Source organism: Bombina bombina, chromosome 12, assembly GCF_027579735.1.
Source record: "Bombina bombina isolate aBomBom1 chromosome 12, aBomBom1.pri, whole genome shotgun sequence".
Taxonomy (NCBI): domain Eukaryota; kingdom Metazoa; phylum Chordata; class Amphibia; order Anura; family Bombinatoridae; genus Bombina; species Bombina bombina.
The window spans coordinates 64028277-64100365 of NC_069510.1; the positions used below are offsets into that span (position 1 = coordinate 64028277).

At 38.5% G+C, this 72089-nt stretch overlaps 1 protein-coding gene across 1 annotated transcript; it reads left to right on the forward strand.

Moving 5' to 3' along the window:
- The first annotated feature begins 11004 nt into the window (after positions 1-11004).
- On the forward strand, positions 11005-49528 carry LOC128643114 (ficolin-1). The gene is made up of 9 exons (XM_053696063.1): positions 11005-11074; positions 15106-15219; positions 15474-15531; positions 17069-17109; positions 28234-28272; positions 29868-29995; positions 31828-31957; positions 35870-36004; positions 49194-49528. Exons 1-9 carry the CDS (start codon positions 11005-11007, stop codon positions 49427-49429), a joined length of 951 nt encoding a protein of 316 aa, XP_053552038.1. The 3' UTR covers positions 49430-49528.
- The last annotated feature ends 22561 nt before the right edge of the window (positions 49529-72089 follow it).

Consider the following 72089-nt stretch of genomic DNA (forward strand, 5'->3'; position numbering starts at 1 on the left):
TCTTTCCAATAAACTGGCTCCCGGTTATGTTGGTCCTTTTCGAATACTCCGACGGGTCAATCCTGTGGCCTATGCTCTTGACCTTCCTCCTGCAATGCGCATCTCCAATGTTTTTCATGTCTCCCTCTTGAAACCATTGGTTTGTAATCAGTTTACCACTGTGTTGCCTCGTCCCCATCCTATCTTTGTTGACAACCATGAGGAGTATGAGGTCAGCAGCATTATTGACTCTCGTATGTCCAGGGGCCGCGTACAGTATTTGGTTCACTGGAGGGGCTACGGTCCAGAGGAGCTTTCATGGGTTCCCTCCTCTGATGTTCATGCTCCCACCCTCCTCCGTGCCTTCCATGCCCATTTCCCCAATAAGCCTTTTGTCCTCCCGCGGGGGAGGGGTCATTGAGGGGAGGGTACTGTCAGGGTTTTTTCTCTGTTTTGTTTGCCATGTGCTGCTGGCAGCCATTTTACTCACCTCTCTTGCTGACTCTCATGCATACTGTGTGATGCTGCTCATTTCCTGCACTTCCTTTTATGGCCAGACTGGTGTACATCATCCGTGTGAGACAGGATGCAGTCTCAGAATTGTGATGTCATCACTTATTATTTAAAGGGCCTCTGTTCAGTATGCTTTGCCCTTGTGTTGTCTCAGACTTGTTTGTGAGAGCTCCTGTGTATTACCTGGCTGTCTGACATCCCTCCTGGTTCCTGATCCCTGGCTTGTTCCTGACTCTGCTGTTCTGCTTGTTCCTGATTCCGGCTTGTCTGACTACTCGCTTTGGCTCCTGACTCTGCTTGTCTGAATATTCGCTTTGACTCCTGACTCGGCTCGTCTGACTACCAGCTCTGGTTTTGATTCCTGGCGTGTTATTTGACTTGTGGGCTTTTTATTATTTTTTGCTATTAATAAAGGTGTGATTATTTTTGCACTTCTCGTCTCAGTCTGATTCCTGGCATCCTGACAATTAGGAACAAATCAGCAATATACAGATTACTGGATGGTTGTCTCAGCCTGTAGTTCTTAGTTTGTAGATAGCCAAACCCTGTCACCCACATCTAAAGGCTGCATTTATAATTGGCAAAGCATTTATACCTGCTAGATGTTTTATCTAAGAGAGTGCAGATCTTCCTTCGATGTCTCTGAAGACTTTAGACATGTAAGACTGCTGCTGGAACTCCATTAGAAGGATCACACAAGGGAAACCAGAGCTTCATGAAATGGCATAGTGTGAGTAGCACTATGCCAGCGAGAATTTATAGCTATCATTGCTAACAGAAGCACATCAGAACAGTTGGAGTGCCAGTCATTTACATAGTTGCGGTGGTTATGCCTCCAGAGACATGAAGTCTGACAATATGTGTGATATATATAATATTGTAACAAGCCAGCAGGTAATGTACATGGTACCTTTTTAGCAGCACATGATGGGCAGGTATCTACATAGTCAGTGAAATCCTTTTCATTCCAGGCCACCAGGCATGATGCTCAAGGTTCTTTAGAGTGATGAGTACCCCTGGATGCCCAGAGAGGAACTCATCATGAGCCAAAGGAGTAGAGTTTTCTTATCCTAGGGGTGGCATATAGCCTACCAGAAGAAAACGTCAGTCCTTGTGGTAAATGATGTTGTGATTCATGAAGACTATGCAGCAGAGGGTTAGATTTTTGGGCCACAATCTTATGTTGTAGTATATTGAACTGTTCAGCTGGTTGTTCTGGAGCTCATGACAGAAATTGATGAGATAAAGCATCAGCTTTCTTGTTCTTGTGTCCCAGGACATAGGATAAGATAAAGTTTAAACATGAAAATAATAAGGTCCACCTGGCTCAATGAGAGACCAAGCATTTAGCTGTTTGAAATTTAATCAGGTTCTTATGATCTGTGGGGATAATAAATGGCATAGTGGAGCCCTGCAAAAAATGTCGCCATTTGGTAAATGCCAGTTTTATGGCCAACAGTTCTCTGTTACCAATGTCGTAGTGTATCTCTGTGGGGGGATTTTTTTCCAGATATTGGTTGTCTTTGGGACAGAACTATACTGGCTCCTATCTCACAAGCATTCACTTCTACAATAAACTGTAAATCAGGGTTTGGATGCTAAAGTACATGTGCAGAACTGAACATCTGTCATGTCTGTAAGAGGTGCAGCAATGGTTGCAAAGCCTTTAATGAAGTGCTAGTAATAATTTTCAAATCCCAAAAAACTTTTGAGACCTTTTAATGTTTTGGCCACTGCAGAAAAGCTTCTAATTTGTGTAGATCCATAAAAAAGACATTAGTACAAATGATATACCCTAAAAAGGGTATTTGTGCTTGATGAAACATGCATTTTTATAGTTTAGCATATAGGCTAGGGTCTTGCAGAAGTTGAAGCACTTTTTGGACATGGTTAACATGGTCAGAAAAAGATTTTGATAAAATTAAGAAATTGTCTGAATAGACAATTACAAAGTGATTTATGAAGTCATAAAATATATCATCCAGTTATCTTTGGAATACCTCTGAAGTGTTATACAGGCCGAATGGCATTAACAGGTTCGCGTAATGGCCATATTGAGTACGCTGCCGGCATTTATCATTGCACCAGCAGTTCTTGTGAACTGCTGGTGCAATACTGCCCCCTGCAGATTCGCGGCCAATCGACCGCTAGCAGGGGGTGTCAATCAACCTGATCGTATTCGATCGGGTTGATTTCCGGCAATGTCTGAAGTCTCGCCAGAAACACGGGGCATCAAGCTCCATACGGAGTTCGATAAATATGCCCTTTAGGCCTTGATATTCAAAGGATTCTCCAGCTTGGAGAGAAATTTTAGCTCAGACTTCATAGGGGCTGAACTTACTGAATATTCAAAAGAAAAAGGACGGAACTCTCCGGCACTGCGAGGTTCATTTTTGTGCAGTATAGCACTGCATAAAATGAGAGCTTTGTTACACTTTGTGCTTTGTATTTTATATCATTTTACATTTCAGATTGGGTCCTTTCAGTATTATTGCATTTAAGCTTTCCACTTTCTCATTTATATTTTAATAAATGTATATTTAGCTCTAGCAGTGATTTTATGTTTTGGAAATTTCCGTGTTACTTTAACAAATTAAGATCATGCTTTGTATATTTCCATGCAGATTTTACAAATTACATTGTACCTTGTATATGCTGCATTGCAAAGTAAAACTGACAAATTCAGAAAGTGGGAGGGACAGGGCAGTTTCATGGGCTGAACAGGGGAGTTTCCATGGTATGTCTGAATCTCTCTTACCAGTCTTGTAAAAATGTGTAAGCAGTTTACACAAGCTGGTCTCACTGATTTATCTCGCCAGCTGTATGCAGGTGAAGTTTGTTTAACATTCACAATATTCTTATTTTAACTAACAGAAAAGTAATATATACTAAAATATAGACAAAAGCAAGTTAAATTGTAGTGAATTTGTAATTCATGCAAACTGAGCCTATGGCCTCTATTTATCAAGCCGTCAACCGCAAATACGCTGGAATTGTGGAGCGTAATTGTGGAGAGCCTGATTCCCCTTATTTATCAAAGCCTACAGACCGGCAAAAGTAGAATTTTGTGACGTAACATATGATCCGCCGGTCTCAGTCCGACACAGATCAATGCTTACGTCACTACAGATGTTCCGAATGCAAATTCGGCACTATCTGACTACTTTTGCTAGTTATCAAATTTCTACCAGGTACGCTCGGCACTATTCCGGCCCAGCGTACCTGGTTTTCAATCCGCCGCCCTGGAGGCGGCTGATGCCATAGGAATCAATGTGAGTCTGAAAGCAGCAAAGCTCATGTTCGCTGCTGCCCGATATCCCATTGATTCCTATGGGAGAAAAAAAGTTATGTTTACACCTAACACCCTAACATAAGCCACGAGTGTAAACACCCCTAATCTGCCCCCCCTACACCGCCGCCACTTACATTATACTTATTAACCCCTAATCTGCCCCCCCAACACCGCCGCCACCTACATTATATTTATTAACCCCTAATCTACCGTCCCCAACACACCGCTACCTACATTATACTTATTAACCCCTAATCTGCCCCCCCAACACCGCCGCCACCTACATTATATTTATTAACCCCTAATCTACCGTCCCCAACACACCGCCACCTACATTATACTTATTAACCCCTAATCTGCCCCCCTCAACACCGCCGCCACCTACATTATACTTATTAACCCCTAATCTGCCCCCCCAACACCACCACCACCTACATTATACTTGTTAATCCCTAATCTGCCGTCCCCAACACCACCGCCACCTACATTATTCTTATTAACTCCTAATCTGCCATCCTCAACGTCACCGCCACTATATTAAATTTATTAACCCCTAAACCTAAGTCTAACCCTAACACCCCTAACTCAAATCTAATTTAAATAAATCTAAATAAAATTCCTATCATTACCTAAATTATTCCTATTTAAAACTAAATACTTACCTATAAAATAAACCCTAAGATAACTAAAATATAACTAATAGTTACATTGTAGCTATCTTATGGTTTATTTTTTATTTTACAGGCAAGTTTATATTTATTTTAACTAGGTAGAATAGTTATTAACTATTTAATTACTACCTACCTAAATTAAATACAAAAGTACCTGTAAAATAAAACCTAACCTAAGTTACACTAACACCTAACACTACACTACAATTAAATAAATTACATAAATTAAATACAATTAACTAAATTATATACAATTATCTAAAGTACAACAAAAAAAAACACTAAATTACAGAAAATAAAAAACAAATTATCAGATATTTAAACTAATTACACCTAATCTAATAGCCCTATCAAAATAAAAAAAATAAAAAAAATAAATAAAAAAAAAAACCCTAGCCTAAACTAAACTTTTGCGGGGCATTGTCCAAACGTAATCAGCTCTTTTACCTGTAAAAAAAAATACAAACAACCCCCCCAACAGTAAAACCCACCACCCAGGGCTAGGGATTGGGGTTAGGACTAGGATTAGGGATTGGGTTGATGCTAGGGTTAGGGATTGGGTTAGGACTAGAGATTAAGGATTGAGGTTAGGATTATGGAATTGGGTTAGGACTAGGGTTAAGGATTGGTGTTAACACTAGGGTTAGGGGTTTGGGTTAGGGCTAAATTTATGGATTGGGATTAGGTCTAGGGATTAAGGCTATTTTAAGTGATTGGATTAAGGCTAGGGTTGGGGATTGGTTTAGGGCTAGGGATTGGGGTTAAGATTAGAAAATGGGGTTAGGGCAAGTAATTTGGGTTAGGGCTAGGGTTAGGGATTGAGGTTAAAGATATGGTTAAGGATTGGGGTTAGGGCAAGTAATTTGGGTTAGGGCTTGGGTTAGTGATTGAGGTTAAAGATATGGTTAAGGATTGGGGTTAGGACTAGAGATCTGGTTTAGAAATTGGGGTTAGGGATAGACTTAGAACTAGAGTTTAGGGCTAGGGATTTGGGTTAAGGCTATGGTTAGGGACTGGGTTTAGGGACTAGGGCAGTGACCTTTTTGAGCCAGAGTGCCCAAACTGCAACACAAAAGCAACTTACATATCTCAAAGTGCCAACTCTACAGTTAAACCTGAATACCAAGGGTTTTTCATTAGAAAAACACTTCATACAACTGTGTGAGCTAATTAACTGCTTTTGTCTCAAAATAAAAATACAGTTGAGAGACAGAAGGAGAGAGAGTAAAAGAGAGTAAGAAAGATAGAGAGAAAGAAAGAGAGAGAGAGATAGAAAGAGAGAGAGAGAGAAAGAGAGATATAGAAAGAAAGAGACAGAGAGAAAGAGAGAAAGAAAGCGAGAAAGGGAGAGAAAGAAAGAGAGAAAGAAAGAAAGAAAGAGAAAGAGTGCTCTGACAAAATTCCGACAGACAATTGGCTGACAGCATTCTGTCCGACGGACATTTGGCCGACGGACAGAATGCTGAAGCATGTTCCGAGTTCGGTCGAGGGCAGATACACTCCAAAGTGTTCTGTACTAATCAGAGCCTCGGGCGCCGCAGCCGCCTTTGGGAACCTAACCATGGGTCTTGTAATTCTCTGTCTGGGAAATTATCTATCTATCGAATCTATCTATTTATCTATCAAATCTATCTATTTATCTATCTTTTAAATCTATTTCTCTATCAAATCTATCTATCTTGTGGCCGGACTGTGATCTGACAGCCACTTCTCTGTCATACTATTATCCGTCTGCCAAATGTCCGTCAGCCAAATGTCTATCGGCTAACAGTCCGGCCAAGAGAGAAAGAGAGAGAGAAAGAAAGAGAGAGAGAGAGAAAGAGAGAGAGAGAGAGAGAGAGAGAGAGAGAGAGAGAGAAAGAAAGAGAGAGAGAAAGAGAGAGAGAAAGAGAGAGAGAAAGAAAGAGAGAGAAAGAGAGAGAGAAAGAGAGAGAGAGAAAGTGAGAGTGTAAGAGAGAAAGATGTTTCAAGTAGAGTATAACAAGGGCACCAGTACTTGTGTGATTTCTGCATTGTAATAACCTCTATCTTCCCAGCTGCCAAACGTACAAACACTTAAGCAACTATCTTAAATGGTAAAAAAAACATTTTAATCCTAAATTTTATCTTCAAAGATGACCTCTGCGACTTTGGCAGCTAGCGAGGGAAAAGTAGTCTTTCACAATAAGCAATGAGATAATGGCTGACATTTTGTTTTTAAAGATAGAGCAGTGATACCGACACCAACACATGTACAATAAATGTACAAGAAAAACATATATTAGCACACTATTAAAAATAGAAGGCGACCCTCAGAAGTGTACATTGTGTTCTTATTCTAGAGTAGTCTTGATATGCATGTCAAATGGTCATAAACAGTCCTAAATGAGACTGCTGGCAGAGCACAAATCACCTGTCAGGAGCTTGCACCCTGGAACATTGCTTCACAGACGCAATGGGGCTACATCAGCAAGACAAGAGAATTACATCAGCAGAGAGACTCACTAGCAGTCAAGAAACAACACAAACCACTTCTCAAGGGCTGAATTACCCGGTCAGTCTGTCCCTTCCCAGAGTCTTACTTCCTCAGCTGCTGGTGCTGTCTTGCTCTTTCCCTCCTCTAGTGCTTTCACTGTTTGCACACACCTCCTGGTGAGGGTAGTGGAATTTGGCAGGGTGAGTTACTACTTTGATGCTCCGCATTCCTAGTTTGTGTGTGGGCCTTGTGTGGGCCTGCCACGCTCTACAGACCATACGAGTCCCTTAATAACAGTATGCAATGTTTGTAGCGTTATGACACGTGTGCCATAGGTTCACCACCACTGGTCTAGGGCATAGTGGGGGTTCATTGCAGCCTTGCAGGTAGCAGTAGGGAGCACGGAGCCAGGGAGGGGTTCAGTAAACTGTTTGGGTAGAGATTTGATGCAGCCACAAGCTCACATTATAAAAAAAAATGTCACCTATGTGACCTCTGTCGACTGTCAACTCACCTCACTACTAGTCCACACTGCCCCAGTCTGCCCAGACTCCTCGCCAGGCGCCCACCCAGTCCACAAAATATTTTTTCTGGCTGCTCTGCTGCTCAGGCTGCTGAACCACTCCTCAACACGGTACTCCATGCTGCTCCTCACCTCTGTTCTAAGCATAACTCCTCCTGCCCTCATCAGTGATGTCACTGCTGCCTCAGCCCTCTTATTTATGTAAGGAGCTGACTGATTGGAGGATTTTAATATAATCCTCCAATCAATCACCTCCTTGCATAATACAGCACATATCATTCCTGGGCTTTGAAGGAGGATGGTGTGGAAGGGGGAAAAAAATGACAAAACTGCCATTATTAAAAAAAAAAGTGTGGGGCCCAAGCTGCACCCCCCTAAGGCCAGCCATGGGTATTACAAGTTGTCAGCATTGCGCTCACTAGAGCACCCTTCTATAGGCTCCTATGAGAACCTCATTCTCATGCTGTGAGATTTGCCAAGAGAATGTCTCGCTGCAAAGGGGGTAAGTAGCGCAGAAAACACAGCAAAGTATAAATATATATGTATCTGATTATATACATATATATTTATGTGTTAATATGTTTATATACACATATTAACACATACATATATATGTATCTATTCATATACATATATATTTACTGGGAATACACAGTTCCCATAGATTGCAATGTAAAGGCACTTTTCAGTGCCGCCAACTTTACCCTCAAAATACTGCCTAGTGCAGTAGTTTTATTAAAAAATAAAGATGCTGATATATTTATTTTTTAATAAAATACACTACAATGTATTTTGGGGGCATTTGGGGCACATTTATAAAATTAACCAGAGATCTGATCTCTGGTTAATTGTATAAGCGCTAATTGCTACAGCGAGCTTACGGTACATCAAAGGTTTTAGGGTTTTCTAGTATGAGAATCAACATCATAGTTCCAAATTACAAATTGTATTCCAATGTAAATATGATACAACAGTTACTATATGGGTCTTCACCTCCAGATGAATCCAAGAGAAAATGGTTTTCAAAACAATTTAAACTTCATTTGGTATCTGTAGATATGTAATTATGTCGTTTCCCCTGGCAGGACAATGCTATATAACAGGGGTGTCCAATCTTTTGGCTTCCCTGGGCCAAATTGGAAGAAGAAGAATTGTCTTGGGCCACACATTAAATAACGATAGTTGATGAGCTAAAAAAAAAGGTCTGTGCATAATTTTCGTGATATCCGCCTGCACAGATAAGCAAAAAAGTCCTTGCATAATAATCCTAATTATGCGCCACCCTGTTTGGACGGTCATTTAAAAATGTCGAGCAGGTCCTACGTTTGCAATGAATGATATATAAAACGTACATATCTAAGTAATATAACTTAATTTATTTATTTTTTTAAAAAATTATTATAAAAGTAAAAGAAAAGAGGTCAACGTAAAACCAGTGGGATATTTGACATTGTTTTTAAGTAACTAATAAATCTATATCAGGTTCAATGGAAGTAGTTGCAATTCTCAGTGAGTTCTATGAAGGTTTACAAAGGTAGAATGAAATATCGATCATCGCTGCGTTTTACTCGCCAAGTTTCCATAAGAACACATAACGTCTGGTTATATATTTTACTAAAATACAATCAGATATTTATAGAAATATGTATTTATGAATAAATAGAACATATTTGTCTATGTGAAAAACATTGGAATGTGAAATATTAACATTTCATATCTGGTTAGCGCACATACGAAAAAGTGATCGAGTTTGCACGACTTTTTGTGTGTTAAGTTTTTTTTACTCTTTTCACGCTCCATTGAAGTCTATGGGGGAATACATTTACGTGGTCGTGATATTCCAAGTTTGGCTTTTTGCTCCCATTGGGTTAGCGCTTGTGCGAAAACTTTTTACTTTCAACTTGTAATACCCGACGTTCACCTTGCAGTACAGCTGTACTGCAAGGTGAATGTCGGGTATTACAAGTTGAAAATAAAAAAATTTACACGAGCGCTAACCCAATGGGAGCAAAAAGCCAAACTTGGCTATACCCATGAAAAATAAACGAGGCCCAGTCCAACTCTGCTTGTAAGAATTACAATGCCAGATAGAGTAATTCCTACAAATCGTTGTTTTCTTTTTTTGGTCTACTTTGTTAGTGTAAAATACAATTTCAATGTATATTTGAATGCTTACCCCTCTAGTCTACCGTTTTGTTAGGAGCACATCTGGTATCAAACCCTGGTCGCTCTGGCACTAACCCTTTGCTCTGTCAATCTGCCACTTCAGAACCCAAATCCATTTGCTTCCTTACCTTACCTTGAACCTGGCTCCTGTATCGCTATATTTAACTCTCTTCACCGGACTCTGATCATGTGACTGGTCCTGGGCCTATAAGAGTTCACTTCCTGCCATCTTGCCTTGCCTGATTATTGTGGTTGTTTGCTCACCCTTAACTCTTTCCAGTCCTTAGAACATTCTATGCCGCCCTAACTGCACTTGGCTTTAGCGCCCTTAGGGCGGCATAGAACATCCTAGCCGCTTGACTGTACTGAAGCCAAAGACGCTTCTATCCCATCATTGAAATCACGCGATCGTGATTGTTCCTGTGTAGAGAAATAAGTCTGGGCAGGAAGCTATTAATCTAGCTACTATTTGTGATCGTTTTCCTCTGTATCAACTTCAGCTTGTTTGAGTCTCTCAACACTTCTACAAACCTTGACTACAGCTTGTTTTTGGAATACGCAACTTTCTTCACGTTTTCACACAAGACCCCTGTGTTTCTGCTTTTCCTTGGCCAGCTACTGGATTCCTTTCAGCTGGGTATCAGTATCATTACACCGTTGCTCATCTCCCCATGTATCACAGACCATTACTTTCCATCTATAATATATTCCCATGCTTTTTTATTTAAAGGGACACTAAACCCACATTTTTTCTTTAATGATTCAAATAGAGCATGCAATTTTAAGCAAATTTCAAATTTATTCTTATTATAATTTTTACTTCGTTATTTTGCAATCTTTATTTAAAAAAGAAAGAATGTAAAGCTTAGGAGTCGGTCCATTTTAGGTTCAGCACCCTGGATAGTGCTTGCTTATTGATGGCTACATTTAGTCACCAATAACCAAGTGTAACTCTGAACCAAAAATGGGCTGGATCCTATGCTTTACATTCCTACTTTTTAAATAAAGATTGCAAGAAAATGAAGGAAAAATGATAATAAGAATAAATTAGAAAGTTGCTTAAAATTGCCTGCTCTATCTGAATCATGAAAGAAAAAATGGGGGTTTAGTGTCCCTTTAATAATGATTATTATTTCTTGTCAGGTCAAAAAATATTTGGATATTTAACCATGTGCTAAAACTAAGTAAATGTTTAAACAAAACTGTGGGAATTTAAGAAAATACAATGAGCCTTTTGTATGGTCGGGAGAATAAACAGATTGTATTAGGTATAATAGATAAGAAAGCAGCTGATGAAATAACAGGAGGTGTTACTAACCTTTCATATTAAAGGTCCGCTGTTATTTGTGCAAACCACAAACAATCCAGAGACCTGGGAACACGGAGAGACAAACATTTTTGCACCATGAGGGCTTCAGTGTTCACAATGCTTTGTCTGATCACCACACTCGGTAAAGCGGATGACGCATGTCCAGGTAAGGGGCTCACAAAGAGCTATGCATCATTTAGAGCTTAGTGTTTACTGAAGATAGTAAAAAGGATTAAAGGGAAAGTATACACCAAGTTTTAAAACCTTTTAAAAACTTACTTAGAAGCTCCCAGTTTAGCACTGTTGATGAGGTTAGGCTGGTACACCCACTAAAAGGGGCTGAGAGCAGACATGCTCCCCTAAACACGAAAAGACCCATTATACAAACAGAAGCAATGTGAAGTCTGTGGGGCATATTTATGATTGTGCGCTCGCACAATCATAAATATCGGATCATGTCCACTGCACATCAATAAATGCAGACAGCATACACTCTCGGCATTTATCATTGCACCAGCAATTCTTGTGAACTGCTGGTGCAATGCCGCCCCCTGCAGATTCGCGGCCAATCGGCTGCTAGCATGGGATGTCAATCAACCGGATCGTATTCAATCGAGTTGATTTCTGTCCGCCGCCTCAGAGCGGGCGGACAGGTTATGGAGCAGCGGTCTTTAGAGCTTGATAAATATGCCCTGTATACTTAAGTATACATCTTAAACGTTGGGGCTTGGTTAGTTGTCTCAAAATCAGCACAATGTTATTTTAAAATAAGCAAAACTATACATTTCAACAAAAACACTCCCAGATGGGGTATATAAATGAATCATCTATAAAACATTTCCGCAAAGAAAAATCTAGTGTACAATGTCCCTTTAAACAAAATACAATTTCTGCAGTGAATTATCTTTTACAATTTGCAGTAGTGTTAAGAACTACTTAGTATCTCAACATCCACTAACAGAGATGGTAACTAATCCTATTGTCTATTCTAAATGTATTTAATCTCTTAGTCACATGAACAATGTGTTTTATTTAAAGGGACACTGAACCCAAATTTTTTTCTTTCATGATTCGGATAGAGCATGCAATTTTAAGCAACTTTCTAATTTACTTCTGTTATCAATTTTTCTTCGTTCTCTTGATATCTTTATTTGAAAAAGAAGGCATCTAAGCTAAGTAGCCAGTAGCTGAATTTGTGGTTCAGAACCATGGACAGCATTTGTTTATTGGTGCTGTCCAATCGGCAAGGACAACCCAGGTTGTTCACCAAAAATGGGCCGGCATCTAAACTTAAATTCTTGCTTTTCAAATAAACATACCAAGAGAATGAAGAAAATTTGATAATAGGAGTACATTAGAAAGTTGCTTAAAATTGCATGCTCTATCTGAATCATGAAAGAAAAAATTTGGGTACAGTGTCCCTTTAAATGGACATGAAACTATTTTTTTAATTCATGATTCAGATAGAGCAAACAATTTTAAACAACTTTCCAATTTACTTCTATTATCTAATTTGCTTTCTGCTCTTGATATCGTTTGTTAAAAAACATACCTAGGTGTTTTGAGTGTGTTTTTTTATTTTATGGGGCATGTATATTACTATTAGGTATAATGGTGTGTTTTTTTATTTTGGATACTGTAGTTTATTGTTTTTTGCAACTTAAATTTTTATATTTTATTGTAACTTAGTTTATTTTTTATTTTGTAACTTATGGGGTTTTAGAGGAGAGTTAGTTTAAAAAGGGGAGTAGGTGTAAGTGTAGTTCTAGTTTGTTTTGGGAGGTGGCACTTTAGGCCTTAATCTCATAACCACTCCCATACCTTTATGAGGGTTGATTAGGTGATGATTGATGGTTACCATTTATTAGTCCCTAATCTCCTAACCACCCCCCATATCTGTATGGGGGTTGATTAGGTGATTAGGTTAGGGAAGCTTAGGGGTTAATAGTGCATTTATATGCAAAATATTATGCATTCTTATATATGATGCATATTCTTTTAACTATTTTATATAAATTAATAGGGGGGTTTTTTCTTATGTTTTTCACTTTAAACATAAATATATGTTTTAAAATGTATATTTCATGTAACAAAAGGCATTAGTGTTACAGTTGTATTATTATATAACAGGCATACAGTTATGTAATGATATCATTATAATGCAACTGTCTTTTATAACATAAATGTCTATATATATATATATATTTAAAATAATAAACGCATCAAGCAAGAATATCTACATTTTAATTTATATCCAATACTGAAACTAATATGCATTATACATGACCATGCATTTTATTTCAAATATCATTGTAGATATAATGTAGCCAGGCCTTGCATTAAAGGGGCAGTCTACACCAGATTTTTTATTATTTAAAAAGATAGATAATCCCTTTATTACCCATTCACCAGTTTTGCATAACCAACACTGTTATATTAATACACTTTTTACCTCTGTAATTACCTTGTATCCAAGCCTCTGCAGACTGGCCCCTTATCTCAATGCTTTTGACAGACATGCAGTTTAGCCAATCAGTGCAGACTCCTAAATAACTCCACGGGAGGGAGCACAATGTTATCTATATGACACACATGAACTAGTACTGTCTAACTGTAAAAAAAACTTTCAAAATACTCTGAGCTAGGAGGACGTTTTCAACGGTTTAGAAATCAGTTTGAGACTACCTAGGTTTAGCTTTTCAAAAATACTACCAATGTAACAAAGCAAATTTGAAGATAAAAGTAAATTGGGAAGTTGTTTAAAATTGCATGCCCTATCTGAATCAAGAAAGTTTAATTTTGACTAGACTGTCCCTTTAACAGTCAATATTTAGACTGTTATGCATGTATTTTGCATAATGCTTTAAGTTTTGAATATACATTAAAATGTATTTATGTAAGCTTGTTGTGTTAATTAGTGATAACATAGCAGTTAAGGGTAGGCAGAGTGTGTGCCCTGTCCCTGAAAAGGGTGTCCCGTGCCTGGATAAGATGTATGTTGCTCTGAGGGCTCTGTAGTGTGGGGTCTGGCCCTGGAGAGTGGGGGCCATGGGGGAGTATCTAAGGCTTTGGCGGGCCTGGGTTTTGGTTTTCCTGGCCCTTGAAGTTGGGGCCCTGATGGGGGCAAGGCAGGCAGGCGGTGGGTTGCGGGAGGGGCATAGACGGCAGGGTGGGGGGTGCGGGGGCCCTAGTTTGTTTCAGTCCGCCCCTTGTGAAGGGTCATTTGTCAGTTGTCACTTTACCACAAATGGGGGGATGATGGCTCTGTTAGAGAACCCCTCAGGTTAAAGAACACTTTAAGTCTGCTGCAGGTAATCACCATTTTTACTGCAAACTCACCTCTTTCAAATGAGGGCTCACTTGTTCCTATAAGTGGCCTGGGGGTAATATATGGGCTTGCAAAGCTCTCTCCCATCTCTCTGGCTTATTCTACATAGCTCCCTGTATTAACAGGGAGTAGGGCGTTCATTTAAGCAACTTTCTAATTTACTCCTATTATCACATTTTCTTCATTCTCTTGGTATCTTTATTTGAAATGCAAGAATGTAAGTTTAGATGCCGGCCCATTTTTGGTGAACAACCTGGGTTGTCCTTGCTGATTGGTGGATAAATTCATCCACCAATAAAAAAAGTGGTGTCCAGAGTACTGAAACCAAAAAAAAGCTTAGATGCCTTCTTTTTCAAATAATGATAGCAAGAGAACAAAGAAAATTGATAATAGGAGTGAATTAGAAAGTTGCTTAAAATTGCATGCTCTTTCTGAATTACAAAAGAAAAAAATTGGGTTCAGTGTCCCTTTAAAGCAGCCATAACATGTACTTAAGTGCCGTTTATAATGCAAAGCTGAGGGCTCAAAAATAGCCCTTATCTCATTCCCTGTTTGTGTTAGAGGAACAAGTGACCCTTCATGTGAAAGAGGAGAGTGTACGTTTTAAATTAAGGGTCACTCTAGCATGTGCACCTGTGGTGATGGCAAACTACCTACCAGGAAGAGGCAGTGATAGGGAAGGAGATTGCAGTTGTCTTTCCCCTCTCCAGTGCCCAGGGTCCAGGTCATAAGCAGGACCCCCCCCCCCCCAGTATGATGACATACAGTAGATGTGCATGACCACCATGGATTGTTATGTGCACCCAAGAGGTTTAATAGATGGGTGTTTTTTTACTAATGCCATATAATCATTTATCTCTACCCATTAGAAGTGAAGATTGTGGGTGTTGGAGATTCAGACAGATTGACCATCCTCAGAGGATGTCCTGGTACCCCTGGATCAGCTGGGCAGAAAGGAGAACCAGGATCCCCAGGAGAGAAGGGTGAGTTTGTCTGCAACATGTAGCATCTATTATGGGGTCTATCAGCTCTTGATGGGCCAACAATCAGTTACTTTATATATTAATCTATTTACTTATACATGAGAAATGTGTCTGAATATATTGATACTAATGTTGTATAGATTAATGGTGCAGAGTATGTAAAATATATGTTTATTGCTAAGCTGGCGTCACACAAGTTTATGGCAAAGTATTTTTTCCTCCCACTATTTTTTATTTTATTTTATGTTTTTCAGGGCAAAGGGGATCTGCAGGTGACCATGGGAAGGCCGGACCACAAGGCCAGAAAGGTAATAATTCACTTATTTAGGAAAATGAGAGCTTACGTATTTCATTTTAAAGAAGTAGGAAGTAGCAACAACAACGCACATAACTACTAGACCATCCCTTTAAATACTGGATTAATATCTTAATCAATACCAATCTATCCGCTACTATAACTCCACCCTTGACAATTTGGCTCCTTCTATCATAGCTCAGAAATCACACACTCAACCTCAGCCCTGGCACACTCCTTTGGCACGGTACCTATGTAAATGTCCCGTACTGTTGAGCGACCCTGGAGAAAATCTCGGAGTTCAGCTGACTTGCTTCACTTCAAGTTCATCTTGAACTCCTACTTCTCTGCCCTTAATCTTTATAAGCAACATAATTTCTCTACTCTTCTCTCTACTCTTTCTTAAAACCCAAAATGTCTGTTCTCCACTTTCAAATACTCTTCTCCGCCCACCCCCACCTCCTAATACAACTTCTCTCTCAGCTCAAGATTTTGCCAGCCACTTCAATAACAAAATCGACTCCATCAGAAATGAAATCAGCTCTCAACATACTTCTAATCTCCCACCCCCTCAAAAGCTCACAATCATCCAAAACCCACATAGCCTTAAATTTAGCTCTTTCGCCCCTGTTGCTGAAGAAGACATTTCTGCCCTTATACTGTCCTCTCACCTTACGACCTGTCCCCTCGACCTCATCCCCTCACAGCTACTCCCCTCCCTCTCTTCTACCCTTACCCCTATACTCACACACATTTTCAACCTCTACCTCAGCTCCCTCACACACATTTTCAATCTCTACCTCAGCACCCTCATCTCTAAAACATGCACTGATCACTCCTATCCTCAAAAAAACTTCTCTCGGTCCAACCTCCCCATCCAACTACCACCCTATTTCCCTACTCCCTCTTGCCTCAAAGCTTCTTGAAAAGCTAGTACATGCACGCCTATCCCATTTCCTTACATTAAACTTCCTCCTTGACCCACTGCAATCTTGATTTCGCCCCCATCACTCCACAGAGTCAGCAATCGTTAAGGTTACCAACAAACTACTTTCAGCAAAATCGAAAGGCCACTTCTCTCTGCTTATCCTCCTTGGTCTGTCTGCAGCATTTGATACTGTTGACCACCCTCTTTTGTTCCAAACCCTCCAATCCTTTGGCATTTGCGACACACCCCTGGGGGCCAATTTATCACGGCCCGAATGGAGCCGTATACCCCTGTTTCCGTGCGAGGCTTCAGGCTCGTCGGAAACAGGAGTTAAGAAGGACCGCTGCTCCTTAACTCGTCCGCCGCCTCTGAGGCGGCAGACAGCAATCCAGCTAATCGCATACGATCGGGTTGATTGACACCCCCTGCTAGCGGCCGATTGGCAGGGGGCAGCATTGCACAAGCAGTTCACCAGAACTGCTTGTGCAATGATAAGTGCTGACAGCATATGTTGTCTGCATTTGTCGATGTCTGGCAGATATGATCGCTACAGACACATGATAAACTGGCCCCTGGTGGGAAGCTTTATAAATGCATAGAGATATTAATGTGGTAATTTGTTCTTTAACAGGTGCAGTTGGTGACAGAGGAGAACAAGGTCCAAAAGGTGATTTTTTTTTATCTAATAAAAATTATGTTTTTATTTTTCTTAAGTTGCTAAAACCTCTTAATCTTTTTTTTTTTTTTTTTTACCTGTTGTAGGTACATTCAACAGTTTATAGTGTTGAGTTGCCAAATAGCTTTTTTTTTCTTTCTTTTTTCTTTAAAGGGACATGAAACCCAATTTTTTTCTTTTAGACTTTAGAAAGAACATGCAATTATAAACAATTTTCTAATTTACTTTGATTATCTAATTTGCTTCATTTTCCTGAGATCCTTTGCTGATTGGTGGCTGCACATAGAGGCTTTGTGTGATTGGCTCACCCATGGGCATTGCTATTTCTTCAACAAAGGATATCTAAAGAATAAAGCAAATTAAATAATATAAGTAAATTGGAATGTTATTTAAAATTGTATTCTCTTTGTGAATCATGAAAGAAATTTTTTTGGTTTAATGTCCCTTTAAGTCTTTTATTTCGAATAAACATTTATGTTACAAAATACAAAATACTCCCCAATCAAAAGAAAAGCAATACTAGCGCAATTAAAGAAACTAAATATTGAAATAGCTTGTTTACAATAGAAAAAGAACACTATAAGTTGAAAGAGAAATGCGTTGAGGAAATGTATTATACCTCTTTTAAAAAAATCATCTAGAGGGGTTACCATATTACTGAATAAAAATTTAGATTTTCAGATTTAAAAAGTTAAATCAGATGCACAAGGTCGATATATATTGATTAATATGACTCTTGGTGAAAATGATCTGTAATATATACCGCCTAAATAGGAAAGACCTAAAGTTTTGGAATAAAATTAAAAAATTATTGATAAAGTTTGTTGGAATTGATATCATAATAGCAGGAGGCTATAATATCATTCCAAATCCAATATTAGATAGAATAATAGCTATTTTTATCAAGTCATATTTCTTTCATAAGGTGATAACAGTCCACAAGCCATAACCTGCAGGATTTAACTCCTGATCACTAGGAGGAGGCAAAAATACCAAAAATTCCACAAGCTTTTAATCCCTCTCACCTCTCTGGTATCATAGTCTTCTCTGTGCCTCCATAGGAGGAAGATGAAAAATAGAGGTGCTTCAGATTCTTCGTTGAAACGGGTTCTCAGACCTATGTGAAAACCTTTTTCCCCCTCACACAGCCTGGAATACAAGACAGAGGAACATGGAGTCTGGAGAACTTGGCAATGGCAAAAAAAACTGCCTCCAGGAGTTAGTAATAAGTCCCCACAGGGGACTTATCACTTATTATTATCAGTTATTTTTAGAGTGCCAACAGATTCCGCAGCGCTATAAACATAGTCAGAATACAAGGAAACATTTATAGGGATCAGACAGGTAGAGGACCCTGCCAAAAATCGGACTTTTGTAGTCAGCTCTAAAGAAGGTGATCTACAAACAGCATGGCTCTTAGGCTTACATGCTAAGGGGGTTCAAGGGGATAGCAATGGAGGAGAGGAAATGGTTTGAAGAAATGTTAGAGTAGTTTGTATGCATCCCTGAACAGAAGAGTCTTTAGGGATCGCTTGAAGTTTTCAAAACTAGTGGAGAGTCTTGTGAAGCGAGGCAGAGAGTTCCACAAGATGGGAGCCAGTCTGGAGAAGTCCTGTAAATGGGAATGTGAGGAGGTAAAAAGAGAGGAGGAGAGTAGGAGGTTGTGAGCAGAGCGAAGGGGACGGGACGGAGAGTAACAGCATGCGCCTGTTGGGTCAGCCTGTTACAGGTGTCACAGGGACTTGCCCTCTGGTGAGGTGATTGTTGTACTCCTCTGTGATATCCTCTGCTGTTGCTTGGACAGCACTGGATGGACTCTCTACTGGAAGCAGTCTTCTCTGCCAGCTTAAGTACAGTAGAGTGGGAGAAGTATAAAATAAATATAACCATTTTCGTAATGCACAGAGGACATATTTATTTCAGTCAGTGCCACCTACTTTGTAGACCATGTTAAAGCGACATAATACTCATATGTTAAATCACTTGAAAGTGATGCAGCATAACTGTAAAAAGCTGACAGGAAAATATCACCTGAGCATCTCTATGTAAAAAAGGAAGATATTTTACCTCACAATTTCCTCAGCTCACTAGTGTAAGTTCTGTGTAAAAAGTTATACTTCAGCTGCTGTCCAACTGCAGTTAAAAAAAAAAAAGGAAGAAATTAACTGCAGCCAATCAGCATCAACAGTGCTGAGGTCATGAACTCTACTGTGATCTCATGAGATTTCACTTAACTCTCTACAGCGCATCGGACTTGCTATTTATTTTGTCAGCACTTTGACTATGCACTTTATCTTACAAAAGCGCACACCGGGTCTTAAAGGGACAGTCTAGTCAAAATTAAACTTTCATGATTCAGATAGGGCATGCAATTTTAAACAACTTTCCAATTTACTTCTATTATGTAATTTGCTCAATTCTTTAGATATCCTTTGTTGAAGAAATAGCAATGCACATGTGTGAGCCAATCACACAAGGCCTCTATGTACAGCAACCAATCAGCAGCTACTGAGCATATCTAGATATGCTTTTCAGCAAGTGATATCAAGAGAATGAAGCAAATTAAATAATAGAAGTAAATTAGAAAGTCGTTTAAAATGACATGCTCTTTCTAAATCATGAAATACAAAATTTGGGTTTCATGTCCCTTTAAGCAGATATTTTATTATGGGGTATGCTACTGAGTTGCGCATCCGATGCTAGTTAGTGCACTTGCTACTCTTAGCTATATAGACGGTGGTTTGACAGAGAAGAGGTGAACTTTCTGCCACACTATTTCCTGTCCTTTTCTCAGACTTTTGCTTACTAGGGCATTGTTTATTTATTGAATGTCAAACTACCTGTAGTTTTCTATAAGTTAAAAGGTAACAGTTTTATACACTTATAATGTGACTAATAACAGGGGCACTCTCACAAACAGTTTCTCAAATGCCAGGGTGCTAGAATATGGGTGATGATATAGCAGATAGAAGACAGCACTCTCTGGTCTTAATATAACAGAAAATGTATTGCAGTTACGTTTCGGGGAATACTCCCCTTCCTCAGACCCTAGGAAGGGGAGTATTCCCCAAAATGTCACTGCAATAAATTTTCTGTTATAGTAAGACTAGAGAGTGCTGTCTTCTATCTGATATATATATATATATATATATATATATATATATATATATATATATATGTGTGTGTGTGTGTGTTTGTGTGTGTGTGTTATTTTATTTACTGTATATTAAATATTGCTCAGTTTTATTCTCCTGATTTCTCTGATTTAATTATTAACATCCCAATTACATACTTTCAACATTAGCTGTTTATTGTTGTAATTGTTATTTTTGCACATTAAAGTAATAGTAAATCCTAACGTTTCTGAAACGCTATATTTTACCAGTGCAGCAAATAAAGGGGACTTTCAGTCAGTATAAAATACTTCATTCTGAAAGTTCCTTTATTTATCTGAAGCGTTCGCTGTGCTGAGCGCCTCAGGCCGCCCGCAGCAGAATGCTATTTCTCAATGAGGTAACATTTCCACCTCTTAGCCAATAGCTGTGCGGGCCAGCTGGCATTATCCCGGATAACTAGTACGCTATTGGCTAAGATCACCTCAGTGATAAAATAGCGTTTTGTCGAGGGGAACTTCCGTGCAGCGTCCATATTCAGACGCGCAGCTGTATGCTGCTCCAGCTTTCCAAGGATTTTACCTTAATTCATACCTTCTAACTAGGCTACCTTTTAACTAAAGAACAGATATGACTTCTACTATAGAAGACACATCATATGAGCCCAGAATTGAAAGAAACCGCTGTTGGCCTTAGCGCTCGGAGCCACTTTAAGATCTTGGCCTACATAATATCCCCCGGCGGGATACCTTAGGGCCCTTTCGTTAAGAAGCACGTTTGGTGCGTATACCTTCATTATCAGCAAGACACAACATATGCTGGGATAAATATAGTCTGCCCCATCACTGCTTATAGTGTACCGCTACGCTACCACTATGGAGATCCCCTTAGGTTTTTTGGAGGAGCTGCGCAGCTTGGTCAATGGTCACCATGCGGCTATAGAAGAGGAGCTCCAAACAGCATTTCTTAGCAGAGGTGCTAACCTGCTCCAACAACCTACCCATCCCGAGACCTGCAAGGCGGGGGGGGGGGGTGACGCTTTGGGGCCCCGGCGCCTACATCCAACATTTAACATATTGGCAGGAGACATTGAGCCTACAGACGGGGAAGCAACAGTACAGTATGATCTAGTGCAGATGACAAATGTAACGATCGTCTTGACAAGGGCCAAAAACTTACCTCAAGCTTATGCCATTACTTTACAGACGCTCTTGGAGCAGAAGAGGAATCGCATCAGTATGAGCCCTTCGCAACATACTACATACCCCCCTTTGGCCATAGTAAGGCTGCAGAGGTCCCCTGGTTACGCAGCTCAGCCCCTGTCCGATATGGTATGGCTGCAATCGCATCTTCACATCTTTTGGGATCCGGGGGGGCCTATCTTTCCTCTGTTATCAAGGGGCAATCTGGCGACCGGCCCCTAGAGAACTGATGTGGGATAAAAAGCCTATACATGAACCAGCCACGAGGTAAATGACTGGCCGCTTACTTCTATGGAGGAATAAAACTCATTCACATCGATATATGGGGACTTATAATTAATTGACTTGCAACAGTTATATCTAGTTAACATTAGAGTTGGATGTGCATCACAGCTCTCACTCTCAAGTTTATATTGTGTTGTTAGACAGTTTTTCTTCTGTTTCTTATTAATGTTTTACAACTTATGTATGTTACTCGATATGTAATCACTAGAAGTATACCTATGGTCTATTCCTGTATGAGCATCTACTGCTTCAGTAGCATTTCTAATTCCTACTGCAAGATTTACTGGACATACTTGTAATGCTTTCCAGATATCACTATTTTCCATACATTGATGCCCTAATATTAGAGGGACAGAAGTGCAGTCACTAGTATGGGTACAAGCAATTAGCCACACTCCAATTAAAGGGACAGTCTAGTCAAAATTAAACTTTTATGATTCAGAAAGGGCATGCAATTTTAAACAACTTTCCAATTTACTTTTACCATCAAATTTGCTTTGTTCCCTTGGTGGTATTTTTAAAAAGCTAAGCCTAGCCAGGCTCAAACTGATTTCTAAACGGTTGAAAACATCCTCTTAGCTCAGAGCATTTTGAAAGGTTTTCACAGTTAAACAGTACTAGTTCATGTGTGTCATATAGATAACAGTGTGCTCACTCCCGTGGAGTTATTTAGGAGTCTGCATTGATTGGCTAAACTGCATGTCTGTCAAAAGCAGAGATAAGGGGGCAGTCTGCAGAGGCTTAGATACAAGGTAATCACAAAGGTTAAATATATATTAATATAACTGTGCTGGTTATGCAAAACTAGAGAATGGGTAATAAAGGGATTATCTATCTTTTTAAACAATAACAATTCTGGTGTAGACTGTCCCTTTAACCCAACCAAGCCTATTTCTGCCAGTATGACAGACTGGAGACCTATATTTGCTCTTGGGACATGCTTTCATTGAAACTAGTGTAGGCTGGACCTACTATGATGATATTGAAGCCCATGAACTTAAATCCCTGTTGCACACCATGTTTTAGCTTTGTTATATCATATATCTCAAGGTTGGCAATGGGAATATATCTACAATGTGACTACTGAGGTACTGACTAATTGCATTGATTTTGTCCCTTGTATTATGCATGTATAGTTTATTAAGTGCTTATATAGTATATCTTCTCTAATATCTTAATATTAACATGAAGACCTTAACCCTATACCGTATAGGTAAAATACTATGAGTGGGACTTGTTAATATCTACCTTTCTGGAGCTGCTTATTCTACATCCCTATATAATATCTGCCCTTACAGAAATATTTCCTTATTACTGACTAATAGAATATCTGGCCCTAGGTTCTGGTCCCAATATATCCTGTTACGAATACAGATTTAATTGTGGTTAGCGAACAAATTTATACATTTTGAGTCCCCAAGTTTGTGATATTTATCCCTAGTTTTATGGATTATACCTCACTTTGTATAATACAGTAGTGAAGTGGCCTTCAATATACCCCAGGAAGAGATGATCCATGAAGCTTATCATTTTAGGTCAATATATCATTAGGCCCGCTCTTCGGTTATTATCTAGGGGGAACTCTCCTATATAGCTTCCAAGTGTCATGTCACTATCTATTCCTTAAACCAAACAGCAGACACCTGAGTGCAACCTATTTGTGTCTTTCCTAATCATTCCAGCTATTCACTAATAAGAAGGATAAAAAAGAAAATGAGGTTTGCTAAATGAGGTCCAATAGTGGCCTCCTCTATTCATGAGTACCCTCCCTAACTTATATCTGTCTTATTAGACCCAAGAGTGGTCTTCTGTGTAATCTGGGGGGTCAACCTTCTCATTGACATTCTAATTGACACCCTGTCTCTACATTGCTTATGGAAATCCATTGTCTCAGCTAACTGTATTTAACAATTGTTCTAATATTTTGTAATCAGTTATTGCATGTTAGAAAAGAAATTGATGTTTTACAGCTAGAAATGAACAAAAGAATTGGATGATGTGAATTTTCTCAAATATGATGATTTGCTTAGGCAGACATTAGCCACCAACAAGAGAGCAGTAATGGAAAACAAACATTCCAAGTATCTTAGAGATAAGGAAGACTATGACACAAAAACTGTATATATTTGGAATAGAAAACAAAGGGCCAGTTTCAGACAGAGATCCAATTATTCCAGTAAGGGTAGAAACAAAAACAAAAATAAGAATAAAAATAAAAACACACAATCTAACAAATCAGGGAAAACAGTGTCATTTTCAGACAGTGAACCTGATTATTCCTCTGAGGATAGATCCTCTGGCAGTGAGGGACAACATGACTCCATAGTAGGAATACTTAAAAATGTTAACACTGTGCAAGCCTCAGAACAATTATCAGTTAGACCAAAAGAACCACGACATAATCCTAACAAAAACAGTAGTACAAAATATACTCCTGTAGCTACAAACATGCAAGGATCACACCCTTCTGATATAGAACAGGTTTTTCCCAGGGATCCAGCACTATCAGCAGTTCCAGAGTCACAACACAAGTCAAAGGACAGATACCAATTGAGAGGACAGAAGGTCACCAGCAAATACAAATAGGGAATGTAATTAACCTTTCTAAGAATATATTGAGCAAAGAACAAATAAAGGTATTGAGTCTAGGTCTAACTTTTGCCCCCACTGAGGAATTTGATATTTTTCAAACGATGATAGATGTAAATAAGTTAGTTAGGAACATCACTTTAAAAAAACATTTCTCTGGACAGGATAATACCTACCAAGATATTCCTGTTTCAAACATCAATATTAATGATAATTCAAATAGACTCAGTTTTTTAGAAACATGTGATGTAACAGCTCTAGATGAACTAAGAATGGATACAGCTAATGAGGAAGGTAACATCACAAGGGGAATACATATGAAGTCTAAATCTAAATTTTATCCCATCCAATCAAGGGGGGATATAATTGAAACCTTTCATTCAAGAGTAGAAAGAGATCTCATCAATTTGAAAACTAATAACAGCACACCCAAACACAATATTTCTCTCAAAGAGAGAATGGCTATAAAGACACTGCAACAAGATGACAACATAATCATCAAAAATGCAGACAAGGGTGGTACAGTGGTGGTAATGGACAAATCTATGTACATAGATGAGGCAATGAGACAATTGAACAATAGGGCCAATTATTCTGTCCTACGAAAGGATCCCACTAAACAATTTGCAGAGGAACTTGGTCACCTATTGGACGATGGTGTAGAGCTGGGGTGTATTGATAATGAGACAGCATTATGTCTGTATGTAGAACATCCCAAAACACCCCAGTTCCACCACCTCCCAAAGGTGCACAAATCTTTGGACAACGTCCAGGGACGTCCAATAGTAAGTGGAATTGGGTCCATTTTTGAAAATCTCTCACAATGGCTAGATTCTATCTTAAATCCACTAGTAAAAACTCTACCCTCTTATATCAGGGATACCAAATCTGTACTAAACATAATGAAAGATATAAAATGGAGTAAAAACTACTGTTGGGTCACTGTGGACGCAGTGGCGTTATACTCCTCGATACCCCATGATGATGGTATAAGGGCAATAGAATTTTTCTTGAAATATTATTCAGAATTTTCTCTGGATTTTCAGAAATATATCATCAGAGTTACACGGTTTTTACTTTCTCACAACTTTTTCCAGTTTCAGGATATTTTCTATCTCCAGAGATGTGGAACTGCTATGGGGGCAAAATTTGCCCCCTCATATGCCAACCTATTTTTAGGTTGGTGGGAGCAGTTCCACATCTTTGGAGATGGAAATGAATACAAGAAGGACATCCTCTTGTATATAAGATACATTGATGACCTCCTCTTTATTTGGAAGGGAGAGGCAGGGGATGTGGCAAAATTTGTTAAAAGACTGAATGAGAACCAAATAGGTTTAAAATTTACTTTTGAGACTAAATCTGATGAAATCAACTATCTAGATGTGACTCTTAAAGGCACTAATGATAAACAGGTTGTTACTAAGATCTACAGAAAAGCAATATCAGGCAACTCATTACTTCACGGGAAAAGTTGTCACCCGAAACATACAGCTCATGCAGTAGCCAAAGGTGAATTTATTCGCCTAAAGAGAAATTGTACTCTTGAGAGTGACTTCTCACAGGAAGCAATTGCTTTGGAAAACAGACTTAAAGAGAGGGGGTATTCTAATATGGTAATTAGAAAAGCAAAAAAAGAAGTAGACAAAATAAATAGGTCATCCCTACTAACTGAAAAAGGCACATGCAAAGAAATGTTCAAAGGTGTTAACTTTACCACCAATTACAGCATTCAATACCCTGAAATTGTAAACATTATTAAGAAACATTTTCATATTTTGGAAGCTGATGAAAAACTGATAGATGTTGTTAAAACAGGTGTCAGATGCAGCTCCAAAAAATGTCCGACATTGGGATCACTGCTGTCCCCAACAATGTTGAAAACTAAGACTGCCAGATCTTCTTCATGGTTAACTAATAATGGTATGTACCCTTGTGGACATAATAAATGTAAACCATGTGAACATCTTACTAGAACAAAAACTTTCTCCTCCAATGTGACAGGAGAAACTTTTAAGATAAAGTCATGTATGAACTGTATGTCTACAGAGGTTGTATATCTATTGTATTGCATAGAATGCGGAATGCAATACATAGGTCTCACCTCTAGAGACATAAAATCCCGAATAAGGGAACATCTATCAACTATCTCAAGAGGAAAGTCTAGCACTCCATTGGTCTGTCATTTTAAAAACAGACACAAGGGATCAATACACACCTTGCGATGGTGTGCAATAGAAAAAGTGAAACTTCCTAAAAGAGGAGGTAATATTCAGAAACTGTTGGCCAAAAGAGAGGCATTTTGGATGTTCAGACTCAGAACAAGGCATCCAGAGGGTCTGAACTCCAAATACGACTTGATAAACTACTGGGAGTAATTTGTTATCTATGTTAGTTACTCCTATAGTCTGAATAAGAAAGGAGACAGTATTCTATTTCCCTGAAGTCCTTGTTACCTATATATTTTTTCTAGTCAAACAAAGTGATAATATAGGATCATCCCTTTCCCATTATACTCAGGCATCTTTTGAGATTTATAACATCCTAATTTGTTTCATATTCTCCTAACAACAATTTCCTAAAACATTTAAATAAAGAAATCTAATGGTTAATAATGTTACTCTGTACCTATCCTTGCCAATCGAGTATACTACATATTGTATTAAGCAACTAATTATTATACATATTGGTTACTACACTCTAATAAGGATCAAGAGTAACTAGGGAATATGTTATAGAGAGCAATATTAATTTACCCACCTAAATAGCAACATGGTTAAATGGAGGGTAATAGGACACTTAGTGTATTTCCAGTAAACACTATTCACTTATATCCACAATGTATCTTTCACAGCGAGATTTGTTTTGTTACTTGTCAGCACATATGCCCTGTGAATAGGGATTATAGTGTACATACGATTTTGTAATCACCGATTGTGCTGAACACTAACAACAAAAATCTCAGCCTGGCATTGGTTAATTGGTTAGAGGTGGAGTTTGGATATCCAATAACATTTTAGGCAGTACTTTTTAAACCGAAGTGTATCACAAAATGATAGGCTATGACTACGGCTATATGCTGAAACGCGTAAGCCAATTTTTCTACACTTGTTCTAACTAATTACAGGGTACTGCTGTCCTATAACGTTTTTAACTTTATGGAATAAAGATTTTGTTTTACTTAACGGCGTTGGTGCTCTCTCGTTCTTTGAAAACTAATATTTTGTATGTCATGTTATTAAAACCTCAATAAAAAAAAAAAAAAGAGAGAAAAAAAAATAGCGTTTTGTCATGGGCGGACATCACGCTTGTTTCTTTGTGATAGTGTATATATTGTAGGTGTGCTATTCTGGTGTTTGATACCTGTTAGGTTCCTGGTTTGCCTGGCTATGTTGCTCTGGTCTATTGGCTCTACAGATCTCCTGTGTATGACCCTTGGTAAGACTACTCTTTCTGGACAGTGATTTTGTGCTTCAGATAAACAAATAGCCCCAATCTCAATGGGCTCCTCAAAAGGAGACTCAACAAAAGCACCTGGAGGTATGAAGCAGAGAACTTGATGGACAGTGGGGCAACAATATTTCTCTCTCTTTCCTACTAACTTTAACAGTCTGAGTCCAGGTGATTTCAGAGCTCAGTGAAGTGATGACGTGCCAGCTATTAATGCGGCAATAAAAATGACGCACAAGATAAAAAAGCAAAGAAAAACAAATCCAAACACGAGAGACAGGCGTGACAAGTATTTAGTAATAACAAAGACCGGTTTCACTATTTTTTTTTAGTCTCAAACTGATTGATACAACTTAAACACTGATCTTTAGTTGACGTAAATCGCTCTGTAACCAATAGTCTTTGATAAATCATTATGATACAACACTCTCATTGGTAATCTGTAACACTCACTAGCATGTTTTGTTGTCCAACAGGAGAGAAAGGAGAACCTTGCAAATCTGATCCAGTTTACGGTGAGTATTAGTTTGATCATTATCACTATAAAGACCATAAACTTTTCCCTATATTTAAAATGACTAATCTATAACTTAAAAGCTGAGACACACATCATGCACAGTAAATATTCGCTCTTGAACATAAGGAGAGATCTTAAGGTAATGACACTGAGCTAAGAATACCATCTTCATTAGTTATCTAATCTTACCACTGAGACTACAACAAACCAGTTCTGTGGGTACTTATCAGCTTAAAGTTAAAGACATAGGGGTAGATTTATCATACCCCAGGCGGACATGATTCGCTATAGCGAATCATGTCCGCCCTGCATCGCTAAATGCTTACAGCGTATGCTATCAGCATTTAACATTGCACAAGCAGTTCTAGTGAACCCCCTGCAGATTTGCGGGCAATCGGCCGCGATTAGGGGGTGTCAATCAATCCGATAGTATGTAATTGGGCTGATTGCTGTATGCCGCCTCAGAGGCGGCATACGAGGTAAGGAGCTTGTGCGGAAACAGCAGCATTAGGGGCCATTTGGTTCTTAATAAACCGGACCCATAAACTAGAATCATTGTGTGTGTTTATTCTATACATGCATTTTACTCATCTATAATTGCTAACTCTTCTGTTTCATGTTTTTTGTCTTTATTGCAGCTGCAAGGAACTGTAAGGAGCTGCTGGATCAGGGGTCTGTTCTAAGTGACTGGTACACAATATACCCAGATGGAGAACAGGCGTGACAAGTATTTAGTAATAACAAAGACCGGTTTCACTATTTTTTTTTAGTCTCAAACTGATTGATACAACTTAAACACTGATCTTTAGTTGACGTAAATCGCTCTGTAACCAATAGTCTTTGATAAATCATTATGATACAACACTCTCATTGGTAATCTGTAACACTCACTAGCATGTTTTGTTGTCCAACAGGAGAGAAAGGAGAACCTTGCAAATCTGATCCAGTTTACGGTGAGTATTAGTTTGATCATTATCACTATAAAGACCATAAACTTTTCCCTATATTTAAAATGACTAATCTATAACTTAAAAGCTGAGACACACATCATGCACAGTAAATATTCGCTCTTGAACATAAGGAGAGATCTTAAGGTAATGACACTGAGCTAAGAATACCATCTTCATTAGTTATCTAATCTTACCACTGAGACTACAACAAACCAGTTCTGTGGGTACTTATCAGCTTAAAGTTAAAGACATAGGGGTAGATTTATCATACCCCAGGCGGACATGATTCGCTATAGCGAATCATGTCCGCCCTGCATCGCTAAATGCTTACAGCGTATGCTATCAGCATTTAACATTGCACAAGCAGTTCTAGTGAACCCCCTGCAGATTTGCGGGCAATCGGCCGCGATTAGGGGGTGTCAATCAATCCGATAGTATGTAATTGGGCTGATTGCTGTATGCCGCCTCAGAGGCGGCATACGAGGTAAGGAGCTTGTGCGGAAACAGCAGCATTAGGGGCCATTTGGTTCTTAATAAACCGGACCCATAAACTAGAATCATTGTGTGTGTTTATTCTATACATGCATTTTACTCATCTATAATTGCTAACTCTTCTGTTTCATGTTTTTTGTCTTTATTGCAGCTGCAAGGAACTGTAAGGAGCTGCTGGATCAGGGGTCTGTTCTAAGTGACTGGTACACAATATACCCAGATGGAGAACAACCCTTGAAGGTGCTTTGTGATATGCACACGGATGGAGGAGGCTGGCTTGTAAGTGAAGCAAGTCTGCAACTCTTCCATCATTTAAATACTATTATTTGTAAATGAATGTGCCACATTACTTAAATCAGAATTTGTGGCACAGTTAAAGCTCTTGAACTTCACATGCGGTCCAAAACGAAACTATTTAGCCATAGCTGGTGGGTAAGATCATGAGATGATAGAATTTTCTTTTATCGTGTAACAAAAAATGTTGTTCACATAGGGCTCAGATCACTATCGCTAGTGCCAATGGTGATTCATAGAATAGTGACAACCCTGTAGTTATCAGTAGCTACTAGAATGCAATTAAAATTGCAATGGCAGTCGCACATACCGATCTCAAGTGATAGCAACAGAAATTACTTTATATTTTAGCAGCTATAACATAATGGTGACTGTATCATATACCTGAAGATATTATTTTAGGATAGTCACAATGAGTATGTTAATCCTTTTTTTATAGCAAAGCCAATATCTATCCACCCCTCTACACAAACCTGAGTTGTTTAAGTATTCCCCAACATCTAAAACCCATTGAAAATAAATTCCATCTAAAATTAAGATATCATCAAAAAACATACTTGAAGCCCAAGGGTCCGATTAACTTAATCAAAAGTCATCCAGCTTATTCTGCGCGAGCCATGAGGCTCACTGGAATCAGGAATTAAGAAGCAGTGGACTTAAGACCGCTGCTCCTTAACATGTCCGCCAAGTCTGCAGCGGCGGACAGCAATTAGCCCGATCAGATACGATCGGGTGGATTGACACCCCCCGCTAGCAGCCAATTGGCCAAGAATGTGCAGGGGCACAAGCATTTGTAGTGAAATGCTTGTGCAATGATAAATGCCGACAGCGGATCATGTCCGCTCGCACATTGATAATTCGGCCCTCAAGCCTCTTCTGCTTAGTAGCAAGAAGGTTTGTTTGCGTTCCTCTTGGTCTGACCTTACCTCAGTATTCCTTTCTATTTATGTATCAATTAATCAGTCAAGATGTGTTTGGATGCCATCACTGTCAAAATTCATCACTATTTCCTCTGATTGTATAATTTAGATGATGGGGTGAATAACATTGGGGGAAATTGAGTAGGGATGCTAGGTCAGCCATTTTGGTTGATGGCAGTGGGACTGTTAATGATCAGGTTTATTGGATATTGGTGGGGTTAAGCCAGCCATTACAAACCTCAACCCAGCTATCTCTTGAAGAACTAAACTAAACTAAAAGGAATTCAGTGAGAAAGCAGGAAGCTGGAAGGACATTACTCTTCCCTGCTTGATGTGAACATTTTTTCTATGGTGACACCTGTTTAATGTCAAGATACAGGGTGTCCATACTTTGTTTTTAACCCACATGGTGCAAAGCCAACTTAGCTTCAGTTCCTCGCACCCTCCTTCCTCCCCTCTATTTCCTTTCCAGGACAGGGTCTAACTCCCCATTACTAGAGGATCTCACTATCCCTATAACGAGACTGTGCTCCAGCTCCTCCCACCAGCAGCAGCAGCAGTGTTTACTGAACCGTTTCTGTTCTCTGTCCAGGGGGGAACTAAGTTCCTCCTGCAAAAATAGTGGAGGAACTACGTTCCCACTGGACTTGACCCTTGGTGGTCATGGATATGGTCAATTGAAACACAGAGAAGTGACAGTTAGGGTTAAGTACCAGAGTTAAATCAGCTGGTGTCAGACGTTCCTTGGCATCAGTTTAAAACACCTATTCTATAGGTTTATATATTTGTATGTAACTGGGACCCCTGTAAATATATAGTTTTTGTGCTCTATTATTAATATTTTACTGATGCATAAAACCATTTTTTACAGATTTATCTTTCCTTACCTCTCTATAGGTTTTCCAGAGACGTTGGGATGGCTCAGTGGATTTTTTTCGTGACTGGAAGTCTTACAAGATGGGTTTTGGGAGTCGTCTAAATGAGTTCTGGCTGGGAAATGATAATCTTAACAAAATAACATCAATTGGTAAACTATTCCTCTATTGTCACTTAAAGGGACATTCCAGACAAAAATGGAATCCACGTGGATGCATTTCAGTTTTCAATAGAAGCATTTTTGTAATATACATGTATTAGCAAAAACACTTCTAATAAAAAGCTATAACTGTTTCAAAAGTGTAATTAAAGGGATACTAAACCCAAATTTTTTTTCTTTAATGATTCAGATAGAGCATGCAATTTTAAGCAATTTTCTAATTTATTCCTATTATCAATTTTTCTTCTTTCTCTTGGAATCTTTATCTGGATAGCACTTGCTTATTGGTGGCTACATTTAGCCACCAATAATCAAAAATGTGCCAAAAAATGTGCCGGCTCTTAAGTTTTTACATTCCTGCTTTTTTAAATAAAGATAGCAAGAGTATGAAGAAAAATTGATAAAAGGAATAAATTCGAAAATTGCTTAAAATTGCATGCTCTATCTGAACCATTAAAGAAAAATGTTGGGTTTAGTATCCCTTTAAAGAATTTTTATTGTTTTAAAAGATAGATAATCCCTTTATTACCCATTCCCTAGTTTTGCATAACTAACACAGTTATAATAATATACTTTTAACCTCTGTGATTATCTTGTATCTAAGCCTTTGCAAACTGCCCCTTTATTTCAGTTCTTTTGACAGACTTGCAGTTTAGCCAATCAGTGCCTGCTCCCAGATAACTTCATGTGCACAAGCACAGTGTTATCTATATGAAACACATGAACTAACACCCTCTAGTGGTGAAAAACTGTTAAAATGCATTCTGAAAAGAGGTGACCTTCAAGGTCTAAGAAATTAGCATATGAACCTCCTAGGTTAAGCTTTCAACTAAGAATACCAAGAGAACAAAGCAAAACTGGTGATAAAAGTAAATTGGAAAATTGTTTAAAATTACATGCCCTATCTGAATCATGAACGATTATTTTGGCCTAGACTGTCCCTTTAAGTATGCAACGTGCACAAGCATTTTAAACACAGGTCTTGCTTAGAGAGCCTAAGGTGTACCATCTGATAATGACAGTTTAATTTCTGACATGATTACAAGCCTGCGGCTAGCTGTCTGAAAAATAAAATATAAGAGGAATCTTGGGATGTATGTACTAAATACACTCTAATAAATGTTAAATAGAAATGTCAAAATATCAATGTGTTTCAATTATTAATTATATAAAGGAATACAATAGATGAATTAAAATATCAATTTATTTAAAATCCACAAATATATAAAAAAACAATATCACAAATAAATTGGGTAGATGAATAATCGTTAGGAAATGATGAATTTAAGACTTTAAGTGAATTCTTTTAAATTCGAATGCATAAATAGATGTAATAATAAACCAGTTGAATAATATAATATAGTAGAAAAAATGTATCAATAGACACAATGTGGCTCATAAAAAGTGAATAAAAAGAAAAAATGAATAAAAAGAAAAAGGCAAAAAGCAAAAAAGAAAAAAATAATAATAAAAAATCGGTAGTAGCGGTTAAAAATTGCTGCAGCAAAAAAAATGATAAAAAATAGCACTTGAAATTATTTCTGTGTTAGCCGTCTATTAAAATAGTACTTAAGGGGATTGATGTGTATATATGTGAATGTCTCTGGATTCCCACATTGGTCCTTATATCTTCAAATGATACCAGATACCATGTATTAATACCGTCCCTTAAATTTTTGGTAAAAGTCTATATTATTGTGGTTATCACAGTGTAGCAATAAGGACTTATGATCCAACAATATTGAAATTAATGTGCATCGATCCTCAGATGTTACTTTTGCAACAAGGTATATATGAATTCCTTTAAAAAATGTTACAAACCACTGCTACAATGTAATTGATCTTATAGCGGATCAGCTGATATCACTCTGAAAGCGCTCACTTGCAGCCTAATTATAGTATCTGAGAAATCTCTTTATATAAATTCAGATTGGGGCAACAATTCTTTTTTCTCTTAAGTATATTTTATTGTCTTCATAGACATGTGGAAAATAAGCAGTCTCTTACCCTGTCTTGCCTCGTTGAGCTGGTTCTTTTTGCGGCAACGCCGGATTATGTTTGCGGCGGCGTTTTCAAAATCTAGATCGGAAGTGGCTGTATTTCGTAGATCTTCTACGCGTTTCGGCTTTAGGAACATAAGCCTTTATCAAGAAGAAGACAACCAGCTCCAGCATCCAACTCTGCAAATAACTGGCCAGTTACAAGCTATCTCACCCTCCCAAGACTGTCCGTTTGTGAGTTGAACTGTTGGCTCACCGGATGATAGGAGCCTTTTTCTTCTTATCATTAAAAGGAGATTTTTGCACTTAACGGAACCCAAGGAAGGTATTCTAAGGATCGGATCTTCCGAAATACAGCCACTTCCGGTCTAGATTTTGAAAACGCCGCCGCAAACATAATCCGGCGTTGCCGCAAATAGAACCAGCTCGACGAGGCAAGACGGGGTAAGAGACTGCTTATTTTCCACATGTCTATGAAGACAATAAAATATACTTAAGAGAAAAAAGAACTGTTGCCCCAATCTGAATATATATAAAGAGATTTCTCAGATACTATAATTAGGCTGCAAGTGAGCACTTTCAGAGTGATATCAGCTGATCCGCTATAAGATCAATTACATTGTAGCAGTGGTTTGTAACATTTTTTAAAGGAATTCATATATACCTTGTTGCAAAAGTAACATCTGAGGATCGATGCACATTAATTTCAATATTGTTGGATCATAAGTCCTTATTGCTACACTGTGATAACCGCAATAATATAGACTTTTACCAAACATTTAAGGGACGTTATTAATACATGGTATCTGGTATCATTTGAAGATATAAGGACCAACGTGGGAATCCAGAGACATTCACATATATACACATCAATCCCCTTAAGTACTATTTTAATAGACGGCTAACACAGAAATAATTTCAAGTGCTATTTTTTATCATTTTTTTGCTGCAGCAATTTTTAACCGCTACTACCGATTTTTTATTATTATTTTTTTCTTTTTTGCTTTTTGCTTTTTTCTTTTTATTCATTTTTTCTTTTTATTCACTTTTTATGAGCCACATTGTGTCTATTGATACATTTTTTTCTACTATATTATATTATTCAACTGGTTTATTATTACATCTATTTATGCATTTGAATTTAAAAGAATTCACTTGGTTACACATTCAGATTTTTTTGGTTTTTATTTCAAGTCTTAAATTCATCATTTCCTAACGATTATTCATCTACCCAATTTATTTGTGATATTGTTTTTTTATATATTTGTGGATTTTAAATAAATTGATATTTTAATTCATCTATTGTATTCCTTTATATAATTAATAATTGAAACACAATGATATTTTGACATTTCTATTTAACATTTATTAGAGTGTTTTTAGTACATAAATCCCAAGATTCCTCTTATATGTTATTTTTCAGACAGCTAGCCATAGGCGTCACCTCTAATCCACTCTGTTGTCTTTCTAGTAAATTTTGGTTGCAAACTTGTGAGATTTTTTGCAACCTCAGAGGTTGGCCAGTCTGTCTCACAAACAGTCTGATACACACATCTTTTCTCTTATGATTACAAGCCTCACTGGCACTCTTAGCAGCTGCAATATTTAAAATGCTGGTGCACTGAGAATACCTAGCTATGCTTCACATGCATATGCAGAGAAAAATGTTAAAACTAAAACAGTGCTAACATTTACTTGAAGCATTTTTGCCAATACAAGTATATTACTAATTTGTTTGTATTCAAACAGAGAATTCATCTATGTGCATTTAAAATTTGACTGGAATGTCCCTTTAAAACTCAGATGAGCACATTTTGTAGATATTGTAATTTGTTCATGTTTTACAAAATTGTAGCTAAGAACAAATTTAACCCTGACTCAGTCTTATTTGTAATGCTCACAGGCACCTGGGAATTGCGCATTGATCTTCAAGAAGTTGACAACACAAAGAAATTTGCAAAGTATACATCTTTCCAAGTTCTAGGAGAGACAGAAAAATACAAATTACTTCTGGGATCCTTTAAGGAGGGTACTGTAGGTAAGAGATGTTCCATTGAGGAGGGTACTGTAGATAAGAGATGTTCCAGTAAAGAGGGTACTGTAGGTAAGAGATGTTCCATTAAGGAGGGTACTGTAGATAAGAGATGTTCCAGTAAAGAGGGTACTGTAGGTAAGTGATGTTCCATTAAGGAGGGTACTGTAGGTAAGAGATGTTCCAGTAAAGAGGGTACTGTAGGTAAGAGATGTTCCATTAAGGAGGGTACTGTAGATAAGAGATGTTCCATTAAGGAGGGTACTGTAGATAAGAGATGTTCCATTAAGGAGGGTACTGTAGGTAAGAGATGTTCCATTAAGGAGGGTACTGTAGGTAAGAGATGTTCCAGTAAAGAGGGTACTGTAGGTAAGACATGTTCCATTAAGGAGGGTACTGTAGATAAGAGATGTTCCAGTAAAGAGGGTACTGTAGGTAAGAGATGTTCCATTAAGGAGGGTACTGTAGATAAGAGATGTTCCAGTAAAGAGGGTACTGTAGATAAGAGATGTTCCATTAAGGAGGGTACTGTAGATAAGAGATGTTCCATTAAGGAGGGTACTGTAGATAAGAGATGTTCCATTAAGGAGGGTACTGTAGATAAGAGATGTTCCATTAAGGAGGGTACTGTAGATAAGAGATGTTCCATTAAGGAGGGTACTGTAGGTAAGAGATTTCCATTAAGGAGGGTACTGTAGGTAAGAGATGTTCCATTAAGGAAGGTACTGTAGGTAAGAGATGTTCCCTTAAGGAGGGTACTGTAGGTAATAGATGTTCCATTAAGGAGGGTACTGTAGGTAAGAGATGTTCCATTAAGGAGGGTACTGTAGGTAAGAGATGTTGCATTAAGGAGGGTACTGTAGGTAAGAGATGTTCCAGTAAAGAGGGTACTGTAGGTAAGACATGTTCCATTAAGGAGGGTACTGTAGATAAGAGATGTTCCAGTAAAGAGGGTACTGTAGGTAAGAGATGTTCCATTAAGGAGGGTACTGTAGATAAGAGATGTTCCAGTAAAGAGGGTACTGTAGATAAGAGATGTTCCATTAAGGAGGGTACTGTAGATAAGAGATGTTCCATTAAGGAGGGTACTGTAGATAAGAGATGTTCCATTAAGGAGGGTACTGTAGATAAGAGATGTTCCATTAAGGAGGGTACTGTAGATAAGAGATGTTCCATTAAGGAGGGTACTGTAGGTAAGAGATTTCCATTAAGGAGGGTACTGTAGGTAAGAGATGTTCCATTAAGGAAGGTACTGTAGGTAAGAGATGTTCCCTTAAGGAGGGTACTGTAGGTAATAGATGTTCCATTAAGGAGGGTACTGTAGGTAAGAGATGTTCCATTAAGGAGGGTACTGTAGGTAAGAGATGTTGCATTAAGGAGGGTACTGTAGGTAAGAGATGTTCCATTAAGGAGGGTACTGTAGGTAAGAGATGTTCCATTAAGGAGGGTACTGTAGATAAGAGATGTTCCATTAAGGAAGGTACTGTAGGTAAGAGATGTTCCATTAAGGAGGGTACTGTAGATAAGAGATGTTCCATCAAGGAGGGTACTGTAGATAAGAGATGTTCCATTAAGGAGGGTACTGTAGATAAGAGATGTTCCATTAAGGAGGGTACTGTAGGTAAGAGATGTTCCCTTAAGGAGGGTACTGTAGGTAAGAGATGTTCCATTAAGGAGGGTACTGTAGGTAAGAGATGTTCCATTAAGGAGGGTACTGTAGATAAGAGATGTTCCATTAAGGAGGGTACTGTAGATAAGAGATGTTCCATTAAGGAGGGTACTGTAGGTAAGAGATGTTCCCTTAAGGAGGGTACTGTAGGTAAGAGATGTTCCATTAAGGAAGGTACTGTAGGTAAGAGATGTTCCATTAAGGAGGGTACTGTAGGTAAGAGATGTTCCATTAAGGAGGGTACTGTAGATAAGAGATGTTCCATTAAGGAGGGTACTGTAGGTAAGAGATGTTCCATTAAGGAGGGTACTGTAGGTAAGAGATGTTCCATTAAGGAAGGTACTGTAGGTAAGAGATGTTCCCTTAAGGAGGGTACTGTAGGTAAGAGATGTTCCATTAAGGAAGGTACTGTAGGTAAGAGATGTTCCATTAAGGAGGGTACTGTAGGTAAGAGATGTTCCATTAAGGAGGGTACTGTAGGTAAGAGATGTTCCATTAAGGAGGGTACTGTAGATAAGAGATGTTCCATTAAGGAGGGTACTGTAGATAAGAGATGTTCCATTAAGGAGGGTACTGTAGGTAAGAGATGTTCCATTAAGGAGGGTACTGTAGGTAAGAGATGTTCCATTAAGGAGGGTACTGTAGGTAAGAGATGTTCCAGTAAAGAGGATACTGTAGGTAAGAGATGTTCCATTAAGGAGGGTACTGTAGGTAAGAGATGTTCCATTAAGGAGGGTACTGTAGATAAGAGATGTTCCATTAAGGAGGGTACTGTAGGTAAGAGATGTTCCATTAAGGAGGGTACTGTAGGTAAGAGATGTTCCATTAAGGAGGGTACTGTAGGTAAGAGATGTTCCATTAAGGAGGGTACTGTAGATAAGAGATGTTCCATTAAGGAGGGTACTGTAGGTAAGAGATGTTCCATTAAGGAGGGTACTGTAGGTAAGAGATGTTTGAGCTTTGTATAAGTCATAGAATACAGACTTTTATGGGTATACAACAGGCAATGCAACTTACTTGCTTTCCAATGTTTATTTATATGCACAGAGGACATATGGGGGAAGGTGCTGTGGAATAATCGTTGCCTGGGGGTTCCACAAACTCTGGAAGGGAAATTAAAGGGACATTCCAGCCATAATTGGAATCCACATGGATGCATTTCAGTTTTCAATAACAGCATAAATAAAAGCCAAACAGCCGCTAGCAGGGGGTGTCAATCAACCCGATCGTACACGATCGGGCAGATTGCTGTCCGCCGCCTCAGAGGAGGCGTATGAGATAAGGAGCATCGGTCTTAAGACCGCTGCTTCTTAAATCCTGTTTACAGGGAGCCTCAAGGCTAGTGCGGAAACAGATCCATTGGGGCCGATTGACTGTTTGATAAATCGGCCCCTATGACTGGAGACTCTACCATTTGGCCTGGTTCCAAGCTATCTGAATTGCGACACAAAAACATTTATATGGCAGTTTGGGGACATTTTTGCTTGATTTTCTAAGCCCTTCCAATCTATAAGAAATACCATCGTTTTAGGCCTTTTGGCTATTTTTCTGTCTGAAAAAGCCACTTTTTGATCAACACAATCACAATAGCCCGTATTTTGTTCTTTCTCGCAAAAACGTGCTTTCGGATCCTGGCTAAAAGTCCTATTTTTACTGTGGGGCTATAAATATCTCACTGATTACAATCAATTTTCAAGTGACTTTTCAACACCGTTTTGGTGGCTAGTTTTGACTTTTAAAGTTCGACACCTCATGGTACTTGATAAGTCCTTGAAAAGGGCATTTTGGACATCTTTGCAATTATTTCAAGGTTATTTTCAATCAGTCTATTATCTTGCACATGTGCAAAACACTCTGAAATGGACATAGGAGATTTAGAAGAGGTTGATTAACATGCATGGTATTGATTTATTAAAGCACAGTCACAACAGTGCATTTCAAAGTGCCTGCACCTACATTATTGAACTTGTTAATTGGCATGTCCCCTATAAAACCCTGTCATCTCCTAGGCAGATACAATGTTGCCATGCAGCGGGTTCATGCTTTGCAGTTCCAGTACAGCTAAAGTCCAGCATAAGAAGATATTCTAAGTCCTTTCTAAGGCATCTATTTTATATTTCAGTGGAGACTGCTTCATTAAAATAGGACCTGATGATCAAAGATTATCCAGCTTGGAGAAAATTGTAGTTCAGACTTCACAGAGGCTCAACTCACTGACTGCTCAAAGAAAAAGGGCGGAACTCTCCAGCACTGCAAGATCTCTCTCATTTCGGTACCTGAAGGAGAGACAAGCCTAGTGCAACATAGCACTGATATGAGAGTTTTATTACACTTACTTTGTGCTTTGTATTTTATATTACTTTACACTTCAGAATGGGTCCTTAGTATTATTACATTCAAGGTTTGTACTTTTTATTTTATATTTTAATACATTTAGATTTAGATTTGGATCTAGCAGTGATTTTACAAATTCTGATGATGTTTTTAAAGTATCTGTGTTACTTTATCAAATAAGGATTATACTTTGTATATTTCAGTGTAGCTTTTACACATTAAATTGCACGTTGTATTTTCTCTATTGTAAAATAAAACACAGCATCAGAAAGTGGGAGGAACAAGGGACTTTCCATAGTATGTCTGAAGTTTTCTCACAAGTCTTGTAAAATACTGTAAGCATCTTAAACAAGCTGGTTTAACTGATTTAACTTGCCAGTTGTATGCAGCTAAAGTTTGTTCAAAGTTCACAATACACTTATTTAACTGACAGGAAAATAATATATACTATACACAAAAGCAAGTTAAATTGTAGTGAAAGCATTTCAGTTTAATTTGTATTTGATGCAAATCGAGCCTTTATATCAGCCCCAGATGTACTCAAGTTAGCTTCTCTCTTGCTTGAGAAATTATCTATCCCACATAGAGCTTCATTAGTTTCTAGGGAAAGCATCTTTCATCTCTCTGGGACTTCCAGGTTTCACCCTTTTTCTTAGAGTTCAGCCCCTGTGAAGTCTGCACTATAATTTCTCTCCAAACTAGAGATTCTTTTGCGTTCTGAGAAACTGAAGCCATCAGTTATCAGTTTTATTTTAAATAGAAGAAATACAATGCAATGTAATTTGTAAAAAATACACAATAATTTACAAAGTGTGATCCTATTTGTTAAAGTTACACTAACTATGGCCTAGATTTGGAGTTTGGCGGTAGCCGTGAAAACCAGCGTTAGAGGCTCCTAACGCTGGTTTTAGGCTACCTCCGGTATTTGGAGTCAGTCAAAAAAGGGTCACTTTTCAGCCGCGACTTTTCCATACCGCAGATCCCCTTACGTCAATTGCGTATCCTATCTTTTCAATGGGATCTTTCTAACTCCGGTATTTAGAGTCGTGTCTGAAGTGAGCATTAGAATTCTAACGACAAAACTCCAGCCGCAGAAAAAAGTCAGGAGTTAAGAGCTTTTTGGGCTAACGCCGGTTCATAAAGCTCTTAACTACTGTACTCTAAAGTACACTAACACCCATAAACTACCTATGTATCCCTAAACCGAGGTCCCCCCACATCGCCGCCACTCGATTAAATTTTTTTAACCCCTAATCTGCCGACCGCCACCTACGTTATACTTATGTACCCCTAATCTGCTGCCCCTAACACCGCCGACCCCTGTATTATATTTATTAACCCCTAATCTGCCCCCCACAACGTCGCCGCCAGCTACCTACAATAATTAACCCCTAATCTGCCGACCGCAAAGCGCCGCCACCTACATTATAGCTATGTAGCCCTAATCTGCTGCCCCTAACACCGCCGACCCCTATATTATATTTTTTAACCCCTAATCTGCCCCCCACAACGTCGCCTCCACCTGCCTACACTTATTAACCCCTAATCTGCCGAGCGGACCGCACCGCTATTATAATAAAGTTATTAACCCCTAATCCGCCTCACTAACCCTATAATAAATAGTATTAACCCCTAATCTGCCCTCCCTAACATCGCCGACACCTAACTTCAAACATTAACCCCTAATCTGCCGACCGGAGCTCACCGCTATTCTAATAAATGTATTAACCCCTAAAGCTAAGTCTAACCCTAACACTAACACCCCCCTAAATTAAATATAATTTTAATCTAACGAAATTAATTAACTCTTATTAAATAAATTATTCCTATGTAAAGCTAAATACTTACCTGTAAAATAAATCCTAATATAGCTACAATATAAATTATAATTACATTGTAGCTATTTTAGGATTAATATTTATTTTACAGGCAACTTTGTAATTATTTTAACCATGTACAATAGCTATTAAATAGTTAAGAACTATTTAATAGTTACCTAGTTAAAATAATTACAAAATTACCTGTAAAATAAATCCTAACCTAAGTTACAATTAAACCTAACACTATACTATCATTAAATTAATTAAATAAAATACCTACAATTACCTACAATTAAACCTAACACTACACTATCAATAAATTAATTAAATACAATATGTACAAATAACTACAATGAAATAAACTAACTAAAGTACAAAAAATAAAAAAGAACTAAGTTACAAAAAATAAAAAAATATTTACAAACATAAGAAAAATATTACAACAATTTTAAACTAATTACACCTACTCTAAGCCCCCTAATAAAATAACAAAGACCCCCAAAATAAAAAATGCCCTACCAGCCCTGAACAGGGCCCTTTGCGGGGCATGCCCCAAGAAGTTCAGCTCTTTTTCCTGTAAAAAAAAACATACAATACCCCCCCCCCAACATTACAACCCATTGTAATGTTGGCTGATCGGAACAGCCAATAGAATGCGAGCTCAATCTGATTGGCTGATCGGATCAGCCAATCGGATTGAACTTGATTCTGATTGGCTGATTCCATCAGCCAATCAGAATTTTCCTACCTTAATTCCGATTGGCTGATAGAATCCTATCAGCCAATCGGAATTCGAGGGACGCCATCTTGGATGACGTCCCTTAAAGGAACCTTCATTCGGCTAGTAGGCGTCGGGAGAAGAGGATGTTCCGCGTCGGATGGAAGATGATGGCTCCCGAAGAAAGAAGATTGAAGATGCCGTTGATAGAAGACTTCATCCGGATCATGGACCTCTTCAGCTCCCGCTTGGATGAAGACTTCATCCGGATCATGGACCTCTTCAGCTCCCACTTGGATGAAGACTTCAGCCGGATCATGGACCTCTTCAGCCCCCCGCTTGGGCTTGGATCAGGACATCGGAGGAGCTCTTCAGGACGGATCTGTGAACCTGGTATGGTGAAGATAAGGTAGGAAGATCTTCAGGGGCTTAGTGTTAGGTTTATTTAAGGGGGGTTTGGGTTAGATTAGGGGTATGTGGGTGGTGGGTTGTAATGTTGGGGGGGGTATTGTATGTTTTTTTTACAGGCAAAAGAGCTGAACTTCTTGGGGCATGCCCCGCAAAGGGCCCTGTTCAGGGCTGGTAAGGTAAAAGAGCTTTAAACTTTAGTAATTTAGAATAGGGTAGGGCATTTTGTTATTTTGGGGGGCTTTGTTATTTTATTAGGGGGCTTAGAGTAGGTGTAATTAGTTTAAAATTGTTGTAATATTTTTCTTATGTTTGTAAATATTTTTTTATTTTTTGTAACTTAGCTCTTTTTTATTTTTTGTACTTTAGTTTATTTCATTGTAGTTATTTGTAGGAATTGTATTTAATTTATTTATTGATAGTGTAGTGTTAGGTTTAATTGTAGGTAATTGTAGGTATTTTATTTAATTAATTTAATGATAGTATAGTGTTAGGTTTAATTGTAACTTAGGTTAGGATTTATTTTACAGGTAATTTTGTAATTATTTTAACTAGGTAACTATTAAATAGTTCTTAACTATTTAATAGCTATTGTACCTGGTTAAAATAATTACAAAGTTGCCTGTAAAATAAATATTAATCCTAAAATAGCTACAATGTAATTATAATTTATATTGTAGCTATATTAGGATTTATTTTACAGGTAAGTATTTAGCTTTAAATAGGAATAATTTATTTAATAAGAGTTAATTAATTTCGTTAGATTAAAATTATATTTAACTTAGGGGGGTGTTAGTGTTAGGGTTAGACTTAGCTTTAGGGGTTAATACATTTATTAGAATAGCGGTGATCTCCGGTCGGCAGATTAGGGGTTAATAAGTGTAGGCAGGTGGAGGCGACGTTGTGGGGGGCAGATTAGGGGTTAATTAATATAATATAGGGGTCGGCGGTGTTAGGGGCAGCAGATTAGGGGTACATAGGGATAATGTAAGTAGCGGCGGTTTACGGAGCGGCAGATTAGGGGTTAAAATTAATATGCAGGGGTCAGTGATAGCGGGGGTGGCAGATTAGAGGTTAATAAGTGTAAGGTTAGGGGTGTTTAGACTCGGGGTACATGTTAGAGTCTTAGGTGCAGACGTAGGAAGTGTTTCCCCATAGCAAACAATGGGGCTGCGTTAGGAGCTGAACGCGGCTTTTTTGCAGGTGTTAGGTTTTTTTTCAGCTCAAACAGCCCCATTGTTTTCTATGGGGGAATCGTGCACGAGCACGTTTTTGAGGCTGGCCGCGTCCGTAAGCAACTCTGGTATCGAGAGTTGCAGTTGCGTTAAAAATGCTCTACGCTCCTTTTTTGGAGTCTAACGCTGACATTATATGGACTCTCAATACCAGAGTTATTTTAAAGGTGCGGCCAGAAAAAGCCGGCGTTAGCTACGCGGGTCGTTACCGACAAAACTCTAAATCTAGCCGTATGAAAGCATAATCCTAAATACAAAATAAAATACAAAATAGAAAGTGCCATTTTTAAATGTAATAAAACTTAATCTGAAGCGTATAGTAATACACAAATCACAAAGTTTAAAAGCAGCAGAATTGTCATGTCATGCAGGGCTATATTGCACTGGGCTTGTCTCTCCTTCACATACAAAAAAGTAGGGAATGCCTCTTGGAGAATTAAAGCAAAATCTGCATTTAAGAATTTCACTAGGAATCTCACAATGCTGGAGGATCATTTTAGATCCTCACCTGGGCAGAAGAGATTTTGATCATCAGGTCCATAGTGAGTAACTAGTATTGCTTTTTCTTTTTATTCCAGCTCCATTGTTCTGGACCTATTTCTGAGGTCCTAGATGTAGGAGGAGACGACCTCGAATCAAACCTTCCTCAGGGATTATGCTCCTGGACCCATCGAGAGCAGTATTATATTGCTCGTCATTGCATTATGCCCTTCCAAGTACATTGCTTAACATCAAGATGTTGTATGAGAATATGGTGGATGCTGCTGCATTAATTCTAGCTGCCCTGAAAGATCCCGTACCTCTCTATCTAGAGAGATTTAGCATCCCCATATATAACTAGATAGGTCCCCTCTATTCTCCTTTTGTCAGGATCTGGCCTAAACAAGAGTGGGCTGAAGTGCTGAGATGTATTGAGCCTGTTTGGCTAAAGGTAACCCCTCAGCTCTTAGACTGTGACAGCACTCCTTGGCTTTGGCAACCTGATATGACTTCTTTATTGACTTAGCTATCCGTATTATAATCTTATGAAGTGGTGACTAATATATAATAAACTACTCTTGTGTGCCTGTGGGGTAATGTTTAAAGGGATACTAAACCCAATTTTTTTCAGACTAAGGGGTAAGCACAATTATACATTGCATATCTTGTTTTAGCTCTAAGGATTACCTTAGTGATACACAAATGCAAAGCACTTAAAGGGATACTAAACCCATTTTTTTTTCTTTCATGATTCAGATTTAGCATGCAATTTTAAGCAACTTTCTAATTTACTCCTATTATAAATTTTTCGACATTCTCTTGGTATATTTATTTGAAAGAGCAGGAATATAAGCTTAGCAGCTGGTTCAGGACCCTGGACAGCGTTTGCTTATTGGTGGCTACATTTAGACACTAATCAGCAAGCGCTACCCAGGTACGGAACCAAAAATGGGCCGGCTGCTAAAGATACCAAGAGAACAAAGAAAAATTGATAATAGGAGTAAATTAGAAAGTTGGTTACAATTGCATGCTCTATCTGAATAATGAAAGGAAAAAAATGGGTTTAGTATCCCTTTAAGTGCTTTGCATTTGTGTATCACTAAGGTAATCCTTAGAGCTAAAACAAGATATGCAATGTATAATTGTGCTTACCTCTTAGACTGATTTTATCTATATTATCTATAGTATTTTGGTGTCTGCTGTACACATAGCATTCTTTTTTATCTCTCCATGTTGTGCATCCCCCTATATATTATTGGTAACATTATTCTATTGGTTTGATGTGTTCTAGACAATAGCTACTCAATTATGGGTGTGCATTTGGATGATTCAGTTGCATCCAAATGTGGACAAAGGCAGTTGCTCGCCGAATTTGGCTCTTTTCTGAGCCACATTTATTCTTGTGAAAGTACAGCACACTAAGATCTGGATTTGCACACGTTATTTAAAATATAATAATAATAAAACACCTGCCATATCCGATTTGCGAAGGTTATGTGCTCTACACTAATCACATGAGTAATAAAAAATAACTTTGAACTTTGTAATATGAGAGCAAAAATAGCAGTAGTATTGATTGCGCTCAAGAGATGCTAACGCACAATAGCGCTGTTTTTATACTTTACTTGTAATCTAGCCCATAGTTAGCTACTGCCAGTAATGTAAAAAAACGCCCTCTGGATGTAAAAGTAAATGTATGGATGTAATGTATATACAATTTTAATCTATTTTTAACATGTAATGCCAGTTGACATCCTTCTGAAATCTTTTACTCACCAGCACAGAATCACTAATGGAAACTATAGCGCTGTAACCCCAACGTATGGACTGCTGCAGTGTCCATACAGAAAAATATTTCATTCTGCACCGGTTATACCTAAGACTTTTGTTATGACAGGATGGGTACATTTTAAATCTTCTCATATAACTAGAAGTCATTATCAGGGTGCATTATGCAAACAAAAAACAAGAAAACACTTAAATCATTCTAATCATAATCTCTGTCCCCTGCAAAGGTGTTCAAAATTATAAAATGCCTGTCACTATTTCATGTAAGGTTTTAGTGCTTTAACAGCATTAGTCGCATGATATATCTCTATAAATTAGTCACTGATGGATTGTATGTCTTTAGGCAATGTCAGTGAACATTGTGGTGCACTGAGAATATCTATGTATGCTTCGCATGCACGTGCAGAGAAAATGTTAACACTAAAACACTGTTGTGCTACAGACTAGAGAGTCTTTAATGGATACCTTTTATTAGTCTCTGCTAGATTCACAGCCTCTCCAGTCTCTTAATTTCGTATGTAATTTTGTGCAACCTTTCACTAAAGCTCACTTATCTCTTTATGATTTTTTTAAATACACTTCATATAAAAAAAATATGAATCAGTGAGACTGAAGGCTGTAGAAGCTGTTGGTAGATCTAGGACCCTGCTGAGTTTGAGTAAAATGTCTAGTGAGAAGAATTCAACAACCTCTAGTAAAATAACTCAACTCATCTAAGAAGAACACAACAAGGACAAAGCAAAGTGTGGTGAGAAATGTCAGGAGGCTGTAGTAAGTAGGACTTATCCTTTGATTAGCAATACTCAACAGCCTATTGTAATCAGACCACAGCAATATCTAAATAGTACCCATCACCACCAACAAGTTAGTAGAACTCAGTGCCCTCGAATATCAGGATCCATCAGCATCTAGTAATTAGGACTCATCAGCATTTAGCAAACACATCTCAGCAAACTCTGTAAGCAGAACTGGTCATCAACTAGTAGAATTCACTAACCTCTGTATGACTTATCAGACTCTAGTAAGCAAGACTTATCAGACTCCAGTACTCAGGATTATGCAGCCTCTAGTAAGTATAAAGAAGGGCACATAACTCTAGATCTGGAAGACATGCCCTTTTCAACCTTTCCAGTGCTATGCCCAGTTCTCTTAAAGACTGCTAAGTATGTAATATGTAGCCCTTTAGGTCAGACCCTACCCTCGTTAGTTGAATATGAAAATAGATTGTAAATGGAAAGAGAAGGATCTATCGCTGATTGAGTCTTAAAATGTGGACAAGGACACACAAAATAATGGTGAGAGGATTAAGATGAGAAAAATAGAATGAGATGAAAACAGTGACTACCATTTTTTCTTTACACACCTTTGCTAGCTCCCCTAAATGTCTTGACTGCCATTGCTCAATAGTTTTTGTAAGAAGAACACAGTAATAAAAATTAATAACAATGGTGTCCTAAGATTAAAGGCCTTTGTAGAACCGTTTTTGAAATTTTGAACAAATTACATATCCCGGTACCTGTGGGCCCAGCCTTGTGTCACCTGCATCATGGAGCCCCCAAACTCAAAGAACCTGATCAATTTCTAATAACATAACTTCTAATTGCTACTAAACTAGCAATCTCAAGAAATTGGAAACAGACCTCCCCTTTCCTTAGCTCAAATGATGTCCATCACGGAATAAATAAAAAATATGGAACTATATGCCTTTAGAATGACAAACTGGACCTTTATCACAAAATCTGGCATGCCTGGGACTCTCTCTTCCCAACATAAGGCCCTCACTCCCCTACACCCCTTTTCTTTTCCTTCTCTCTCCTCCTCCGCGGCCTCAACTAGGGTGCAGACCCTTCACCCAACCTATACCATAGCTTTACCTTGTATTTGATATACTCTTATCAAGGGAATATAATATCAAGAATTCTCACTTATACCGAACAGAACTTCTTTCTATTAGAACAAAATATGTGTCAGGGCTAGCCTTCAACATAGTGTCAACTATGTCATATTCCTATAGAATGCTTACAAAATAACTACCTCCTAAGGTACCAGGTTACTCACTGCATTCACTTATCTTGCCATATATTACTTATAGTAATACTTTACCATCTGTCTTAAATACTCCTATAGACTCGTAAGGGTCACACGTGTGGCTATCATGACTAGAGTACCTTTCCTGTATCAGGTGGCCCAGAAGTGGCCAACCCAATAGCTACCTTCACATTCCAGCATATATATGTAAAAGTAAGGTTTCCAAATTTCTGTCAACAATGTGATGTATAACCATTCCGCATTATTTTCCTTTGTGTTACTTACTCTTTATCCTGACTATTCATATATGTTAATTTTTTGTGTCAAACCTCAAAAGATAATTTAAACAAAAAAAATTGATAACAATGGATTCAGCAGCATCCAGGTATTGCAAAAAACACTAAACATTGTCTAGAACAGTGATGGCGGACCTTCGCACTCCAGATGTTTCATAACTACATTTTGCATGATGCTTACGCACTCTGAAGTCCAGTTGAGCATCATAGGAAATGTATTTCTAAAACATCTGGAATGCCAGGGTTCGCCATCACTGGTCTAGAAAGACTGACCCAGCAGTTGTACTTATTTTCCTTGTCTAAAAGACACAAGATTACTATCCAAATATATTCTACTTTTGTGGTTTATTCATTAAATTGCACTGGTCTCATGCATGTAAGATAAACTCCAAATTTGTGATTGTTTTGTATTTTCTCAGGAGATTCCTTTAGTTTTCATAAAAACATGAAATTTACCACCAAGGACCAAGACAATGATAATCACCCGCAGAACTGTGCCACACTATGCAAAGGAGGATGGTGGTACCATGACTGTCACCAAGCAAACTTGAATGGATTGTATCAGGGCTCCAACCCCTTTGGCTTCAGTTGGTTCCATGACAAGGGGCACAATTACTCCTACAAAAACTCTGAAATGAAGATTAGGCCTGTGTAGTAATTAACACGGCATCAGATAGTAATACACATCTTATATGACTTTAAAGGGACTTGAAACACACATTTTTTCTTTAATGATTCAGACAAAACATGCCATTTTAAACAACTTTCCAATTTACTTCTATTATTTAATTTGCTTCCTTCTCTTCTTATTCTTTGCTGAAAGGTTTATCTAGATTAGCTCAGGAGCAGAAGAGAACCTAGGTTCTAGCTGCTGATTGGTGGCTGCATATTTATACTGAGTGTCATTGGCTCACCAATGTGTTCAGTTAGAAAGCAGCCGTGCATTGCTGCTCCTTAAACAAATTATACCAAGGGGTCAATTTATCAAGCTCCGTACGGACCACTGCTCTATAACTTGTCCTTCTGTTCTGAGGCGGCCGACAGGAATCAACCCAATCAAATACGATCGGGTTGATTGACACCCCCTGCTAGCGGGCGATTGGCCACAAATCTGCAGGGGGCAGCATTGCACCAGCAGTTTACAAGAACTGCTGGTGCAATGATAAATGCTGATAGCGTATGCTGTCAGCATTTATCGATGTGTTCCGTATGTTCCTGTTTATCAACTCTTTCTTTTCAATCGATTTCACATTTATTTTCTGACATTTAAACCATCTATGTGTTATGTACGCATGTGTTTTGTTAGTGATATATTTTAAAAAATACTATAATTCATTTATTTGGGTAACCAAATTAAAAAATAAAGGGACAGGAAACCCCAAATTTTTCTTTCATGATTCAGATAGAGAATACAATTTTAAACAACTTTCTAATTTACTTCATGAGGGATATTTATCAAGCCGCCAACTGTGTTGCATTCAACGGCACCAATACGCTCGCCTAACATTGAGGCCGCGGATCTTAATACGCTCTCCTTATTTATCAAAAAAGCTGCGCACCAAATACGGGGCGATGAGCATCAGACTGTTGTTAACTAACAGTCATCACTCTCGCTGCTATTCAGCTTTTTCCCAACTTTATTTATACCCTGTCACTAAACACCGCCAGCCCGCCGCAACTAAATAAAGTTATTAACCCCTATCCCGCCACTCCCGGAGCCCACAGCAACTCTAATAAAGTTATTAACCCCTATCCCGCCGCTCCCAGAGCCCACCGCCAACTCTAATAAAGTTATTAACCCCTATCCCGCTGCTCCCGGAGCCCACCGCAACTAAATAAAGTTATTAACCCCTATCCCGCCGCTCCCGGAGCACTCAGCAACTAAATAAAGTTATTAACCCCTATCCCGCCGCTCCCGGAGCCCTCCGCAACTAAATAAATGTATTAACTCCTAAACCCCTGGCCTCCCACATCACTACCACTTACTAAACCTATTAACCCCTAAACCGCCAGCCCCCCACATCACCATAAACTAAATTACCCTATTAACCCCTAAACCTAACAACCCGCTAACTTTACATTAAAAATTAACTCATCCCTATCTTATAATAAATTTAAACTTACCTTTAGAATTAAATTAAACTATATTAAACTATTAATTAACCTACCCTAACTATTATACTAAAATTACATTAAACTATATTAAACTATTAATTAACCTACCCTATTATACTAAAATTAAACTAACAATTAAATTAACTATATTACATATTTAAACACCTAACCCTACTCAAATTATTTAAATCTAGTATTAAAAATTACTAAATTACAAAAAATAAAAAACACTAAGTTACACAAAATAAAAAACACTAAGTTACAAAAAATAATAAACATTAAATTACACAAAATAAAAAATAAATTATCAAATATTTAAACTAATTACACCTAATCTAATAGCCCTGTCAAAATAAAAATGCCATCCCAAAATAAAAAAAACCCTCTAGCCTACAATAAACTACCAATGGCCCTTAAAAGGGCCTTTTGCGGGGCATTGCCCCAAAGAAATCAGCTCTTTTACCTGTAAATAAAAATACAAATATCCCCACAACAGTAAAACCCACCACCCACACAAACAACCCCCCAAATAAAATCCTATCTAAAAAACCTAAGCTCCCCATTGCCCGGAAAAGGACATTTGGATGGGCATTGCCCTTAAAAGGGCATTTAGCTCTTTTTCAGCCCAAACCCTAAGCTAAAAATAAATCCCCCCCAATAAACCCTTAAAAAAAACCTAACACTAACCCCCGAAGATCCACTTACAGTTTTTGAAGACGCGACATGCATCCTCAACGAAGCGGCAGAAGTCCTCAGCAAAGCCGGCAGAAGTCTTTATCTAAGTGGGCTGAAGTCTTTATCCAAGCCGGCAGAAGTCTTCATCCAGACAGCATCTTCTATCTTCATCCATCCGGCGCGGAGCGGCTCCTTCTTCAAGACGTCCAGCGCGGAACATCCTCTTCTTCCAAAGTCTTCTGAACAACGAAGTCTCTCTTTAAATGACGTCATCCAAGATGGCATCCCTTACATTCCGATTGGCTGATAGAATTCTATCAGCCAATAGGAATTAAAGGGGAAAAAATCCTATTGGCTGTTGCAATCAGCCAATAGGATTGAGCTTTCATCCTATTGGCTGATCCAATCAGCCAATAGGATTGAGCTTGCATTCTATTGGCTGATTGGAATAGCTAATAGAATGCAAGCTCAATCCTATTGGCTGATTGGATCAGCCAATATAATGAAAGCTCAATCCTATTGGCTGATTGCAACAGCCAATAGGATTTTTTCTACCTTAATTCCTATTGGCTAATAGAATTCTATCAGCCAATCGGAATGTAAGGGACGCCATCTTGGATGACATCATTTAAAGGGAGACTTCATTGTTCAGAAGACGTCGGAAGAAGAGAATGCTCCGCGCCGGATGTCTTGAAGATGGAGCCGCTCCGCGCCGGATGGATGAAGATAGAAGATGCCTTCTGGATGAAGACTTTAGCCCGCTTGGATGAAGACTTCTGCTGGCTTCGCTGAGGACTTATGCCGCTTCGTTGAGGATGGATGTCGGATCTTCAAAAACTTTAAGTGGATCTTCGGGGCTAGTGTTAGGTTTTATTTAAGGGTTTATTGGGTGGGTTTTAATTTTAGATTAGGGGTTTGGGCAGAAAAAGAGCTAAATGCCCATCCAAATGCCCTTTTCAGGGCAATGGGGAGCTTAGGTTTTTTAGATAGGTTTTTATTTGGGGGGTTGGTTGTGTGGGTGGTGGGTTTTACTGTTGGGGGGTGTTTGTATTTTTATTTACAGGTAAAAGAGCTGATTTCTTTGGGGCAATGCCCCACAAAAGGCCCTTTTAAGGGCCATTGGTAGTTTATTGTAGGCTAGGTTTTGTTTTGTTTTTGGGGGGGGGGCTTTTTTATTTTGATAGGGCTATTAGATTAGGTGTAATTAGTTTAAATATTTGATCATTTATTTTTTATTTTGTGTAATTTAGTGTTTATTATTTTTTGTAACTTAGTGTTTTTTATTTTGTGTAATTTAGTGTTTTTTATTTTGTGTAATTTAGTAATTCTTTATAGTAGATTTAAATAATTTGAGTAGAGTTGGGTTTTTAAATATATAATATAGTTAATTTAATTTGTAGTTTAATGTAATTTTAGTATAATAGTTAGGGTAGGTTAATTAATAGTTTAATATAGTTTAATGTAATTTTAGTATAATAGCTATGGTAGGTTAATTAATAGTTTAATATAGTTTAATTAAATTCTAAAGGTAAGTTTAAATTTATTATAAGATAGGGATGAGTTAATATTTAATGTAAAGTTAGTGGGTTGTTAGGTTTAGGGGTTAATAGGTTTAGTTAGTGGTAGTGATGTGGGAGGCCAGGGGTTTAGGGGTTAATACATTTATTTAGTTGCGGAGGGCTCCGGGAGCAGCGGTATAGGGGTTAATAACTTTATTTAGTTGCAGTGGGCTTGGGAAGCAGCGGTATAGGGGTTAATACATTTATTTAGTTGCTGCGGTGTCAGGGAACGGTGGGATATGGGTTAATAACTTTAGTGGCGGCGGGGTCCGGGAGCGACGGAATAGGGGTTAATATATTTTATGTAGGTTGCGGCGGGGTCCGGGAGCGACGGAATAGGGGTTAATATATTTTATTTAGGTTGCGGCGGGGTCCAGGAGCGGCAGGATAGGGTTTTAATAACTTTATTTAATTGCGGCAGGGTCCTGGGAGCGGCTGAATAGGGGTTAATAACATTATGTAGGTGGCGGCGATGTCGAGCAGCTGATTAGGGGTGTTTAAACTCAGGGCTTATGTTAGGGTGTTAGGTGTAAACGTTACTTATTTTCAACCATAGAAATCAATGGGATATCGGGCAGCATCGAACATAAGCTTTCAGTGCTTTCAGACTCCCATTGATTCCTTTGGCATCCGCGGCCCCAGGGTGGCGGATTGAAAACCAGGTACGCTGGGCCGGAATAGCCGCGAGCGTACCTGTTAGAAGTTTGATAACTTGCAAAATTTGTCAGATAGTGCCGAATTTGTATTCAGGACATCTGTAATGACGTAAGCATCGATCTGTGTCGGATTGAGACCGGCGGATCGTATGTTACGTCACAAATTTCAACTTTTGCCAGTCTGTAGGCTTTAATAAATAGGGCGAATCAAGCTCGCCACAATTACGCTGCGGAATTCCAGCGTATTTGCGGTTGACGGCTTAATAAATAGGCCTCCTATTATCTAATCTGTTTCATTCTCTTGATATCATTTGTTGAAGGAGCAGCAATGCAGTAATGGTTTCTAACTGAACACATGGGTGAGACAATCACAATCAATATATATATGTAGCCACCAATCAACAGCTAGAACCTAGGTTCTCTGCTGCACCTGAGCTTGCCTAGATAAACCTTTCAGCAAAGGATAACAAGAGAAGGAAGCAAATTAAATAATAGAAGTAAATTGGAAAGTTGTTTAAAATTGTATTCTCTATCTGGATCAAGAAAGAAAAAAAAAATTGTGTTTCATGTCCCTTTAAGTTGTTGTTTTTTTCTACTTGAGACCATAACGGTGATGTATAAATAAACAGAATATGCTCAACCACATTTGTTACTATTGAAATGTTACATTCAGCCAGGAGGTTTTTTATCTATTATCCAAAGCCAAATATAGAAAGGGATCTGAAGTTAGATTATAGGCTCCAGTTGCAGGTTCGCACACGTCACGAGCGAGCCTGCAGCCGAGAGTTAATGGGACATGAAACCCAAAATGTTTCTTTCGTGATTCAGAAAGAACATTCGATTTTAAACAACTTTCCCATTTACTTCTATTATCTAATTTGCTTCATTCTCTTGGTATCCTTTGTTGAAAAGCATATATAGATATACTCAGGAGCCTGGAGCTAGCTGCTGATTGGTGGCTGAACTTGTATGCCCATTTTCATTGGCTTACAAATGTGTTTAGATAGATCCCAGGAGTGCATTGCTGCTTCATCAATAAAATATACCAGAAGAATGAAACAAAATTGTAAACAGAAGTAAATTTTTAAGTTGTTTAAAAATTGTATTATATATCTGAATCATGAAAGATAAAATTTGGGTTTCATATCCCTTTAAGATGTAGCGGTCATCACGCCGGTGTTTTTCTTAACACATTACGCCAACTGTTTTGTATTGTATGTCAATCTCCCCCCCAGACATTTCCAACCGGGGAGATTGACAGCCACTGCTCGCAAGCAATTGGCTGAGCCTAAACAGGGGGTGGGGTTGCACATTTGCGATAGTGTGCAATGGTAAATGCAGGCAGCGGATTGCTGCCTACTAGACACGATGCTGGGTGGACAGAGCAAATATGTACATTCCTGTTCAACCCAGTCTTTCTTAAATATGTGCCATATGACTGTATAAAGAAGAGATTAAAAATCACTTGTGCTGCAAGGCTAGTGGTGGACGATTTGTGCGAGTACATGCCTCATTGTAATGTACAATACCCAGCTGATATTGGAGTATATGAAGCCATTGTGTAAATTCTGCTAGCTAAAACCTAATTGGTTAGATTACATGTTAAAGTGATACTCATTGCATCTGGTTCAAGACCTAGGGCCTAATTCTCAAAAACTCAGAAGATAGAGAAATCATCAGCTTATTTTACAGAGCATTATATTGTAAAGTAAATGTCTCTCCTTAACATAAATAATAGTGAATTCCCCTTAATGAGATACACACTTCCTAAGGAGAAAATTGCTTTTAAAAAAATCCTTGAAGGTCTTTATAATACTGAAAACGTATCTTATAGATTCTCTCCAGACTAGAAAGCTTTATAGAATCTTGGCCTTGAGTGGGTCTAAATTAGCCTGCCCCATACTTATAAACAGATGTGCTAATTAGAGTGCTAGCCATATTTACCTTGGCATTACCAGTTATTGCGCGCACAATGCAGATGATAATCAGATTTTAATGTCAATTTTTAAAAGCTAGTGTAAATTGAGCTGAAATGCGTTAGAACAAACCTAAGACAATATTCAGCGTGTTACGCATATTTTAAATTCCAATGTTCTTCACAAAGAAAAAAAAGTAATTGTTACTATTAAATATATATATATACTCCCCAACAAAACGAAAATGGACTCATCCAAAGAGCAGCTGTATCTTGCAGCATGGTTTATTAAAAACAGAAGAAAAAAAATCCAAATTAACCATCAGGTACTGTCTGTTCCCTCCCCACTAGCCAAAACCTGCTAAAGCAGGGGTTAGCATCCTTGGCACCCCAGATGTTTTGGAACTACATTTCCCATGATGCTCAGACAGCCTAAAGAGTGTCTCAGCATCATGGGAAATGTAGTTCCAAAACATCTGGGGTGCCAAGGATGCTGAGCCCTGTGCTAAAGGACCAGCACTACAATTGTTTGCAGGCCAGCAGACTGTTATGTACATCCATGTGCTTTCACCATTGTAACTCACATGACAACTTTTTACCCAATCAGGAAATTGACCAGTTTATTCACCAATCAAATGACAGTGTACTTTTAACATGAAAAAATATATACAGGGAGTGCAGAATTATTAGGCAAGTTGTATTTTTGAGGATTAATTTTATTATTGAACAACAACCATGTTCTCAATGAACCCAAAAAACTCATTAATATCAAAGCTGAATATTTTTGGAAGTAGTTTTTAGTTTGTTTTTAGTTTTAGCTATTTTAGGGGGATATCTGTGTGTGCAGGTGACTATTACTGTGCATAATTATTAGGCAACTTAACAAAAAACAAATATATACCCATTTCAATTATTTATTTTTACCAGTGAAACCAATATAACATCTCAACATTCACAAATATACATTTCTGACATTCAAAAACAAAACAAAAACAAATCAGTGACCAATATAGCCACCTTTCTTTGCAAGGACACTCAAAAGCCTGCCATCCATGGATTCTGTCAGTGTTTTGATCTGTTCACCGTCAACATTGCGTGCAGCAGCAACCACAGCCTCCCAGACACTGTTCAGAGAGGTGTACTGTTTTCCCTCCTTGTAAATCTCACATTTGATGATGGACCACAGGTTCTCAATGGGGTTCAGATCAGGTGAACAAGGAGGCCATGTCATTAGATTTTCTTCTTTTATACCCTTTCTTGCCAGCCACGCTGTGGAGTACTTGGACGCGTGTGATGGAGCATTGTCCTGCATGAAAATCATGTTTTTCTTGAAGGATGCAGACTTCTTCCTGTACCACTGCTTGAAGAAGGTGTCTTCCAGAAACTGTCAGTAGGACTGGGAGTTGAGCTTGACTCCATCCTCAACCCGAAAAGGCCCCACAAGCTCATCTTTGATGATACCAGCCCAAACCAGTACTCCACCTCCACCTTGCTGGCGTCTGAGTCGGACTGGAGCTCTCTGCCCTTTACCAATCCAGCCACGGGCCCATCCATCTGGCCCATCAAGACTCACTCTCATTTCATCAGTCCATAAAACCTTAGAAAAATCAGTCTTGAGATATTTCTTGGCCCAGTCTTGACGTTTCAGCTTGTGTGTCTTGTTCAGTGGTGGTCGTCTTTCAGCCTTTCTTACCTTGGCCATGTCTCTGAGTATTGCACACCTTGTGCTTTTGGGCACTCCAGTGATGTTGCAGCTCTGAAATATGGCCAAACTGGTGGCAAGTGGCATCTTGGCAGCTGCACGCTTGACTTTTCTCAGTTCATGGGCAGTTATTTTGCGCCTTGGTTTTTCCACACGCTTCTTGCGACCCTGTTGACTATTTTGAATGAAACGCTTGATTGTTCGATGATCACGCTTCAGAAGCTTTGCAATTTTAAGAGTGCTGCATCCCTCTGCAAGATATCTCACTATTTTTGACTTTTCTGAGCCTGTCAAGTCCTTCTTTTGACCCATTTTGCCAAAGGAAAGGAAGTTGCCTAATAATTATGCACACCTGATATAGGGTGTTGATGTCATTAGACCACACCCCTTCTCATTACAGAGATGCACATCACCTAATATGCTTAATTGGTAGTAGGCTTTCGAGCCTATACAGCTTGGAGTAAGACAACATGCATAAAGAGGATGATGTGGTCAAAATACTCATTTGCCTAATAATTCTGCACTCCCTGTATATTAATGTAATGGGTTTAGTTTTAACTTATTCATCACTATAATTAACTAGCTACACACTATACTAAGCTTCTTTTGACAGCTTAGTAGATTGTGTTTCAGTATTTGTGTTCTCTGCACATACTTCACTTTCATAATATGCAAATAGATCCAAATTATTAGCTGATTCAAATAGAGAATACAATTTACTTTTATTATTTATTTTGCTTCCTTCTCTTGTTATCATTTGCTGAAAGGTTTATCTAGGAAAGCTCAGGAGCAGCAAAGAACCTAGGTTCTCGCTGTTGATTGGTGGCTGCATATATATATAACGATGGTCATTGGCTCACCCATGTGTTCAGTTAGAAACTAGGAGTGCATTGCTGCACCTTCAACAAATGATACCAAAACAAATTAGATAATAAAAGTAAATTAGAAAGTTGCTAAAATTGTATTCTTTATCTGAATCATGGAAGAAATTGTTTAGGTTTCATGTCCCTTTAAAGGGACATTAAACACTAAATGCATGCTAGATAGAATGATGCATTCAAAGAAAAGATTAGTCCATGAGTAACATGTAGATGTATTTTTTAAAGTTTCATTAGTTGTTTAAAAAGTGACAAAATAAGTGTAAAGTTTTAGTGTCTATAAAACACTGGGAGCTGCCATGTTGTAACTTGTGTTACCTTCTCTGCTGTGGCCAATTAGAGACAGTTATACATAGGTCATTAGAGTGTGCAGCCAATGGTTGTGCTGGATTTAACAGAGTTCTGCACTTCCATTTCTAACAGGAACTGAAAAGCTCACAATTTCAGAATGGAATTACAGGCAAAGAGGATAAAATAAATAATGAAAGTATATTGTAGAGTTGTTTTATTATATACAATTTATCATTTTATATTACCATCTCAAAGTGTTTAATGTCCCTTTAAGTCATCAAAACTTACAATGTTAATTTTAATATCTTTATTTTGAACGTAACACCTATTTACTGCTATCCACCGCTAGCCCCGAGACAAACAACATTTTTTTTTTTTAATGACGATGATTGCATTGTCCAATCCAGTCCATGGCGTTTTGGCATGTTGCAGTGGGAAAAAAATAAATACTTTGCGCATGCGTTAGTGGCGTCAGGCAGCTTCTCATCATTCCTTATACGCATGCGCAGTTTAACTTTGAAGACATATCTGCCCACAGTTCAGGGGAATACGGAGATTCCGCGTAGTAAAGATTTGGATCAATCTAAGTATATGTAATGTAAGTATGCAATGTAAGTATATCACTGCAGCGAAAAGGTCATCACTGCGTCATCAATATTTAGATTGCGGGTGGAGCCGCGATAAAAATTACAGTGAGAATAGAAGGAAGTAGAGGGGGGCGGAACATAAGAATGAAGCAACGGATCGGTAAAGATTAAAACTATAGCGAGTAGTACCTACTAGATACGTTTAAACAGATTAGATGGTATAAAACAGTAAAAATTACCATCACTTTAACTATAATTTATGTACTAAAATTTTGTTAGTCCTTTTATTTGGCAACTTAGAAATAGTTTCATCTTTTTTAACTATTCTATGCTGAAATAATTGTTGTTAGATAACTTACAAAAGTAAAATTAAAGTGTAACTATACTGTATCTTAGATACATAATATTATTTTTATTTTATTATAGAAAGGGACAGGGTTGGTTCATATAATTATGGCAACAATATTTGTGCCCAAAAAGGTGATAGTTCACTGGGTGAGCAACATAATCTTCTGGGTTGAGCCAGCAAAACAAATCACTTTGATCATTGGAATGATAAGAAATGAATTACATTATATATTACTGGAAGTATATTGATATGCTGGGCAAAGAGACTATGTAGATCAGTGTTTAACTCCAGTTCTCAAGAACCCTTAACAGGCCAGCTGATTAGTGAGAGCTGGTTGGTTACCATGGTTACTGATCAGCTGATTATTTCACCTGTGCTATATATAGTTCAGTTATCATGAAAATCTGACTACAATTTCGGACCAGTCGTAGCTATGGTAATAAAATAATGTCAAGCTCAGACAGTACAATCTGGACAATCAAGAACATTTTAATTTAAGGGTGTGATCTATTCAGCTTGCAAGTGGAGCGCTAAATTATTGCGTTTGCGGGAGCGCTATAATTAACCAGCCATTACAAGTGGCTGGTTATTGCTACCGCAAGCTCGTGGTAGCAATTAGTACTCAGAAAATTAATCAAACATCATATCTCTGGTTAATTTTATAAAAGTGCCCCAAATGCCCTCAAAACATTTTTATTTAAAAAACTTCACTAGACAGTGGTTGGGCTTTAAAATTAGTGGGAGTGGGGTGTTAGAAAAAAAAAAGCTGCACTGAAAAGTGCCTTTACATTGCGGTCTATGGGAATTGTGTGTTCCCATAGACCACAATGTAAATGTATATGTATATAAGCATTATACATATATATTCATGTGTCAATATGTGTATATATACACATATTAACACGTAAATATATATGTATATATTCATATACAAATATATTTATATTTGCTGCCCATCACTGTGCTACTTACCCCTTTATTGTGACGGCATTAGAACGCGACTCCCATAGGAACAAATGGAAGCGATCTCTCGTGATTGTGCCCTGCGATTTACTTATAATACCAGCGCACATTATTGTGCGCTGATATTACAAAGTGGTGCGATAATATCAACCTGATGTAGCTGCTTAAACTGCAGTTTGGGGATACAACCTTTTTTAACTTGTTTCTGGAGAAACCACTTTGGATGAGATTCAGGATTGCATTAATCTCCTGAGAACTATCTTCATTTATGTCACAGTAGTGGAAATGATTTGCATTAATGCTAAGAATGCTGCATTAGTATTTTTCCGCTGCTATGGTATCTTAATGCAGATTGCTTTCTCTCCCCTTTCATGGTAAAACTCTATTTGGACCTGGACTGGATGCTGTTATTAACACAGTCACTGGGGGTAAGGGAGCTTTTCTGCCCCAAGATAACAAAAATCTAAGGGCGTATTTGTTTATTTTGGCAATCTAATGCTCAGAAATCTTCCTCCTCTGCCCAGAGTTGTAGCTACTACAATTTTTCCTAGAAGTCCAACTCTTCTTAGTCCAAAACAAACAGTCGAAGAAATCTAATCTAGCCTCCAAAACCACAGGAATGTGCAGGGAAGAAATATTTGTTACAAACGAAAATTTTGTAACGAATATTATAGGACATTCGTTTCCCCGAATAGTTGTTCCCTAACTATTTGTGTTTAGTAGAATTTTTGTTAAACATTTATATTCGTTTTTGTTAAAACTAAAGTAAATTTTTCGAAGCTACAGGTGAAAAGTTCACCAGTAGCTACATACTTACTTTTAAAAAGTAAAATACTCACCTTAACACGCTCTGGAAAGCGCGCTAACCATTCCACTTTTTGACAGAGCCCTGTGCATGCTAAACAGGAGGCTAGGCGCGTTCGGCTCCGTGCCGAGCATTTTAAGCATCATGTTAGTGTACCCATGGCTCTGTCAATAATACGATCAGGTTGGCGCGCTCACCATAGCTCGTTAAGGTGAGTATTTTACACTTCAGAAGTAATTTAAAGGAAACAAATAAATACTGACAAATTTCTTCAGTTTTTTTTTTCATTTTCCTTCAATTTCGTTGGTGTATTCATTCGGATATTCGCTTTCACTTACGAAAACAAATATCCAATTTTCGGTACGAATGCTCATCCCTAATAATCTTCACTACAAATATATTATTATAGTAGCTGTGAGATCTCTTCCTTGTAGCTAACTTGTTTATAGGACATAATGTGACTATGTTTTGATGTCCAAAGTAGATTTCCCACAGACTTCACAAATATTTTGCCAAGGAATGTACAAGTTATATATAGAATATTACTGCTATATTAAAGGGACATGACACCCAATTTTTTTCTTTCAGGATTCAGATAGAACATACAATTTTAAACAACTTTCCCATTTACTTCAGTTATCAAATCTGCTTCATTCCCTTGATATTCTTTGCTGAAGGGGCAGCAATGCACTACTGATTTCTAACAGAACACATCTAATCAGCCAATCGCAAAAGAGACACATGTGTGCAGGCACCAATCACCAGCTAGCTTCTACTAGTTTAGGATATGTTCATATTCTTTTTCAACAATGGATATTGAGAGAACAAAGTGCATTTGAAAATAGAAGTGAATTTAAAAGTGTCTTAAAATAACATGCACTATCTAAATCATGTAAGTTTAATTTTAACTTTCCTATCCCTTTAAAGGTTTGAGTCTTCGTCATAGCATGTTAAGAATAGTAGATTGAAGACATGATTTCTGGGCATAAATGTGTTTATTTTTTAACCATTTTTAAATCTCTTGTTGACTGCTCTTCCACGTGATATTCAGTGATCAGTAAGTAAACATAAATGGGTGGGGGGGGGGCACTAATGCTTTACTGTAGATGGGGTGGGTGATATAGTCTAGTGGTTACAAATCATGTGAATATAAAGTCTATGCAAAACGATCAACAGGGGTCATATGCATTTATACCCAAACATATTCGTATTTTGTTATGGAGCTGTCATAAGAGGCTCACGTGAAAGAGCCGAGAATTCTACCATCTTAAAAGTACACTGTAGGCAAAAAACTGTCATACAGATATGAGTGGTGTTAAAGTCGAATTTAAATAGACACTACACACTAAATAAATGCTAGATAGAATGATGCAGTCAAAGAAAAGATTAGTCTGAGATTAACATGTAGATGTATTTTTTAATGTTTTATTGTTTAAATATTGACAAAATAAGTGAAAAGTTTTAGTGTCTATAAAACAATGGGAGCTGCCATGTTGTAACTTAAAATATAGAAAAAACAACACTAGCAAAAGTGTGTTTTGGGAAAAAAGAGAGGTGCGCCTATTCAATGCTATTCCTAAGGTGAAAGTTATAATTATGATATTTTCTATTATTTTCTGTAAAGAATATATAATAAACAATAATACAACACTAAAATTATATATATATATATATAAATGATCAACAAATGAAATATAATAAATACTTATTGGATTCCTCGATATTGATATACAGAAAAAGAAATGTCCATGTATATTCAGTATACTGAAAAGTCCCACAATTCTTGAGAAATTAAATAGTGTAGATAGCCCCAGGAATCAGCAGCTCTCTCCAAAATATACGTAGAAATGAAGCTTGGTCCTGGGAATGACAAAAGAGGGAAGAGGCGCTCTGGTGCAGATAAACCCAATAATGAGTGAGATTTCCAATAAAAGAGAAGTACTAATACTCACAAAGGTAATTGCACTTCCAGTGCAATAATCCACAAGCCGAAACTTCTGAGCCGTTCGGCTGACTCTTTCTCTCCCGGTATGCTCCCGGCAACAATCAGGCCCCGGTATGCTCCCGGCGACAATCTGGCCCCTAAGAGAAATGAAGCATAGAACACCTTTGGTGCAGATAACCCTGACCAATATGGAACTACTATCAGTGGGTAGGTGTAAATACTCACAAACGTGTGTGCACAATCAGTGCAATATCGAGCGGACCGAAACTTTATAAAGCCGTTCGGCTGACTTCCGAAAAATGTGGCTATTGCTCTCACAAGTCCAGTGGAAAAGAACAGTTCAAAGCAAGGTAGAACAATATAAAAACTTTTATTAAAATACTTAAAACTTCGCTACGCGTTTCTCGGCTGCTCGCCGTTTCATCAGGCTCATAAATTTAGTGAACTACCTTGCTGTCTTAAAAAGGCTGAGTTAACCAATGGGGATAGTTTACATATTACACACCCACCGTAACTCCCCCACCAATGGAGATGGTTTAAATGTTGCACACCCACCATAACATGTGTATTGATTGATTAGGTGCTACACCTCTTGCAAAAACTTTATAACTAACAAAGTTATATCTCAGCTATCGATAACATACTATTACAGATATCAATATATACATATTCGTGACAACATCGAACAACATATTGCTGGTAAACATAAAGACTCAACTTATATCTGATACACGACATATGCGCAATGATCTAAATTTTATACATGATATGTACAAATAAATGTCCTATAAATTCTAAGTTTCAGGGGATTAACCCTGCCTTATATAAGTATATGATCTGTGTACATAATACCCTCGCTGTGTTATTGATATGACACTTACATACATGATGCCGTGCTTCATGCATCATACATGTATAGTTACTGCTTGTTAACATAATACATAATACATAAATCTCAATGTGTTTCTAAGTATTTTGGATATTGTCCAATTTGGTTTAGGGGATAATATCATTCTATTATTTGAATCTAAACATTCTATATAATCCCAAATTACGGTTTCATGCCCTTTGTGTTTTTAAATAAATTTATAATAGCATTAGTAACCTTATAATAAAAATTGAAATTCTGTGATACTGTAGTTCCTATAGTACCTATACCATATGTGTGTCCTCTACGTGATGATATGTCGAGGAGGATATATCCTAGATGTATTCCCCTTAGATAAATGCTACTTATAGATTCACCACATTAAGGGCACATACACTAATATCCCTATAACCTAGATTCACATTAGCACTACATCTAGGATATATCCTCCTCGACATATCATCACGTAGAGGACACACATATGGTATAGGTACTATAGGAACTACAGTATCACAGAATTTCAATTTTTATTATAAGGTTACTAATGCTATTATAAATTTATTTAAAAACACAAAGGGCATGAAACCGTAATTTGGGATTATATAGAATGTTTAGATTCAAATAATAGAATGATATTATCCCCTAAACCAAATTGGACAATATCCAAAATACTTAGAAACACATTGAGATTTATGTATTATGTATTATGTTAACAAGCAGTAACTATACATGTATGATGCATGAAGCACGGCATCATGTATGTAAGTGTCATATCAATAACACAGCGAGGGTATTATGTACACAGATCATATACTTATATAAGGCAGGGTTAATCCCCTGAAACTTAGAATTTATAGGACATTTATTTGTACATATCATGTATAAAATTTAGATCATTGCGCATATGTCGTGTATCAGATATAAGTTGAGTCTTTATGTTTACCAGCAATATGTTGTTCGATGTTGTCACGAATATGTATATATTGATATCTGTAATAGTATGTTATCGATAGCTGAGATATAACTTTGTTAGTTATAAAGTTTTTGCAAGAGGTGTAGCACCTAATCAATCAATACACATGTTATGGTGGGTGTGCAACATTTAAACCATCTCCATTGGTGGGGGAGTTACGGTGGGTGTGTAATATGTAAACTATCCCCATTGGTTAACTCAGCCTTTTTAAGACAGCAAGGTAGTTCACTAAATTTATGAGCCTGATGAAACGGCGAGCAGCCGAGAAACGCGTAGCGAAGTTTTAAGTATTTTAATAAAAGTTTTTATATTGTTCTACCTTGCTTTGAACTGTTCTTTTCCACTGGACTTGTGAGAGCAATAGCCACATTTTTCGGAAGTCAGCCGAACGGCTTTATAAAGTTTCGGTCCGCTCGATATTGCACTGATTGTGCACACACGTTTGTGAGTATTTACACCTACCCACTGATAGTAGTTCCATATTGGTCAGGGTTATCTGCACCAAAGGTGTTCTATGCTTCATTTCTCTTAGGGGCCAGATTGTCGCCGGGAGCATACCGGGGCCTGATTGTTGCCGGGAGCATACCGGGAGAGAAAGAGTCAGCCGAACGGCTCAGAAGTTTCGGCTTGTGGATTATTGCACTGGAAGTGCAATTACCTTTGTGAGTATTAGTACTTCTCTTTTATTGGAAATCTCACTCATTATTGGGTTTATCTGCACCAGAGCGCCTCTTCCCTCTTTTGTCATTCCCAGGACCAAGCTTCATGTTGTAACTTAGGTTACTTTCTCTGCTTTGACCAATTAGGGACAGGTATAAACAGGTCACTAGAGTGTGCAGCCAATGGCTATGTGGAATATAACAGTGTTCTGCACTTTCATTTCCAACAGGAACTTAAAATCTCACAATTTCAGAATGGAATTACATGAAAAAGGGACAAAATAAATAATGAATGTTTACTGTAGAGGTTTTTTTTATATATACGATTTATCAGTTTATATCACCATCTCAAAGTCTTTAAAGGGACACTGAACCCAAAAATGTTTCTTTCACGATTCAGATAGAACATGCAATTTTAAGCAACTTTCTAATTTACTTCTATTATCAATTTTTCTTCGTTCGCTTGCTATCTTTATTTGAAAAAGAAGGCATCTAAGCTAAGGAGCCAGCCAATTTTTGGTTCAGTAACAATGGACAGCACTTGTTTATTGGTGCTGTCCAATCAGCAAGGACAACCCCGGTTGTTCACCAAAAATAGGCCGGCATCTAAACTTACATTCTTGCTTTTCAAATAAACATACCACGAGATAGAAGAAAATTTGATAATAGGAGTAAATTAGAAAGTTGCTTAAAATTGCCTGCTCTATCGGAATCACGAAAGAAAATTTTTTTTGTTCAGTGTCCCTTTAATGTCCCTTTAACGAAAGGCTGTATGAAAATAACTCATTACTTAGCCTCTCCTCACCCCTATGCTGAATCATCATTTAAAACAATAAACACAAAAATATGCCAAACCAAACATTTGAGTTGAAAAACAATAATTAAGTGGGGCAATGTAAGGTAAAAATAAAACGGACTGGTTTCCTAGAGTATTTCATTATTTTACAAATTTTCTAATTTTTGTGCTAAAAATTAGCTTTGGCTTATGCAAGTCGTTACAGTGGAGCAGCTAATGTTGTAAAACAACTGTATTATACTCGGCCAAGTGAGTGCTATATTCAGATAACTAAATATTAGTGATATCTGAGAGCTTGTTGCTTCATCCCCTGTCACTATAACTTGGGTAAATATATAACCTAAACAAAAGGGATATAGTCATTTAGGGGCCTATTTACCAATGTGCGAGCGGACATGATACGAAGTAGCGTAGTAGTATCATGTCTGCTGCACATCGATAAATGCTGACAGCATACACTGTTGGTATTTATCATTGCACCAGCAGTTCTTGTGAACTGCTGGTGCAATGCCGCCCCCTGCAGATTCGCGGCAGGGGGTGTCAATCAAGCTGATTGTATTCGATCGGGTTGATTTCTGTCCGCCGCCTCAGAGCAGGTGGACAAGTTATGGAGCAGGGGTCTTTAGACGCTGGAAACAAGGGGCATCAAGCTCCATAACTACAAGCTCTCACTATGCCATTCAAACCATATGCATCAGTGTTCTGAGCTCTCTGATACAAATAATCCTAAATGCCACCATCCCAGCCCCCTACTGAACTTTACACATGATAGTGACCATCCCCTCAACAAAATACTCTAATTACACCGTCTCAATCCCACCACTCTTTAAGCCTAAACTCAACATACTCCACTGAAAATACTCTAACCAAGCTGGTCTGGATACCATCTACAGTTAACTATAATCGGGATTGTCCATTCCTACCTCTAACACACAGATGAAAGCAACAAGCCATCAAAAGGGATTCCCTTATAAGCAAACTTTCATGCTTTAAAATGTATTGACCATCCCCTCAACAAAATACTCTTATTACACCGTCTCAATCCCCCCACTCTTTAAGCCTAAACTCAACATACTCCACTGAAAATACTCTAACCAAGCTGGTCTGGATATCATCTACAGTTAACCATAATCGTGATTGTCCTTTCCTACCTCTAACACACCGATGAAAGAAAAAAGCCATCAAAAGGGATTCCCTTATAAGCAAACTTTCATGCTTTAAAATGTAACCCCCTAAGCAACCTCTTGGTGCTTAGGGGGTTACACACCATGGCTCTGTCCTGTGTGATCCCCTTTGCAGACTCCTTTTATATAGCCCTCCTAAATATATACACTTAATATAATTAAATACATGGCTATTACTGAGGTCTTCAGTCTCTGAACATCAAAAACAAGCTCCTCGCCTCATCTTCTTCCACACTTTTGGCTGGAGTTTTGAAGTGATTTCCTCCTCCATCTTGTTAGTGGGTGATTTCACGGGGTTGTTGGGAGAGCAGTGGTTAGAGATAACTAATTGTAGAAGGTCATTTCTTTTTGATTCTCTGCATTAAAGGGACAGTCTGCACCAGAATTTGTATTGTTTTAAAAGATAGATAATCCCTTTATTACCCATTCCCCAGTTTTGCATAACCAACACAGTTATAATAATACACTTTTAACCTCTCTGATTATCTTGTATCTAAGCCTCTGCAAACTGCCCCTTTTTTCAGTTCTTTTGACAGACTTGCAGTCTAGCCAATCAGTGCCTGCTCCCAGATAACTTCACGTGCACGAGCACAGTGTTATCTATATGAAATATGTGAACTAAGACCCTCTAGTGGTGAAAAACTGTTAAAATGCAATCTGAAAGAGGTGGGCTTCAAGGTCTAAGAAATTAGCATATGAACCTCCTAGGTTAAGCTTTCAACTAAGAATACCAAGAGAACAAAGCAAAATTGGTGACAAAAGTAAATTGGAATTTTTTTTAAAATTACATGCTCTATCTGAATCATGAAAGTTTATTTTGGCCTAGACTGTCCCTTTAAATTCTGAGAATCTAAAATAAGTGTATTGGCAGCTAAATCAGTTGTACAACTGCTTGTAGGAGCCAGATGACTGTCATGTTTGCTACACAAACCATTTTAATATACCCTGAAGTATTTCAGGAAGTACCTTCTTATGAAAATTATTTGTAGACATGTTGGTGTATGAGAAGTGTTGTGAGTAAAGAATTCTTCTTATTTAGATAATAAATGTATTATGTTGACTTCCCCCGCCATCGGTGTGCATGTCATTGGTTCCTTGTCATTGGAGTAAATTGTGTACCAGTCACTCAACACTAAACCTTGTTCCTCAAAGGGACAGTAAAGTCCCAAAAAAACTTTCATGATTTAAATAGGTCATGTAGTTTTAAACAACTTCCCAATTTACTTTTATCACCAATTTTGCTTTGTTGTCTTGGTATTCTTAGTTGAAAGCTAAAACTAGGAGGTTCATATGCTAATTTCTTAGACCTTGAAGACTGCCTCTAATCTGAATACATTCTGACCACTAGAGGGCATTAGTTCATGTGTTTCATAAAGATAACATTGAGCTCATGCACGTGAAGTTACATAGCAGTCAGCACTGATTGGCTAAAATGCAAGTCTGTCAGAAAAACTGAAATAAGGGGGCAGTCCGCAGAAGTTTAGATACAAGGTAATTACAAAGGTAAAACGTGTATTAATATAACAGTGTTGGTTGTGCAAAACTGGGGAATGACTAATAAAGGGATTATCAATCTTTTTAAACAACAAAAATTCTGGTGTTGACTGTCCCTTTAAGTTCTTTGTACAGTCAAAATAGTCAAAAAAGCCAAAATAGTGTTTAAAACAAAGGATACTTACTGATTATAGTACAATGCTTGGACCTAACATTACATTAATAGATAATGTGCATGAGATTTAAAACTCCAACTAGTATCAATTGATTGGTTTAAAAGGAGGATATAGGCATCTTACTATACATGTTTGCCATTAACAAAAGTGTTTACCTTTTATTAAAACAATCTATTAGTGAAAAGGGTTAAATCTGTGGCTATATAAAAAAAAATTCTATTACAATGTTATGCCGGTGTTCTATCATTTTTTGCTACCCGGTAAATTTTGCTACTGGGGATACTGCGCATGTGCAAACTATCTATCTATTGGGTACTTATAGAGCGTGAACTAATCACCCGTGAGGGTCTCAAGGCGCTAAGGGAAAGCAGATAGGAGGGGGGGGGAGGGGATGGGCGTTCAGTCGAAGAGCCAGGTTTTGAGGTCCTTTCTGAAATTTGTAAGGGAGGTGGATTGTCTGAGGTGCTGCGGGAGGCTATTCCATGTCTTTGCTGCTATGTGGGAGAAGGATCTTCCGCCCACTGTGGATTTGCTGATGTGGGGGATGACTGCGAGTGCTTGGTCGGCCGATCATAGTTGTCTGGCGGGGGTGTAGAAATTTACGCAGTCATTTATGTATTCGGGTCCGATGTTGTGTAGGGCCTTGAACGCGTGGGTAAGGAGCTTGAAGGTGATTCTCTTGTTGATGGGGAGCCAGTGAAGGTTCCTTAGGTGTTCGGTGATGTGGCATTGGAGAGGGATGTCGAGGATGAGTCTGGCTGAGGCGTCCTGGATACATTGGAGTCTCTTTTGGAGTTTGATGGTGGAGCCGGCGTAGAGTGCGTTGCCGTGGTCCAACCGGCTGCTGACAAGGGCGTGGGTGACTGTTTTCCTGGTTTCGGTAGGGATCCACTTGAAGATTTGGAGGATGTGGAAGCATGTTGAGGTGATGGCATTGATTTGTCGGTTCATGGAGAGTGATGAGTCCAGGATGAAGCCTAGATTTTGTGCATGGTCGGTTGGGGTTGAAGGGTGACCGAGGGCTGTGGGTCACCAGGAGTCATCCCATGCGGATTTATTGGGTCCGAGGAGGAGGACTTCGGTTTTGTCTGTGTTCAGTTTGAGCCAGTTGTCATTCATCCAGGTGGCGACTGCTGTCAGGCCTTTGTGGACTTTCTTTCTGGCAGTGGTGGGATCTCGGGTGAGTGAGATGATTAACTGGGTGTCGTCGGCGTAGGAGACAATGTTGACATTGTGGCGTCGGACTATGGCTGCAAGAGGGGCCATGTAGATGTTGAAGAGGGTGGGGCTCAGCGAAGAGCCTTGCGGTACACCACAGTTGACTGGTGTGGGTTTGGAGGAGAAGGGAGGAAGTCTGACTTTCTGGGTCCTGCCCGTGAGGAAGGAGGTGATCCATTCCAGGGCTTTGCTGTGTATGCCGGCGTTGTGTAGGCGGGTGCGGAGGGTGTTGTGGTCGACAGTGTCAAAAGCTGCTGAGAGGTCTAGGAGGATCAGGGCGGCAGTTTCTCCTCGGTCGAGCATGGCGCGGATGTCGTCTGTGGCGACGAGGAGGGCGGTCTCGTGCTGTGGTTGCTTCTGAAGCCGGATTGGGAGTTGTCCAGGGTGTGGTTAGCCTCAATGTGGTCAATAAGTTGCGAGTTGATGGACTTCTCTATGACTTTGGCTGGGAAGGGGAGTAGAGAGATGGGACGGTAGTTATTCGGGTCTGTGGGGTCTGCCGAGGGTTTCTTCAGCAGGGCTTTTAGTTCTGCGTTCTTCCATCCGGGAAGGTGCCGGTTTTGAGGGAGCAGTTGATGGTGTGGCAGAGTTCAGGGGCGATGGTGTCACTTGCTTTGTTGAATATGTGATGAGGGCATGGGTCCGAGGGTGCGCCAGAGTGGATGGATTTCATGATTCTGAGGGTGTCCTCTGTGGTGAGGGGCCACCATATAGTCCGTGTGTAGTGTGGGGGGGTAAATTTGGGAGGGGTGTCATTGGGTGTAGGGGAGTGGGTGGTGGAGGTTGAGTTATGAGGTGTGAAACTGTCATAGATGTCAAGGATCTTGCGGTGGAAGTGGGCAGCGAGGGTATTGCAGAGGTCCTGGGAGGGTGGGATGTTGGTGGTGTCACTGTTGGGTTTAGAGAATTCCTTGATGACTGAGAACAACTCCTTGCTGTTGATTCTGTCTTGGATGGCTGTTTTTTTGGCGGGTTTTTATGAGGTGGTGGTGGGTGGTGATTGTTTCCTTAAAGGCAGCTTTTTCCAGAAGGGTCTTGCTGGATCTCCAGGCTCTTTCCAATCATCTGCAGTGGCGTTTGGAGTCCTGAAGGGCCAGGGTGAACCAGCTGGCCTTATTGGTGGTTTGACTGCTGGACGGTTTTTTGAGGGGGGCGAGGATGTTGGAGCAGTTTGTAATCCAGAGGTGGAGGTTGCGGGCGGAGGAGTTGGCGTCTGTGGAAGTAGGTGGGGAGGATTTGTTTAGGGTGCGGTGTAGTTGGTCTTGGGTGATGTTGTTCCAGTTTCTGCGGGGCGGGTGGTACTGTCGGAGGTGGGTGGTGAGTTTGTTGAAGGAGAAGTGTATGCAGTGGTGGTCAGTCCAGAGGAGTTTGGTGATGTTATTGACTGAGATGTGGTTGCCTGAGGAGAAGATCGGGTTGAGGGTGTGGCCGGCTGAGTGGGTTGGGTAATTTCCAAGTTGCTTCCGTCCAGTGGTTCCGAGATTTTCCAGGAGGGTGGAGGTGTTGT

Coding starts and splice junctions, on each gene's coding strand:
- LOC128643114 (XM_053696063.1), top strand. CDS start 11,005: ATGAGGGCTTCAGTGTTCACAATGCTTTGTCTGATCACCACACTCGGT. Junction 31,958..35,869: donor TAACAAAATAACATCAATTG/GTAAACTATTCC, acceptor TAATGCTCACAG/GCACCTGGGAATTGCGCATT. Junction 36,005..49,193: donor CTTTAAGGAGGGTACTGTAG/GTAAGAGATGTT, acceptor GTATTTTCTCAG/GAGATTCCTTTAGTTTTCAT.